This window comes from Quercus lobata, chromosome 4, assembly GCF_001633185.2.
Source record: "Quercus lobata isolate SW786 chromosome 4, ValleyOak3.0 Primary Assembly, whole genome shotgun sequence".
In the NCBI taxonomy this organism is placed as follows: Eukaryota; Viridiplantae; Streptophyta; class Magnoliopsida; order Fagales; family Fagaceae; genus Quercus; species Quercus lobata.
In genome coordinates, this window is record NC_044907.1 from 26,276,738 (window position 1) to 26,348,826 (window position 72,089).

A 72,089-nucleotide genomic window follows, 5' to 3' on the forward strand; every position below is an offset into this window, starting at 1 on the left:
TTGAGATTAATCATTGACCATTATTATATCCTCGGTTTGCTCTTTAGAAATTGCGACTGAAAGACAACAAGGTTTTCCTTTTGGGGAGAATGATGATTAGTGACAACATAATTAGATAGCCTTTTACTAAGGGTCATACTGACGAGTGTTCTTAGGGCACTCGTTAACAATCTATTATACATGAGAATGTGGTTTATCTATAATGAATTTCTCGTTAGATTAAATACATGAATACATTCAATGGTTCAATGCGAAATTTTTTACTCAAACATTCACCTCAAAAGTCACTAATAAAAATGCAATTTTTGACTGGTGTGCCAGACATTGTTTTCACTAAAAAAATTTACTCAAACATTTGACTCAAAATAACACTAATAAAATCAAATGGAACCAGTTTTAACTGACTAAGTTTATAATAAATGTTTCTCAAAAGAAAAAGTTTATAATAAGCTAAGTATGTGGTCAGCATAAAGTATATAGGCTAATTTTAGAAGATGTAATTAAAACTAGGGCTATTCACATGCTCTTAATCTTTTTTTGAAGCTCACACGCACTTAATCAATTGCACTAATTCTCATCACAATTGGTTTTACACTTTCAAGATGAACACATTAGGATTGATGGACCTATAAAAACCCGCCATATATAACTACCAACTGTGCTAATTACTATTTAAAAAGAAGCCACTTGATTTTTATACCTATAAATAGAAAATTATTCTGTACATATGGGACCTATATATAAGTGTGGGGTCCAAATAATTTATGGGCCGGGCCCGTTTACTCGTGAAGGGGGCTAGAGGCCCAAGCCAAGGAAAGGTTGTGGCCCAAGTTCGGCGGGATAGCCTTGAGATTCAGCCGAGGACAGTTCTGTCCTCGGCAAACCCAAAGCCCCACCAAAGAGATGGGCAAAAACGGCATAGGACTAAGTTTGAAAGTAAATCTAAAATATCCGGGGAAAGCTGCCCTTACTGCCATTCAATGCTCTGAACCTGACAGAGTCGCATTCTTTGGCTTTTACAACCACCCCCAACGACTTTGAGTATGGGCTGATGGGACAAGTATCAGTCTTGGAAAGGTTGACCCTATACATGGACGAAGGACAATGAACGCAGGCAAATATAAAAGGAAAAAGAAGTAACCTAAAGGAGTGGCTGGGAAAAATGGCCAAAAACCAGAGCCTCCCAGCCCACCTCCAGGAGAAAGACTCCATGGGTGAAGATAACCTAGACACGCACGAATATCACGAAGAACCCACCGCCTGGCGATCAAGGCCTAGCCTTTTAAACCCACGCTCTACAAATGATATTGTTAGAGTCTTTTTACGTGTGAACCCGACACTGTTACGGTCCGCCATGAATCGTGTCCTTACAGTAAGATTTATTTTTATATAAGAGAAGTGTCTAATCCATTGAATGTATTGAATGACTTCACCTAAGAAATATAGTTCTTGTTTCTCAAAAAAGAAAAGAAAAAGAAATATAGTTTTTTTTTTCTCCCTTTTTATAAATAAGTTCACATTTTGGTGTTTAGAAAAAAAAGTTATATTAAGTTAAAATAATGATAGATATAATATACTTCATGATTTATTAAGGATTATTTTTAGAGTTGCATCTCTTAATTTATATAAAGTTACTATGAAGTATGAAGATCATTATAAAAATTATAATGTAAATTATTTTAATTTAAAATTTTGAATTATTTTTTATAATATTTTTCATTAAATGAATTATGTATACTTCTAGTTATGTTGACCTTCTTAATGTACGTTATATTGCATTTGTAAGGGCTGGATTTGGAAGCCCAAGCCCCCTTAGATTAGTAATGCCTTGCACTTCAACCCAAGTCTAGACAATAGAATTATTTTAGTGTAGAGATGGGAAGGCAATTACAATAGAATGGTTACATAAGCTTAGAGCTAATAATGTGGTTCACAGACAAGGAAGAGTATGACTCAAGCAATTGATGAAAAAAGTGATCCTTGGTCACTCCCAAGGATAAGTTCTTATATATGTTTTACTTTAATTTTGTTAAGTAGTACACTGTTTACTTTTCTGTTTCTCTTTCTCTCTCTCTCCAAAAAAGTCCCCTCATTGTAAAACTTCTTTCTTCCTATATATCCTCTTTCTTTGCATCCTAACCTTCCACGTGTATGTCCCAAAAACTCTTCATTTGATACTTATCCCATCAAGGTTCTGCTGAAGGTGGTAGAAGGGATTGCTAGTTGTGAAGACAATGTTCAAGGGTCACTTCTTCATTAATGCAGTTGATAAATTTGTTGTAGAGCATGCAATGCGAGGGTGGTAGGTATACCCTTTCAGAGAGCTTCCTAGCACCACACTGTTCCTCCGCTAGAGTGTTACCTCTCATCCTCGGGCGCTCATAAGATATCATGCATCTTTCCCATCCTCTTCTCGGGTAACTGAGGTGCTTTACATATGGCACTTCTTCATTAATGCAACTAATAAATTTGTTACAGAGCATTCAATGCGAGGGTGGTAGGTATACCCTTTCAGAGAGCTTCCTAGCACCACACTATTCCTCCCCTAGAGTGTTACCTCTCATCCTTGAGCTCTCATCTCAAGCAACTGAGGCACTTTATATATGGCTTGGTGAAGGATGTCCCACTCCTTGTTCTTCTCGGTCCTCAGACACCCCACAACATTAATTGTATGTTTTTATATTTTATTGTGAACAATTTACACAGTTTTTATTTTAGACAAAGTTTGATTGTAGTCATTGCCTACAACTCTATTCAATATCTTTTTATTGGATGTAAATTTTGACAAATCCACAATTGGATTATATTTTCTTTTTTATATACTCTTTGCTTGTAAAATTTAGGACAAATAAAAAATCAATAGTTATGTCATTAATCAAATGTTTAAATTTCAAGCTTTTGTAATATGAAATTATGCATAAAAAATAAGTTTATGGATCATATAGTAAATAATATATGATTGGCATAAAATTTGACATGCATGTTAACGATATAATGAACATGCAATCTGACGGTTAGATTTTCCAAATATGCTGTCATATTAATTTAATTAGTGGAAATTATAGCCAATGACTACAACTAAGTTATAGCCAATTGCTATAGCTAAGTTTGTCCTTTTATATATATATATATATATATATATATATATATTTTTTTTTAAATTGATCTAACTTTTAATTGAACATGCTTTTTTTTTTAATTGAACATGCTATTTGTGTAATGAATCACTGGTTGAATCAATGATCCAGTAATCCAAAGTCTATTCTAAATGAAGTCTTAGTCTAATCTAAATTTAATGACAATGCTATGTAACCAAAACGATTAAAAAAATGCTACAAAACCAAAACAAAAACTAATGATCTCTAGCATATGCTATAAACTCACCACAAGCATTTGGATCCCTTGCAATAGCAATTAGTTTTTTTTTTTTTTGAGTCACTCTTCAATCTTCATGATGAACAGATGTATGAAATTCATCTCGAACACAAACTCTATTTCCCTATAACTATAAGCATTAAAAATTAAAAATTCTCATCTTAATGCATCGAAACTGTATTTGAGTTAAATTTTCAATGCCCAGATATATAAGTCCACAAGCTTATTAAGGCAAGGCTAGCAAGTGGGTGAAAATATAGGTGGAAATCAAGGATTTTGCAGAAATTGATGGTCACATTAATGTTATTAAATTTTCTCTATATATAAAAACAAAATGTTATTATATAGATTTGCTCCTAGTCAACCATCATTACTCTAGGAATTAATAATGCTCATTGCTCAATATCTTCCAAACAATTATTCCCATAAATCAAAATTTAATCCTATTCAACAACTATTATTATTAGAACCCTCTAAAGAAGCTATCACATAAATATTCTCCAAAAATTTAAAATTTTGGGTTTCTCAACAAAAAAAAAAAAAAAAAATAGTAAAGTTTCTGATGGTTGAATAAGAGATCTAGGGTTCTGTAAGGACACGATTCCTTTGCGGCCCATTAACATTTTTGGGCTCACGCATGAACGATCCCTCACAATATGATTTGTAGAGAGTGGGCTTGAAAAGCTTGGGTTTGGTCGCGGGGCGATGTTCCGATCTTGATTTTGGAGGGATTCCTATAGGAAAAGGAGTTGGGCTTGAGCATTTAAGCCCTAAGGCGTCGCACCCTATGGGATGGGACTCCTCGGAGTTGATCCGAGGACCATTGAGGCCTTATCCCGGTTACCCAACGACGGACTTTCTTCAGTGAGGTCCGGTGTCGTTGAGAGGTTCTCCCCCATGTAGTCTTTCTTTTTCGGAGGTGGGATGGGGCTCCCCTTAGATTTACTTACTTTCTTCTTTTATACTCGTCTGCGTTAATTGTCCTTCGTCCACGTGTAGGGTCAATCTTTACAAGACTGATATTTGTCCCATCAGTCTAATCCCAGAATTGTTGGGGATGGTTGATAAGGCTGCAGAGTACGGCTCTGTCAGGTGTTGGGTCTTATCTGGAAGGGTAGTAAGGATAACTTCCCCAAGATATTTTGGATCTCCTTACAAATTCGTCCCTATACCAGTTTTACCCCTTTATTCTGGTGGGATTCAGGATCTGCCGAAGACTGAACTGTCCTCGGCTGCCTCCCAAAATTGTTTTGTGCTCTGTATTGTAGAGCTCGGGCCACAGTTCTCCTCGGCTCGGGCCTTTGGACTCTCTAAGGGCAAATGGGCCTGGTCCATGAATTATTGGGCCCCACAGGTTCAATCTTTGCCTACATCAAAAACCGATTGGTGTCTTGGTTTGATGATTATCATCAAAACTCAGGAGTCATGAGCGGACACCATAGATTGAAACTCTTAAAAAAAAAAAAAATTAAATTCTTAATTACTATGTTACAATATAAAGCAGTTACAACTCTCCCATAAAAAAAATTATAAAAAATAAAACAGATATAATCTTAATGAAATATACAAATTTTCTTCCACTATTTTTTTTTCTTTCTAAAATTAAAAAATAGACAGTGAGCTTAGAAGTTAGACCTCCGGAAATTGAAATCCTAATTGGGGGGAGATAATTTTATTATAAATAGAATAAAATAAAAACTAGATAGAGTGAGAATACTCACTATGATTCAAAATTCCACGACCAAAAACAAAAAGTCTTATGGTAAAAGTGGCAAGATTCATAATATTCAATTTTTTATTGTAGTATTCACTTAGTTGGGTTAAAATAAAAAGAAAAAAAATTATTTAAAAAAAAAAAAACCGAGCAGTTTATATCTAGTTGTTTTATTAGTTGACCTACTCAGGTTTCCTAAATATCCTACCCAATCAAACATAAAGTTGAAACAATAAATTATATAATGTATTCATTTGACCAATAATATTATATAATATTATGTATAATTAATTAATACAAAGTACAAGAATAGGAGAAGCAGAGGCTTCAAAAAAAAAAAGGAGAAGCAGCTCCTATACTATGGAATTTTGAAAAATAATATAATACAACCATTTCTCTGTCATTATCCCCTTTAAGCAGCATGACTGTATCATTATCCTCTTCCATTTAGAAAATATTATTACTATTATTATAATTAATTATTGTTGATGTTGTTAATTTTCTTATTATTATACTCATGTCACATGATCTCTGTGTCTTTTGTGTGTGTTTGTGTGTTGGCATTTGAGCTTGAGATTGCTTTCTTAACAATCTTGGTATGTTTCAGAATGCAAAGAATTCTTTTGTCCGTGAAAATAGCATTGTTTTTTGGATTTGCAGGTGCTGTTCTTGTTGCCATTGGGCAGAAAGTTGGCAAGTATAATAAGATTTTTTGCAATAGAATAACATTGAAGACCAATTAATTAATTTTTTAAGTAATCCAATCAATTCCTTTTTCCTTTGATATATGTATGTTTTATGTTGGCCCTTTCGATCTTGTCTTTTGAATTTATGTTATGTATCCTGCTTCCTAGGCTCTCATCTCCTCATGATGAAAAGCATGATTAAATGCTATAAAAAAAAATGGGATTTTTTTTTGGGGGTTGGGGGATTAATCAAGTTTTGAAGTTTCTATGAGTTCTTGAGACAACTAAAGAACTTGTTAATGATGATTATAGCAATAATCAATACATGATTGAAGATTCAAATTCAAGGATTTCACTTTCTCATAAAAAAAATAAAAAAAAATAAAAAATCTAAGATTTCAATTACGTTTTTATTAGGAAAAAAAAAAAGAGAGGATGCCATAGCATTAGTTTAGAAACTATTTTTTAGAAATTTTTTATGGAAAAAAAAAATAACATTTTTTTTTTTTTTTACAGTTTTTTATATTTTTCATGAAAATGATGTTAAAATATTCCTATAATTGTTTACTTATAAATGTCCTAAAGGCACCCGTTAACAGGATTCATATATTTGTAACACATTAATTTATTCTTGAAGCAATATGATTATAGATTTATAGAGCCCTACAAATGTTGATAAAGGTTTGAAAGCCGAAGCTCAAACTTGCTTGAGAGGTAAATCAAAGATACATTTTGTACCCATTTAGGAGGGTAGTTTGGGGGTTTCAGTTAATTCAACTAGTAAAGTTTTTGATAGTTGAATAAGAGATCTGAGGTTCAATTCCCGCCTATACCAAAAACTGATTAGTATTTTGGTTTAATGATAAAGAACTATCATGAGTGGACGTCATAAGTTGAAACTCTCTCTAAAAGAATGACGGTAGTTTAAAATTGCTTTTGTCCCACTTTTTAAACATTCTTTTTATGGGCTAAATTTAGATACAATACTGAGATGCTATTTCTTGATTTTCTCTCTTAAAATTCAACTATGTGATTACTTAACTAAAAATATACTACCATTCCATTAAAAAAAAAAAAAAAAAAACCATATAATTGAGTTTTAAGAAGAGAATCTAAGAATCAATACCCACTTAAATTTTTTTTTTTTTTTTTTTTTTAAATGTTGATATGTTCATAAGGATTAAACTATCATAATAGCTGGGGTTAGATATCGATTACGTAAAAAGACAAATGGATTCAATTTTTATCAAGAGTTGAGACATGTGATCACAGCTCATCTTGGCTTTGAACACGAGTTTGTAAAGTCCAAGTGTGAATGTATCTTGGCAAAAGCACTTTATGTGGATCAATTTTTGTTCTTTGAAAGGGTCCTTATTGAAGTAATTATTTGGTATGAGAATGACTCACATGCTCATTAGAGCAATTGGGCTTGGCAGCCAAAAACATCTTCCAAGAAATGCTCCTTATTATTGCATACGCTAAATTACACACTACCATACATATTTTAGTTGAAATGGTGTATCTCGTATACACAACAATGACAGAGTCAAAATTTCAATTCAAGAGGGGTAAGATTAAAAGACAAAAATAAAAGCAAATTAACCTTGAAATTAATTATTAATCTATAATAAAATAAATAAATAAAATAAAATAATTAATCAAAGTAATAAACTATTATTCTATATTATTAAAATAAATAAAGAACAATAATCAATTATAATTAATAATAATCAAAGTAAGAGGTTAATTTAAATATATAAATTTCAGACATCATATTCATATATGATTTTATAAAATAAAAATAAATAAATAAATCAATGTAAAAGTGTTAAGAGTATAGTAAAATGCAAAACTTTCTTTCTCTATTCTTCTAAATGTTTACATTTTTGAGTTATAACATAAATCCAAAATTTGAAACAACGAAAAAGATAAGAGATGAAGAAAACAGGTAGAGAAGGTTTTAGGGTTTTTGTGTTGAATAGGACACAAGTAATTTTATTATTATTATGGAACCCACTAATTTAAGCCTTGAAGAGCCTTCTTCTTCTTCTTCTTCTTTCTTTTTTCTTTTTTTTTCTATGCCTTGAAATTGAAGTGCCATGAGAAAGTTAAAATAAAAATGTCGCTCATGTATTGGCTAAACATGCTAGACTAGTAGAGACTGATCTTGTATGGATGGAGGAAGACCCTCCACCAGCTGCTGAAGCTTTGTACCTGGATTCTAATTCACGTTGATAAATGATATTGAGACCCCTTCAAAAAAAAAAAAAAAATGTGATGTGTGAATTGGGATAAGGAACACGTGGGATAGAATTGGTGGTTAAGTAGGGTGAAATTGAAGTAAGGTAGAAAACGTGGAATAATATTGGAGTGCCACGTTAGGACTTAGGAGAGTAACTTTCTGCCTCTCTTTTGGTGTTTGGAATTTTTTTTTTTTTTTTTAAAGCGAGAGTGTTGCTTTGTTTTCATTCTCAGAGGGGGTAAAGTATTTCACAGTCAACATATATGTAAGTAGAGATTAAAACTTTTTGGACGAGGGGTAAATGACCCCTCTTGCCCTTTTTTGGCTCCGCCCTAATACACAGTGTGTAAATATCGTCCTTCCTTAAAAAACATCAAATACCTTCAGGGTTAAGACTTAAGAGTCAAGAGGAATAAAGCAATCACAACTTTGCGAGGACCTAATATTATGGGCCAATGCCTAAAAAGACTTTAACTCTTAGTCATGAGTGATGACCTCTTATGTACTTAGTATAAATCATATCAGCATATTCCCACTTTGGTACGACATATGAACAACTATATGAGAATGCCAGATTGTGACATATTTGTCTGCTTATCTCTTGTCACTAAGAAATGTCACAACCATTGAAACTTTACCCTACTCACAGGATAAGTTCCAACTTCCAATGAACTTAATAGAAATATTCTTGTATTTCTTAACACTTGCCTCTGTCTAATACTCATATTTTTATGGTTTTCCTCCCACTTATACTATTGTACTCATGAAAAAATGCAAGGGACTACAGATTATGCTACAAATTTTTTTGAATCTAACCTGACAATAAATATGAGTTGTGTTACTGCATCAACTAATAAATAAATATTTAAATTATCTTTATATAATTGATGATACATCAATTTGTAATCGTTCATAAATGTAGGGACCAAGTCTTTCTAATCTAACATTACCTCTCAAAAAGAAGTGCTTGTGACTTTAGTCCCACATCGGTTTGCTAGGAACTAACACAAAGGTTTATAAACTCTCGCTAGACTAACAAGACTTAGGCCGTTTTGTTAGTATACCGTTAGTTAGGTTTCTGCCATTAGACCTGTTAGTACACTAGATTTTTCCATGTCTTTCTAATCTAACATTACCTCTCAAAAAGTTTGCTCTTAGGCTGTTGCCTAAGGCCCAAAAATTTTAGCTCAATAATTAGTTTGATTGAGGGAAGGAAAAAAATGCGTACTCTCACCCTACCACAAGAAGGCCCCCAAAATTGTGGGTCAATAGAAATCCAACCCAATTGTTGTGAGCATAGCAAATCATTATTAGTGATCAATTTCTTTTAACAATTGGAGGTTTCAATTTTTGTAAGTCAATCTATCTTATAGTAGATGTAGGGTGTAAATGATTTATGGGCCAAGCCGAGGAGGATTATGGCCCAAGTTCAACGAGATAGACTTTGGGTACCGCCGAGGGTAGTTTAGTCCTCGGCAGACCCAAAGTTCCCCCTCGTAAAGAAGGGTAAAAATGGTATAAAACTGAAACTCGGAAAAAAGATCTAAAATATCCAGGGAAAGCTGCCCTTACTGCCATTCAATGCTCTGAACCTGACAAAGCCGCATTCTTTGGCTTTTACAACCACCCCCAACGACTTTGAATATGGGCTGATGGGACAAGTATCAATCTAGGAAAGGTTGATCCAATACGTGGACGAAGGACAATGAACGCAGGCAAATATAAAAGGAAAAATAAGTAACCTAAAAAGGGGGGTTGGGAAAAATGGCCAGAAACCTGAGCCTCCCAGCCCACCTCCAGGAGAAAGACTCCAGGGGTGTAGGAAAACTTAAACTGGTACGAACACCGTGAAAAACCCACCGCCTATCAACCAAGGCCTAGCCTTCCAAACCCACGCTCTACAAATGATATTGTTAGGGGCCTTTTCACGTGCGAACCCGACACTGTTACGGTCCGCCACGAAACGCGTCCTTACAATTGGCGCCGTCTGTGGGAAGGGCTTGTGTGTTGGTATAGGAAGTGGGTCGATAGAGTTTCTCCGATATGTCTAGCCGTTGGTTACAGAGTTCTAAGTATAAAGTTCTGTTAGGAACTACGTTTCTTGATTAGGGGCTTGGTTGAGGAGCCAACTCCCTTAAAGCCAAGGTCCCCTGTAAAGAGTAAACTAGGTACCTTGCAACGTTAACCGTATGGATAAACTCTAGGGGCTTGGCTGAGGAGCTAACTCCCCTAAAGCCAAGATCCCGCACAAGGAGAAAACTAGGTTTTGGACAGAACCAAGGCATTGCATGGTCCTCGGACCCAAGCCTCAGGGGAAACCAACTACCCGGATGTAATGAAAACTAGGTTTTGGACAGAACCAAGGCATTGCATGGTCCTCGGACCCAAGCCTCAGGGGAAACCAACTACCTGGATGTGGAAAACTAGGTTTTGGACAGAACCAGGGCATTGCATAGTCCTCGGACTTAAGCCTATGGGGAAACCAACTACTTGGATGAGGAACCAACCATTTAAAGAAAAAAAAAAAAAAACTACGGCCCGTAAACCTCGAAATCCCTTCGAAGGGAATTCCGCGTTAGCAGACGGGTTAATACCTTGATTGCGCGGATTCCTCGGTCTACCCTCGGATCCCCAGTATCAAAGGGGTTGATGCGATACGGCGCAACATATTACCCCAAAAGCACAACCAAGGTCCCTCGCTACTTAGCTACCCTTTCAGACGAATTATTTAGAGATTATCGTTCTCAAACATCGGTCTAGCATGCATCGCGTAATACTCAGCGCTTATCCCGGTTAGTTCCAGGAATTTAATTTATTGAAAGTTGTCATTGTTATACTTGATAATATTTGTGAGTTTAAATTAGAAGGAACCTGTGTTAAAGCATTTTTTCTGCCTGGAATATCCTTAAGGGCAAGCTTGCATTTAATATTCATGCATAAAGTAGTGGTCACGGAGAAGGAAGATATGTATGGAGAAACAGACACATATTTTATTAAGACAAAAGAACAGTACAGTGTACAATGAAAAGCTGAAACAAGTTTACATTAAAGCTGACTACATAAGTAAAGGAAAATACAAGCGAGTGGAGATAAGGCCGTGGGGACAGCTCAGAGGAGAGGTTGGCTACTGCGCCAAGTTATTGTTTAAGGAAACTATTCCTCGACACTTCTGCATGCCCATAACTCAGGCAGCAAAAGAACCTGACCTCAGGCTAACACCGTCTACAGAAAAGGCGCAGGGAGCCGGAAGTTGGGAAGCCCTCGCAAGAATTTGCCGGTTGCAAGGTAGACAGTGCTGATGGTGGAAATTCCTTCTTCGGACATACCAAAAATCTGGCATGACCAGAACCTGCTTCGGATTTTGACTGAAAGGAGGGGAGACACCCTCCCCCCTCCGTAGAAGTGTAAATTTCTCTTTAAATTTATGCTTTCTTGGCCCGTGCATCACTCCTTCGAGTCTCGGGAGGACACGGCGCCTCCGCGGTGGAGAAAGTTCTTTTTCCCTAACCCTCGCCTCAAACATGATTTCCTAAAGGAGGAAGCTGAAGGATTTGTGCGTAGGAAAAGTAACTTTCTCTCCTGTTTTATATCAAAAGATAAAATAGTAGCATTTAATTCACGCAGCGTCCCAAGGAACGCTATAGACAAAATGTCTCTGGCTCGATTTCCAACGTCGTCTGCAACCCTGAAGTTAGAGGAGTCTCGAGAAGGCGCACCTCGAATACTGGGACACCCAAAAAGTATCGCGTGGCCTGAGAATACGGAAATACCCCCTAATTTTAGGCCCAGTCAACTCACGGCCCAGGCCCGATTTAGCACAAGGGCCCAGGGACAGAACCAAGGCCTTGTATGGTCCTCGGACTCAAGCCTATGGGGAAACCAAGCACGAAAAATTATAAAAATTACAAGTTTTTGGACAGAACCAAGGCCTTGTATGGTCCTCGGACTCAAGCCTATGGGGAAACCAAGCACGAAGAATTATAAAAATTACAAGTTTTTTGACAGAACCAAGGCCTTGTATGGTCCTCGGACCCAAGCCAATGGAAAAACCAAACACTTGGATAAGAAAAGGTTTGAATCTCATAAGAAGAGTTACTTGATAAAAATGCCAGGTCACTTCATCCACGGCTTAAACACCATAAAGGGTTAATGCCAATAAAGGTGTAAGGAAAGGGGTGGAACGCCCCAGCGCTTAGTCATATAAGAAGGCCGCTCATTTGGTGGGTGCCATATCTTCAAATGGCTATTCCTTACCTGACATCAAGCCTTCGTTTTTCACCTCGGCTAGCATGGGGTAAATATTACTCTTCATTGATCGGCCTTATTAGGCCAAGAATTTCTATTAAAGTTATGGCGATATCTATTTATTATCGAGTATTTTGGTTTTAGTCGTCATTGATTTAGATATTATATCATTGTGCCGAGCAGTGCTTGCAAATTTATGAAAACATAAAGACATAATATGCGAAACAAGGTAGACAACAATCTTTATTGATATGAAAAATTGCTACAACATACAAAAAGGGGCTCAAACGAGCCTATACAAAATGTAAACTGCCTAAGCAACCATTACATCTGTAATACAGAAAGGTAAACTGTCAAGCGTCTTTTAAACTCGTCTTCAAAGTTTCTCCAATCTCTGCCTCATTGCTGCTCATACTAAGAGAGGGACTCACTTTAAAAAAGAAAATGAATGAAGAAGAAGGAAATAGTAAGGAAGAAATCAATGACGAAGACGAAGGGGATGAATAAAGAAAATGGAGGACATGAGTAAAGAAGGAGGAGAAGAAGAGAGAGGGATGAAGAGACAAAGAGAGGAGCAAAAGATAGAAAAGAAACAGCATCAGGACGGAACTGGTGCTGGGAAGACAATAAAAAGAGGGAGGGGGAGGGCACCAAGGAGCAAAAGAGGGAGAAGCAGAAACGCTTAGCCCCTGCCTCAGCCCTGACTCCTAACACGCCGGTGCCATATTAGGTACGCTCGTGAGGAGCCGGGTGGTAACGGTCTTGGGTGTTCTCAACTCCTTCACGTCGAAAGTTTGACGTGACGAGTCCCTGCTTCGGATTTTGACTGAAAGAAAGATGAAGTTGATTTTGAGTCTTCGCCATCCTTGTCCCGATCGAGCCATGGTAAGCTTTATCGGAACGTGGCGTTTTTGGGAGGGGTGGGGCTTTTGCATCCCTTGTTGTTATGGTAAAGTATTTTACGATTAAGCGTATAAACCAGCGAGTAAACCGAATCCTAAGGGAGGCTAAGTATTCCAGAGTCGCAGGGGGATGAAAAGGGATTTTTGGTAAAAACAATAACCTCCTCATGTCCTACTTATACAGAGGGCGGAGCGGGAGGCATTTAATAGGTTCAGATCTCCAAAGGAATCAGCAAACCCAAACACGCCGGTTCCACTTCTCCACCCCATCAGAATAAACCGTCGAATTAAAGTAGTCTCGTAAATAGTGATTATTCAAAGCTCGTTTTGGATACCCCAAGCGATAAGAACGCCTCAAGCGCGAAATTAAAAACTATCTCGTAGACCGGTGAATCTCTTGGGCATATGAGGAACCGCCAGCGCGTTTAATAGGCCGAATGGATTGGGCCACAGGAAGAAGTTTGGCGTCACCAAAACCCCCCTGTCCAGCCCAGAGGTTGGACAGCCGGGTTTTGAGGGGCTAATGTAGGGTGTAAATGATTTATGGGCCAAGCCGAGGAGGATTATGGCCCAAGTTCAACGAAATAGACTTTGGGTACCGCCGAGGGTAGTTCAGTCCTCGGCAGACCCAAAGTTCCCCCTCGTAAAGAAGGGTAAAAATGGTATAAAACTGAAACTCGGAAAAAAGATCTAAAATATCCAGAGAAAGCTGCCCTTACTGCCATTCAATGCTCTGAACCTGACAAAGCCGCATTCTTTGGCTTTTACAACCACCCCCAACGACTTTGAATATGGGCTGATGGGACAAGTATCAATCTAGGAAAGGTTGATCCAATACGTGGACGAAGGACAATGAACGCAGACAAATATAAAAGGAAAAATAAGTAACCTAAAAAGGGGGGTTGGGAAAAATGGCCAGAAACCTGAGCCTCCCAGCCCACCTCCAGGAGAAAGACTCCAGGGGTGTAGGAAAACTGAAACTGGTACGAACACCGTGAAAAACCCACCGCCTATCAACCAAGGCCTAGCCTTCCAAACCCACGCTCTACAAATGATATTGTTAGGGGCCTTTTCACGTGCGAACCCGACACTGTTACGGTCCGCCACGAAACGCGTCCTTACAGTAGATTATCAACATTAGCCACCCAATCTCCCACATACCCACACGCTAAACAACCCATCTCTCTCTCTCTCTCTCTCTCTCTCTCTCTCTCGTTGTGAAATTTTAAAGTACTCGCAAGTGTACGAACCGTACCAAAGTATAGTTTGACAAGAATGAGGTCGAACCCACAGGGACTTAAATGAACGCAGGAAAATTAATCAAATCTTAATCAAATTAATCCTAATCTAGTTTAATAAAAATTGGTTGTTTGAAATTAAATATACTAAGCAAATAATTAAACTAAGCAAAAATATAATGTAAAGAAGTAAAGAGATGCAAACAATCTAGAGAAAGGAATTAAGGTTTTAGAATCCGCCTTATTAATTCATATCAGCATATATTTACGATCATTAATTTTTCCCAACTATTACATGATAATCTAAAAATCAATCTTGCTACCATGGAGAATATTATCATTAAAACTTCGATTTAGATATCTAAATCATGTTTTTTTTTTTTTTGCTTCTTAAGTATAAAATCAAATCATCAATTGTATCCATTAACAAACAAATCACAAGAGATATCCAATTTTATAATCAAGAAATAATAAACCAAGCATTCAATTAATTAAAATAAACTCTAAATCATGAGAAAAACATGATTGAACTCATATCTAGAATCCCATTTTAGTCAATTGATATGAAGCAAGAACAATTTGAATCATTAAAGAACAACTATTGTGGGAAAAATCAAATCACATAAATATTACTGATAATCTTTAACAAAATTTCATTCTCAACCCTAATTATAAATTTAGCTACTCATTGTAATTGAAATAAAACACAAAAATAAAATGCTAAACATTAAATTAGACAAATAAAATAGAGAAAGAAATAGTTACAATGCTATCATGGAGAAAAGCTACAGAGAAGCCACATGTTGTACTGCCTCTTGCTCCAATTTTTTCTTTTGCATCCCAGCGCTAGCACTAGCCTTAGCCTCCTTTGAATTTTGCCCTAAAGAGCCTTTAAATAGGTCAAGGAATTCTATTATAAGTTGAATTTCTGTTTGGAGAAAATCTCAAATTTTTAGGCTTCATCTAATTGACGATTATGGCCTATTTAACGTCAGAATTCGGACTTTGGGTAAACTACAAAATTGTATCCCTTTAAGTTAACTCTCCAGCCCAACTTGAATCATCTCGATTAGACATCTAAGTTGAAAGTTATGCCAAAAATACTAATTGATGTACAGGCTAGAATCCTAATCCGAATTGGACTTGCATTTGGTGCAAATTTCCTTTGATTCCTTACTCTAATTGGACTTAAATTTAATTGGGTTGGCCTTCTTTAACTTCATCATGGCCCTTGTAAAAGTCTATTAGTTTTCTTCTTTACATAAATTCACTTATTTAATTTCATTCTCCTACAAAAGACAAATTCACGTAATAAAATTCAATTAAGCACAAAATTAATTATTCAGCATTATTCTAAAACCAAATATAAAATACATGAATTAGCTCAAAACAAGTATGATAATGTTTTCTAACAATAATATAAATATGTAAAATTAAGCTATTATCAATGCACATCCTCTCTCTCTCTCTACCATAATCAAATTAGAAATTAGATTTAAGCTTTTTTTCACCACATGCATAACCTTGCTCACGTTAACTTAAAATTCCTTTTTTTAATTAAATAAAAAATCATCTCTTTTTCTTAAATGTTTCTCCTAAAACATGATATTTATTTCTCTATATAAAATTAATATTAGTTTGGCTAGTGTTAATTTATTGAATTTTGTGTTAAATTTGTCTTTATTTGGGCAGGTTAATTGTTAATTTAGACTGTTTTGTGATTATATTATTAAGTGAATTTTTTTGGATAGGTTCGATTCTATTATTCTATGCTTTAAAATTTATTTTTATTCTTGTCATTTCATAATTTATTATTATATATTATGAAAAATCTATAAGAAAAAATGTGAAAAGAATAGAAAAATAAATTGACTCTCAAATAGGATCTCTTGATAAATCTATTATTGGAAATATAAAATATATAACAAGAAACTTAAATCAGATTGAAAAAGTAAATACTAACAAACCTAAATCCAACATTTTAATTAGTTATTAACAAAATTTTAAATTTAAAAAAAAAAATATTATTTAAAATTATATTAAATTTTTTTTTTATTATCAAACCGGCCTTGGTAGGGACCTGACCAATTACACAAGTATCATTGTCATCAATTAACTCCACATTTGTACGATGCCCCCCCTAGGACTCTACAATTGTCCCTTGGCAAAAGTATCATTGTCATCAATTAACTCTATTTTGTATGTATATGACATATACTTTGAATAATAAACTAGCTATATTATTATAATAATCAGTGAGTGCATCACTAAGAACTTTGAAGTTTCCGTGAAAGGACTAAAATATAGTATACGTCTACTTCAAAATGTGGAAAGAATGCTCAAACATGAAAAAGTCATAAATAATTATCCTCTTTTACAACATAAATAGACATAGAGATAGGCATGTTGTAACATCATAGAAAAAAATTAATTTAATAGAAGTGTGGAATGGTCTTATAAAATTTCGTTTTCACGTTATGTGTAACTCACGGAAAATCTATCTAGTAGAAGCGTGAAATGATTTTTATGAAATTTTGTTCTCACGGCATGGGAGACTCACAGAGACCGCATATATATGATAAAAAAAAAATTGATTTTTAAGACCGTCTTATTAGATAACCACTCATAACATCATCGACAATATTTTCCTCTCTATTTCTCTCTCAATCATGATGTGACACATACATGGATCATTTATGCTCACATGTATTGACCCCAAGTCAGAATCAAGAAACATAACATTCACCTTGAGCATCGGTCCCATTCAAGTGTGCGTTAAACGAAATGTTAGGTTAATTATCTTGATAAGTCTCATACTATTCCCACCGGCCTTCTTCTTTTTTGCTGAATATTCACACCGGCCTTCTACATATATCACATGCACTTGTTTATCTATATTGACTGACCATAGGTAAATTTGGAGAAAGATAGATGATAATACATTGATATTTGTCTCATTTTTAATGCGTGTGTTTAACCAAAAGTTAGGTTCTAGTCTTCTAGACTTCTAGTTATCTTTGAGGTCCTCACAAAAACCATTTTGTAATGAACAGAGAAATTGGCCTTCCAGAATCCAAATCAAGGAGGGGCATACATGATACGTGAAGCACAAGTAGAACAAATAAGGACAAGTTGTCTAATTAAGAGAGAAATTAAGGACACAAATATAAGTCACTTGATGTCTAAATAATTAGTAGTTCTTACATCTTGAAAAAACCAGTTATGAACTTATGATGAGTATTCCAAAGCATATAATCTAACTATTACATATGTTTGTACACAATTTTGTAACTAATCTTTATTAACAAATTTGTTCGTATTAGGGGTGTGCATTCAACCCATTAAAGAGAAGAACCCAATCTAACATCTCATGTTGGTTTTCTTAAGAGTTGATAGGTTGGATTGGATTCGGAATTTTTTATTTTGGATTGACAAAATTTTCAATCAAAGTAACCCAACCCATGCTATTAATGGTTTAGAAAATATATCATCAATTTGTTAGTTTAATTTATTTTGGTATTTTAAAACTCAATTTTAACGAAATTGGAATATTATCCAAACTTGATGATTCAACTCGACCACTATGAATTGAGTTGGGTTGGTTTTTAGAGTTACTATTAATCTAGAGTTGGATTAAAAAAAAAAAAATATATATATATATATATATATTCAACCTAAAAAAATTGGGTTGGATTAGAAAATATTCCAAATTTAAGCTGACTTGACCCAAGGATTTGCCTAATTTATTCCCCCTATTCCATGAGGGATGACTTAGTAGAAATTTTTTTATTAATTATTAAATTAAAAGTGGTGGAAATGTGGAATTTTTTCCTGTCACGTGTTTGAGCAAACGTTAGGTTCTAGTCTTCTTAACTTCTAGTTATCTTTGGGGTCCTCACAAGCCATTTTGTAAAGAGCATTGAAATTGGCTTTTCAAATCAAGGAGGTGCATGTATACAAGAAGCAAAAGTAGGACAAATAAGGACAAGTTGCCTAATTAAGAGAGCAAGGGAGGCCAATCTCATCACGGTCTCACCAAGTCAATTGATAAGTCTTCTAACTTACCCAGAGAATGATCAGGGTATAGAATAAATAATAATCTTTTATTTGGAAATTTGGATACCTTATTCAATTTAATTTTATGTTATACTAAAAATAATTTTTTCTGAAAATTTATTATACCAAGAAGTAATGTTTGGTATAATGTTAAAAAAAAGGGTTATTCTCTAAAGCCGTTTTTTTTTGTTTTGTAAAATTAGTTGGACAATGTATGCAGGTTGATGTTATATTATTTTTATACAATTCATAAAATATTATGAATTGCAATTATATTATAACCAAACACAATTTCAATGTAGAGATTAAAAAATCCTTACATATCTAAATAATTAGTAGTTCTTATGTCTTTAAAAAAAGTCAGTTATGATGATAATTCCAAAGTATATAATCTATTTTTTCATATGTTCATATTAGGGGTGTGCATTCAAGTTCCCTTTTTTTTTCTTTTTTCTTTTTTTTTCTTTTTTTTTTTAAGTTTGGATTGCCCGTTGGGTTTGAATTGACAAAATTTTCAGTCAAAGTAACCCAACCCAACTCATGCTATTAATGGTTTAGAAAATATATATTTCTTAAATTTGTTAGTTTGATTTATTTTGGTATTCTAAAACTTAATTTTGATAAAATTAGAATATTATGTTTGATTATCTAAATTGTAATAATTAATTGTATAATGGCTTAAATATTTGAATTATACCCGAATTTTTATTAAGCATGATAAAATAATCCCAACGTGATGATCCAACTCGAACTCTATGAGTTGAGTTGAGTTGAGTTGATTTTTGGAGTTACTATTAATTGGGTTGGGTTGAAAAATTTTCAACCTAAAAAGGCTGGCTTGGATTAGAAAATATTCCAAAGCGGTGGGATTGTTGATTGTTGCCTGTCATAATAGAAAGGCACCAGAGGTACTCAATATGACCCTAAGAAGTAAGAACTAAAATGTTTACCTAAGGTTTTTGAGCCCAAAACTACATATTCTTTAATTATTGATTTAGAAGGTAATGATCAAATGAGTACTGTTATCTAGTAGTACTATAAAAAAGACATGATCATATTCACTAAATCCATTTAGAGCTGCAAATCTAGCTAAATTTTAATCACGCCCTCTTGGTCTTGGATCTGCTATACCTACCAATATTGAATGGAGACGTCATTGGCTGAGTTGACTCAATAACTTTCGTAGTTAACTTCAATGATGAGAGTCCTATGCCTAGTAATATGCATTTTATAAAAAATGGAGAGGATGATAACCTTGAATGAATAATATTATGGTCACTACAAATGTGTAAAATTTTAAAAGATATATATAATTAAAAAGGTATTCTTAACAAGTGCACTTAGAGAATTTGTTAATGGACAATTTTAGGTTTTTTTTTTTTTTTGGTTGAGATAGTTTCAATATGATGCAAACCCTTTCCCTTCTAGACCTCAAGTACTTTGTGCATGGAAATGTGTTAATTCAAATATAAGGTCCTTAACATTTTGGAAAAGTTTTAATACTACTTTCATAGGTTATATAAAAAGTTTGTTTATTTTTTTTCTTTTTTCATAACAAAAATTCTAGATATATTTTCTAAACCAATGCTTTCAAGGCATCTGTTAACTTTTTCCTAATTTAAAAGTAATCAAAATAAATTATTGATGTATCATGGATCACGTTTATTATCTTGTTAGTTTGTAAGTCTTTTATAATAAAATTGATAATAGTTTTAGTTTTTTTTTTTTTATGAATATTAATAGTGTCTTCAATGCCATGTCAAAAGCTTTTTATATTTTGATGTTTTTAGGAGAGATATAAAGAGTTCTAATCCTGCAAGGCTCCAACTAAAGAATTATTCACACAAAAAATAAAAAATAAAAATCAATGCCATGATTACATGCATTGCTTTGAGAGAGAGAGAGAGAGAGAGATTAATTTTATCAGGTGAGCTGCACCCTGTAAGCCAACAAAACATTAAAACTTTGGAGTAGAAACCTGCAACATACTTCATTTAAGGTGGAGAATGAGCCACCTAATGGTGATGATATAGTTATTAGAAAAAAAAGAGTATTGACTATTGAGTATTCTTTCTTTGTAAAGTGAATTTGGAATTTTATATTAAAAGGGATTCTCATCTATTCTTATATATTTCTTGAAATTAGTACTAAAAAAGAGGCATGATTAGTAAAATGATAGTAGTAAAAAACTGAACCCAATAGAATATATAAACAACATCTAGTAATTTAAAAAATAGCTGCATATCTGTCCCTCTGTGTTGCTTCCTTTGGACTCTTGGCATGCCTTCCAAAACTATAATGTTGGTATTGTTTACTCTGAACCAAAAGCTCTCATGCTACTCCTGTCTCTAAAAGCATTTACTCAAGTAGGACAAATATCCCAATAAACTAGTGGTAACACCAGCACTCTTTTTTATGCCTTTTGTTTCTCTTCCCTACAATCATGGTTACTATCTAATATTTTATTTTATTTTAAAAAAATTATAATAATACATTTTGCACGAATATTAAAAGGGCATGCCAAATGCAACCATAGTATAACGTTTTTTTTTTTTTTTTTTTTTTTGGCTTAATAAAAAAGTACTTGAAAGTACTCGCATGACTTTTAAGAGTAAATTTAGGCCAAAGAGAAGGATGCAGGTTAGTCACATCTGCTTCATGAGACATTTTCCAGTTGAGTGTACTATCCTTCAAGTTCATAAACTCTCTTTTTTTCTTTAATGTTTTGGGAGAGTAAAATAGGGATGCTGCATATATATATATATATATATATATATATTAGCAAGACTGCATCATCAGCAAATGCAAATTCCAAACTTCATCATATCTTCAGGTGCTTTGATGGAGACCAACTCAATGGTACACCCATTTCATTAAGAGTTTTGTAACTCAACTAACACTTCTTGGTTAGAAATTAAGAGTTTTGTAACTCAACTAACTCTTCTTGGTATTTCTAACGAAGATGTCTAGAAATCAAATCCCACTTCCCTATTGTAATTGATTTTGAAAAGAAAAAAAATTTTCCAACTTCAAAGGGAAATTGTCCTTTCTATTTGCTTCAAAATGGAGAGTTTCTTTCATAATGAAAACCTAATTTTCATAAATTTAGAAGTGTAAATAAGTTCATGTCATTTAATTTCCATCCCATTGAACAAAGAATGATAACTACTTTAAAATGATGTGGTGTCAATCATAATAATTTTTGGATCCGTGAAACACCAAATCTTCCCAATGAAGTAGTTAAGATCTTGGCCCAATAGAACTCAGTTGCAAGTGGTCTCTAAAACTTAAATAATGCCACTGCAGTCCTCCATGCCAAAGAATTTTCACTCCAAGACAAAAGGACAATGTTCCTCAGTCACTGGAACTAGAAAACTTTATCCGGAAGTTCTGGATAAATAGCATAGATTTCCTGCCTTTTTTTTACCTCCCTTTTCTTGGTAAATGTTAAAAGTTTTGAACTGATATTACTTACACTGGCCTAGCTTATGTTCCCTAGTTGCTTTCAATGGGTAGTTTCAGGGATTACTTTTTCAGTACTTGCTATAGCTAGGTATCTGATGGTCATCACATGGTTAAGGCTGTCTGTTAAATAGGATCTGCAACATACAAGTGCATCTTTAAATTGGTCACTATAATGACAATGCTATGCCTTTAATCACAATGTGATGGAATGGTTCCAATGAACAGGAGTACCTAAAAGCTATGTCAAACTGTTACAAACCCAGCTAAAAATCCTGCTTCCAAGCTTTTGAGAATCCGAAAAAATTTGCTCCTGAGTAGATCAAATCACTTTTAAGTAATCAAGTTTGGAATCAACAATCAAATCACTTTCATAAACTACATCATAACTAGCATATTCCATCCAAATGACGGACAGCAATTACCAAATTTCAGTACCTCGCTCATCATGACAATGCCATTTTGCATATTGATGGTGTGGCAATGATTTTGATGATAATCCTTTCTAGTTTTTATTACAAAATCTGATGTGCTGGAATTTCAACAGGGAAACTACAAGATGCATATGCCCCTCTTCTTAATTCTCTGGAGCCAACTTATAGCATATCATATTACTGAAGCATAAAATTTTTACTGTTTTACAACTATGTAGGCATAAAATATTTCAAGAAAAAACCTTTACCTATTTATATATGTATTTACATATCCATCAAAAGGATGAAATTTCTGGATGTTAGGTAGAAGCCTCGGCAATGCCCTCACAAACATCTCCTCTGCAAATTGGGCATACACTACAGCAACAGCATATGAACAGAAGGGACAACGTTATATTAGAAAATAATTGAACTTAATTTATAAAGTGGACTCCAGTAAAATGATAAAATAAAAGCATGAAAGCATTGAAGATACCCGTGAATTTCTTTGAGCCATTTATCAATGCATGGCATATGATATTCATGACAACATGGGAGAACTCTTATTGTTTCCCCTTCCTCGTACTCAGCCAGGCAAATGTAGCACCTGTTATTGATGACAACATATATAAGGACCTTGAATAAGCTCTGAAGATGAACAAAGATTATGCAATTTTCACTGTAAACTGTTAAAGAAATAGTGGGAATCATTCAAATGTATACTTCAAGAATAACCACAAGTAGAGGAACAGCAACATGTTCCAAACTTCCAAAGAAAAATTGTACATGTAGTCAATCTATAACTATTGGATCACTCAACTTTGGAAAATGCATAGATATCCGTTAACAATGCACATAATAAATTATCTATGTGAAGCTAATTTCAGTTAACTATATTCTAAAATTCATGTACAATTAGGCTCTTTAAGATCTAAGCTTGTTTGGTTTCAGAGAAAAAATAAGAAAAAAGAAACTACTGAATTTCCCTCATATACCCTCATGTAAGCAACACTTTCATATAAACAAACCAAACCTTATATGATGCATACTTCCTTTCTTTTTCTTTTTCTTTTTCCACATGTTTTTTTTTTTTGGCCAAATAGACATATACCAAATAAACTTACTGGGCTCCATTTTCAGTTGCCTCGGCCTTCTTGTGATTCTTGAGAGGAAATGAGTCTACAACATCCACTGGAGCTGGCAGTGAAAGCACAGACGGCGAATCAGACACCGGGTGGTGATGGATTTCATCCAAGACCTGCATTTTGGAAATTATGATAATACTAAAGTGTTTAAATAAAAGTATGAACTAAAAAAGATAGGGAGAGAGAGAGAGAGCCTGCCCAGCCATCCTCTTATAATTCAGTTTTTTGCAAATTGCATGTGACAGTTCTACAATTCTATATAAGCAAAGTATGACAGCGCACTAAATAGTAATCATTTTATTAGACTAATGTTCACCTCCCTCCTCCTCTTGCCAGTCATGTAAACTAAGAATTCTGGGCATTAGATAGTCTAACCCCCTTCACATTATTACCAAATGCCTATGCTCTCTTAGATTTTGTTTTACACATGGTTAAGTCACGATCATGGGAGGAGGAGGGGATAACGGGAACTGACTTAAAAAACTATTATTCAGTGAAATTGAAATTTTAAGGTTTATTTCATGGCTTAGTTAACATGCTTTCCTTAGTTTTCAGGGGAACTCATGTACATTGCTATTCTCTCACTTGATTCTGTTAAGTTTTCTTTTTTCTTTTTAAAGCTAAAATAAACTTTTCATCCCAACTTGGTCCATGTTCAAAATCCATCCATCAATTTTTTATTTTTTTTTAAAGCATATTTCAAACCTTTTTTTTTTTTTTTAGGGGCAGACTATTCCACTCTTCAACAACTTCCTGGGAAAATAAAAGATACAAGTCCCCAATTACACATGTTTATGGACGTACATGCAAGGAGACAGCCCAACCAGTGATCTTAAGGATGGAGCCTGCTAACAGAATATAAGCCAGATAAAATAAAACAATATCTGACTTGGGAAATCTACCTCAAATAGTGCATCAGCAAGCATGAGTATTTGAAAGATGCTTGCATGAATACTGGGCTCTTCAGCTGAAAAGAATGTCCCACAAGTGCATCTACCATTAGGGTGGAGTCCTGATGCACAGAAAGACATATGCCTGTCTTCATCATCCAGATCACTATGAACTCTTTCTGAACTCTGCAAGAATAGAAAAATGCACATGAATGAAGGACAAAAATAAAGCAGACTGCAAGTGAAAGCAGAAAAAATTCATACACCGAACTGAAGACGAAAAACGGGGGATATAAAAGCAGGGGAAAAGGAAATATTTATGCAAAAACAAAGACATCACGCACTCATTGCATCACTCTTCCAAAAGAACTGGAAAATAACTTCATATAAAATAGATCTTTGTTCCAATTTGTTACAATTGACATGGTACAAGGGGACAAAACCAAAACAATGCAATGCAAAAATTAAAGAACAGAAAAATAAAGGATAGGAAACCTAAAAGTCAACACCCATTATTGCTTGGAGACAGCACCAAGCATGAGAGAAAACCTCTAGAAGTCAACATCTAGGGTTGGCTGGAGTCAGCACCAATAGGAGTCAACATTTTGTGGGAAATTCTATTAATCAATCAAACTGTGATATGTGATCAGTCTCCATAGGAGTACAATACATTACTAGGATTAAACCTAATTCTAATTGACAGAGGAAACCCTAATTCTAGTTGATTTGGAAGTTCCCAAACATTGAATTACAAAACATAAATTTGACTCTAAATAAGACTGAATTATTATTATTATTTTTTGAAGACTAAATTAAAATAAATATTTAGCTTTGCTTACCAAAACGATGCAATCATGCAACTTAAAAATTAAAGACTAGAAAATAAAGGATAGGAAACCTAGGAGTTACCACATAGGCTTGGTTTGAGTCAACAACAAGCAAGACAGAAAACTCTAGGAGTAAGGACCTAGGGTTGGTTGGAGTCAGCATCAAACCATTGGAAATCCAAGAGAAATTTTATTAACCAATCAACTTGCAATTTGTTTCCATAGGAGTATAATACTGTGGTTATATAGATTACTAAGACTAATCCTAATTCTAATTGACATAGGAAACACTAATTCTCATTGATAATTTAGGAGATCCTATTATTGAATTACAAAAATAGCATTGACTCTGATAAATTAATGCCTAAAATAAAATGCAAATTAATCCAATTAAATAAGACTAAATCAAAATATATATTTCTTTGCGCTTCCCCATCATGCTTACTACAAACAATTTGCTTACAAGCAAACCTTAGGAAGAAAGTAACATAAGAGCATGGGAAACGCACTTTTGCAAAGGAAACAAAAGAAGATCACCATCAATTTAACACCATGCAGTATTATAGAGGCTAGACCTACTAGGCTACTAATCCTTTAAATAATATAAAGCACTAGACAAATTCCTCACATTTACTTTTTTTTTGATAAGTAACGTAAGAATATTATTAATAATAGAAAAAGTGCCAAACCGAGTACATTGGGGATGTACTATGGGGGCACAAATCAAATTTCCTCACATTTACATAAGACGACATATTGAATAATGTAATAATTCCAGAACTGCAGCTTTAAAGCCAGCCCTGAATTAAATAATAAACGAAAAAAGGTTGGACCAGATTGACATCTAGTCAGAAACTTCATGTTACTCCATTAATAATGGGCTAGAATGAAAAGGTAGAATTCATGCTAGCAACCCCATATGGTGGTTGCAGTAATGTTGAGAGTAAAGAAAATGTAAACTTCACTACATAAATGAGTCATTCACAATGCTAAAATAATATATTACAAGTTCTAATTTTCTTGCATGGATTACAAGAGGAACAAATTAGGGTTGGAGCTTGCCCATGAACCCCATAAAGTGGCAAGATTTGGTTGGCAAACTCAAGGGGAATTTCTTACTCTAATTCTAACACATCCATTGAATTTTTTTCAAAAAGATATCCCTCTGCTGTCCAGTCCATTCCTACCACATCATGGGGTTGGACAGGAAGGCTCCAACCAACCTTGTCCTTTTAGGCGGAAGTGTGGAAGATATTCCCCCCCAAAAAAAAAAAAAAAATCAACAAAAAATTCTGCAAGTTGCGATTATAATTTTCATCATGGACATGTATTCAGAAGTTAGTAACAAAATCATATCTAAACACACCCCCCCCACAAAAAATACACTTCCATCAACTTCTATCAAGCAAACTTCAATCAAATTGCCCCGCCTAGAGGAATTGGTTTTCTAAAAACTAAAAATAGAATCACACTAGAAAACTTTCCTTTAGTTCAAAAGTTTGCGATGCCTAATCATTTAAGCCAATTCACCCTTATCCAAAAATTAAATAAATGTCTGACCCAATGGGTCATACTTTGCAAAAAAAAATGGATCTTTTCAGAAGGTATTTATACTTTAAGAGCAAATACAAATAAGAGTTTTTTTTTTTTTTTAAATTGAGATCCTTTTGACATGACTTTTTGAAAATTCCCAAAATAATGCATCACATGATAAGAAAAAGGGCATAAAGTATTACCTCATATCTTGACCACCGTCGTCTTTCACGTCTATGATGACCACCATAGCGAGGGTGTCTAGAATCATGACCAACCCCGTCATAATGGAGATCACTGAAATCAAGGAGCCATCTGTCATGAGATCTAAGACCATCAGCATGACTGGTTGCGAAAACAATTGTTGGGGAATCACTATGCTGTCTAAAACTGCGTCTTGAAAAAGTATCCCAAAACATTCCTCTACTACTTCTTGCCTCACGGTTACTTACATCTGAAATGCCTCTAAACAAAGTGTCAGAGGAGATACTCACCATATCAACATGAAGCCGACTTCTATTTCTCGAATCTTGTTCTGTAGCAGAAACAATGGATCCTAGACCTGAAGACGTGACCCTTTCAGCAGAATCATCTTGAAGCAATTGACAATTTTCTGGAGAATCAGGAACAACAGAAGCAGATCCAGAATCAGAATCAGAAGAATGGAGGCCCTTAGCTGCATCCGGAATAGATTCCTCAACTAAACATAAATTTGCGGGCTCCTGAACCACACTGCTTGAAGGTCTATCCTCTGACTCTAGAGATGATTGTTCTTTAAAGGTAATACCAGATGTTTCACTGCTCTCCCTATGAAATTCCACAGGAGTACCCTGAGCACTTGCCTGATGAGGCAGTAATCCGTCATTCTCAGAAAGGCATTTCCCACTGCTACATGTTTCAAGATTTATCAGACCAAATTCAGCAGAACTTTTAACAACAGTACCACGAATGACTTCAGATGAGGCTCCACTATCAGGGCTGGAGCTACTGAACCCAGTTTCTGAAGTACAATTTGAGGATGGCTGCTCCATGGGCTTTAGGGATACACTATTAAGGGGAGGCTTCTTTTCTAGGGGTCTTGCTGTTGATTTAGTGAGATGATTTTCCACCTATAGTTAAAGAATTTACGAATTTAACATCACTGTTAAAACTGACATTGTGATGGTTCAATTTAACTTATAAAATGACAAAGTTCTGTGATAACAAAAATGACATGAACAAAACCACCAGCTACTAAGATAGATCTTCCCAATTCATCATACAACAAATAGAAATACTAACAATTTTTTATTGGTAAGTTACGCACACATGCCTAGTGAGTTTTGAACCCAAAACCTTACCTCCACCTTTCTCTTACAAGAGGAGGAGGCGCCATTTGAGCTGGAGTATTCTTATACTTCAATTATAAATAAGTCACACTTTTTTCTTCTTTTTAAGGTAAGAACATGTTTTATCAACACATTACCATAGAGAATAACTGTAGCAAATTTTGTTCAACTTCATATTCAAAATGGAATAATGAGTCATTATACAAATACCATTAGCAAGTAATAACACTGTTGGTGACATTAACCTTACAGCCACAGTTCATAACAATAGGATGGCAACCATCAAACTAAATCTTAACATCAGATTTAGTAAGGTTTGAATTTCTCTCTCTCTTTATTGGGTCGGATTTAGTCTTATTTTTAGAACTACATTGATTAAAAGCTTCTACGTATCCTCCACAAATTTGTTCCCTAGTTTTCATAGAAAATTAGCAAATATTTAACAGACCCACAAATTAATAATGATAAAATCAGCACTAAGGTGCAATAGATGCTCTGGAATTTCAATCCTAAATTCAGAATAAGTAAAAACTAAGAGACTGGATGATACAAAGCAATTTGTTAATTTCATACTTTTCATTGATTGGTATAGTATATACAAAACCCCCCTCGGCTCGACCAAGAATAATTTCAACTATTCAGCTTATAAGAGGATGAGGCTTTCATTTTTCTGAACCCAACAACCACATGCAAAACACATGATTCAACACTTTGGTTTATAATTCTTTCCTTATTATCTCGGAACCAAAACAAAGGGTAATGAAAGGCTTACAAAATAAAATTAAAACAATATCATCCAGTTAACAAAAATAAAGACCTTTACTACCAATTAATTAAAAAAAGTACAAAAGGGGTATATATAATAGAATTCTTAAAGCTATTTTCATGTGAATTTAACAACAAATGAAGGAGTTTTGAGTTTTGAGGATTTTGCCCCAATTAAAACCTTTACTTGCCATGTTATGTATTTGACATAACAGCTTACACCTAATTATTTCTAAATCCACAAATTATTAAGCCTATTAAGCTTTAAAAAAAGCTGACCCAAGTCATAAAAATGAAATCTTTATCTTTACCCTTTCATAATTCATTCTAAATCCTTTAGTTCAAACACTTGCATAGATGTAGATGAAATTCAAAAGTGAGAATTGAAACTATGAGAGGTTTAGAGTAGTACCTGAAAGGGAGTGTGAGTGTGAGAACCAGAGGAAGCACCACAGATGAGAAAGGAAAGCTTAGACCTTTTTGACATTGCTGTGCCTGAGCGGCTCAGCTGTGACCTTGACCCAGATGGGTGTGACCCCATGCAACTGTTGCCTGAACCCATGTTTGAGTTTTCACACTACTGCTTTTGCTTTTGGTTTTGCTTTTACTTTACCCCAACAACAAGAAGAACCAGACACAGAACACAGAGAAATGAAATAAATTTTTTGGTCATGCAAAGAAGGAAAGAACAAGGAAGATAGAGTCAACCCACTAATCTAATCCAACCAGAATGGTTGTGTATCGGCATCAGCATCTGTATCAGGTGGACCCCCAGATTGTAGAAAGTTGAAACACTAAGCTAGACTAGACTCTTTTGGTCTTTGTCTTCTTCTTTTTTTTTTTTCTTTTCTTTTCTGAAATTCAAATTACAACCTTAAAAGTTAGCAAATATATATATATATATATATACACATATTTGGTCTCCAAAATTTAATATTTTAATTTATAAATTTTAATATTCATTTTTCACATAAGTGTATTATTAGATTTAACAACAATTTTATAAATAAACATGGATAGATTAGCTAAAGTTATATAAATTTTAAATGTTAAAGACTAAAATAACAAAAAGAAATAGACTTTAAAGATGTAAATGACTTGTTGTATCTTTCAAAAACCAAAAAAAAAAAAAAAAAAAGACAAGACAAGACCAAAATGACAATTCATCCCAACTTTGGGTCATTCAAATACTTTTTATTTTTTATTTTTTTTCTAGCACCTTTAATTATTTCAATAAGTTTAGATAAAACTGATCAATCGAGGGCCACAATATTGCAAAGGGTGATTTCATTTAGATTTTTTTCAAAGCTAGATGATTGGTTTTATTGTAGACTTTTGTGGAACAGCACAAAAAGTGTTTAAATTTTGAGAAGACCATTTTTGTTTTATTTTTCTTAACCATACAATTTATGAAGAAATAGAATAGAAGAAAATTTTAAAAATAAACGTGTATAATGAATCAAGATGGAATGAGAAGAAAAAAAAAAAGATAGAATAAAATAGTGAAGAAATGTTTTTTTTTTTAAGAGAAAAATAGTGAAGAAATCTTAAATTGATTAATTTAGTACTCTAACGTAGAGTTCAATTTGGTTTTTCAGGAGTATTATTTTTTAATTTATCTAGTCAATTACTAATTATGTCAATTTAGTTTCTTAACTTTCAAAGTAAAACCAATTCATGAGTATTTATTCTTGAATTTTTTTTTTTCTATCTATTTAATTTTTTTTAAGTCAATAAAATATGAAGTATACATTGAAATGTTATTATGAAAAATATAGAAAGAAAACTATAAATAATTTTGCTAAATTTAAAATAGATGGCTCAAAGAGAACATTGATTTAATTCACATTTTTTCGATTCCAAAGGAAACCAGCAAAACCCAGAAAATTGAAATAAATTCCCAAGTCAGAGACTAATAATTGATTGAGAGAAAATATTTTGGTTTCTCTTCAAAGTAAAGTAAATTTCAGGGAAAGCCACAAGTGGGACTGAATACTTCACAGCTTTTTGCCTCATAATCATCACTGTCAGTGCCAAATTTATTGGTGGTGCAGGTGCCCCCGATGCTAAAAATAAAAAATAGAAAGATATAAACTTGCGCATTTTGTTTGGCATACACAAAAAGAAGTATGCTAGATTATGAATTTACAACTTAATTGGCAGGGGCTGGCTTAGTAGTTATTAAGATTTCGTGATATTCATGAGTGATATTCATGAGATCTGGATTCGAAATCAAAGGCCTAATAATAGATCTTTACTACAACCCAGCCAAAATGGGTTTACTCAAAACAGTGCATTACTCCCCAATTTTTTTTTTCTCAATTAGCACTGTTCAAACCTCCATTCACACTATTTATATAGACTAATAGATATGGGGGGGCACCTTGTTAATCAAGGTAATCCACTAATTATAAAAATATATGTAATATTTTTTTTTTCTCCTTGATAAGTAAACAAGAAAACATATCTTTGCCTTTAAGAATACCCAAACAGAAAGTTTCTTGAAAATTACGATAAAATAGAAAACAAATCCTGAAGTCTTGCATCCATCAAAAGGGTTAAGAACAAAAACCAAAAAAGAGCAAGCTACTACAAAATTTAATCCAAGCCAATATCTCCAGCCTTCTCTATAACAATCAATCACTTTCACATCCCTGTAAATGCCTTCTTCCCAGCACTAACAGAGCCAGCAGAGAGGACTTTCAACACATTGAACCTCACTGTTTTTGACAAAGGCCTGTAAAATAAATTAATCGTTTAAGATGTGTGTATATATATATATATTAAGTACAGTCATAGTGAAAAAGAAGTGAAATCGGTATTCTAAAGAGGGAAAGAAAATGATCAGGGAAAAAGAAAGATCAGACCCTGCAGTTTATAATACAAACCTGCATTGGCCAATAGTAACATAATCGCCTTCTTTCACACGGAAGCATGGGGAAATATGGGCTGGAATGTTTGAGTGCCTCTTCTCATATCTGAAAAACAATGTCAGAATGATGGATGAGAGAATTTACATACAGAAATTGAGAATGTAAAAAGGTGTCACAAACAACAAGTATTATATTCTTATTCATATACATGATATCACTAGCTATCACAGAACATATGAAGAAATGAAAAATTAAAAGATGAGAAACTGAAGCATTTAAGAAGTTGTGTTCTTGCCTCTGATATTTCTTGACAAAGTGAAGGTAGTCCCTTCGAACAATTATGGTCCTCACCATCTTGGCACTTTGGCAAGTTCCAGAAATAATACGACCTCTGATAGAAACGTTGCCAGTGAATGGGCACTTCTTGTCAATATATGTTCCTGCAAACAATGGAGGGCAACGTCATTCTTCAAATGTGATTTTGAAGAAAAAAATGATGATTCATTAATAACTATTTCAGTATTATAGAGGCATGTACCACTGGCAAAAGGAGACTTAAGGTGCCAAGTCCAGTCCTTTCATCGTCTAAGGCATGAGACACCGAACTCTATATACAATTATCATACATATAATGAACTCAAATCATATGTAACTAATGCATATTGGGCACAGTTTAAATTTTATATATTGTAGGAGGCTCTATTAGTTAATTCTAAGGACAGACTAAAAATAAAAAGAGAACAACTATTAAAGCTGAAAAATTATTTATTAAAATAAAAATATACTAAATTGGGGCTGAAAGAAAGTGAGGTGAGAGAGAAGAAAGATACATCCACATCCACTAACATGAATTACTTATAGAACTATCTGTTTTTGCAAAAGTACAAAACTTCCTTTTATTTGCTGAATTTCATTGAGGTTCTCAACTCAAACGTCTTAGAGCCTGTTTACGGTGCTTTGGCAATCGCCTAGGCTCTAAAGGCAAGGCACTCACTAAGGCACCTCACCTCACTCAAGCACCCAGCTTGCTTTTGATTATACTGCACACACGTGATTACACGCCAACAAGTTCAGCTCAAGTTAGAAATTTACAACTCATGATTGAAGTACAGGATGAAGCCAACAAATATGTAACAATCTCGACTCAGGTTGATATTGCAGAAAATGCCTAGACATTCTATAAGTTTATGCTAAGCTCATTAGTAGTTCTCTCAACTTGTACTGTGCTTAAATTGAGCAATAATTTGCTTATGATGCCATGCTTTCATTAGATTGGAACTTGGAAGTCTCAGGCTAGGCGCACCACATCATCAAGGAAGACTTATATATAGTGCACCAATTATAAGTAGAAGCTAATCAACTATTTAGCTTAGTGATACAAAACATGAAGAATGCCCAACAACCTCTAATCAGTCAGATCCTAGTCATTCAACATAAAGCAATGATATTAAACCAAATGCCAAGCATTGGAAATTTTCTACACGCAAGGCCAAGTCCGGAACCAATTAAATTTTACTTTAAATAAAAACATCAAGGACCTTTTTTTTAGAAAAAACGGCAGAAAAACATCATCAAGGACCATAGATATACCAACAAGTGTGGAACTTTTCGTTTAAACATAGGCAGATACCAGATATTATATAGCAAAATGCAACATTAGGAAAAGAAATCTTAATAACTTCAGTTATTTATTAATTCACAGCAGAAATTAGTGCCCAACAAAAAAAAAATTGCAAAACTAAATATGTCAAAACAAGCAAACCTTCAATTGCATCTCTGGGTGTCTTGTAATTCAACCCAATGTTCTTCCAGTAGCGATTGCCACCCTTTCCAGGCCTCTTGGCCTTCCCAGATTTCTTTGAGCTAAAAAAAGAACAAACACATTCCCAACATAATCAAAAAATCAGATCAAATAAACAAATAATTGCAACAAAAGAAAGCCCATTTAACAGTACCTTAGAAACACCTTGGGCTGCTTCAAAAATGCCTTTTCAGTCTGAAAAACCAGAGCAAAAAACCAAAACCCATTAATAAAAATCCAATCTTGAAGTCTGTAAAGAGCTCAAAATACAAACTTTGTAACAGTTTCTAACCCAATCAAACAGAACACAAAAAGTAACACAAACAAATTATATATATATAAAGAGAGAGAGAGAGAGACAGAGAGAGAGGATCTGAACCTGTTCAGCCATGGTTGAGGAGATTGGGAGAAGTAGGAGGTGGAGAAAGAGGAGGCAGAAAAAAAGTGTTATAAAACCCTAAACCTGAAGTGAAACACAGTGAAAAGCTTAACGGATTTAGGTGATTTATAAATGGGCTATTTATGGGCCATAATTTGGGATTTTTGTTATTATATTTATTGGGCCAAATTGGGTGACCCGATACACTATTTCGTGTATTGAATGTAATTTAGGAATTACTAGTATTTATATTTTATAGAATAAGTATTATTGTTACGTTAAGCTATCAACAAAATCAGAGTGGCGCAGCGGAAGCGTGGTGGGCCCATAACCCACAGGTCCCAGGATCGAAACCTGGCTCTGATATTTCCAGAGAAAAACTTCCTTGTGGCACCAAACACTTTTTTTTTTGGGAATGACAGTGGACCCAACTTGATATGGGCTTTAGCCTTTATTTTCTATAATTTTTTTTAGTGGACGCATCTGGATATGGGCTTCATGTTCTCTAATTTTTTTTCCCCCTAATTTATCTTTTTTAATGGTATTGAATGTTTAACCTCATACCAAGAACAAAAGTAAATTGTTCAAGTTCAAACCAAGCCTACATATAATATTTTAGTTTGAGCTAATCAAAAAGTCCAAAAAATTAAGCTTGGCTTGGCTCAACTTCTTTCATTAATTAAGTCAAGCGAGCTCAAGATCAAACATAAGTAAGGGTGTACAGAATATCTGCTTGACCCGCCAACTTGCTTGACCTGCAGCCGACTCGCCTGCCCCATGCAGATTATTAAGTTAGGTGGTTTGGGTTGGGCGGGTTAGACCCCCAAAATAGTGGATTGAGTTGGGTAACGAATTGAAACATTGCCAACCCACTACAACTAACCCACTCGCTTAATTATAAATAAATAGAAAAATATATATTAGTTCGAAATATTTAACTGTATATTTTCTTATTTAAATTTAATCAATTTTTACAGTTAATCAGTAAAAATTCCTTAAAGAAAATATAAAAAGTCAACATTGAAACCCTAAACTTACTTTAGCCGTATACTACATACACTCTGTATTTAGCCTTCACCTTCAGCCAACATTGAAACCTTTTTTTTTTTTTTTTTTTAATTCCTTCAATTCTTCACCTTCCGTTAGCTGCGTACTCTCCTAGACAACCACAGATGTAATTGTTTTTTTTGTCTTGTATTGCTTAATGTTTGTATCTATATTTTTTTGAGTATGTTGTTTGTCTTTTTGATTTGGGCCCCATACATTCTTGTGAATCTAGAAAATATTTTGTCTTTTGATCCATTATATATATTATAAAAAATGTTATGGTATTACATGTAAAGCCAGCTATACCTATAAACTCAAATCAATCCAATGAAGATGCAAACAAATACAAAATGACATGTAACATTAGATTGAAATCTAAAAGGTCATTTAGTTTCTAATAATAGAGCTAGTTTTGCTGTTGTGCACGTGTAATACTCATAGTGGTTCTTAAATTCTTATAGTTTGTAATACAGTTAGTTTAGGCACCAATGTTTGTTATCCTTCTATGTAAGTATATATATTTTGTAGTTTATCAAAAGAATAATGTCAACCCGCCCAATTTGCAAGTTGAAATTGCCAAAATTTGTAACAAATTTGCCGGATTTAGAATTCGGTGGCGAATTGAAATTTTCCCAACCTACTAGTGGCAGATTGGATAGAAATATTGGCCTTTACCCACTCAATCCGATCTGCACACACCCATAAACACAAGTACATTATCAAGCCAATTTTAGGCATATTATTAAAGCCATTTGGCTTCGATTTAATACAATATGAGCTTATTTTCCAAATCCATATGAATCTTACTACCAAGTTCTTGAAACGAGCTTAGGCTCGACTTCTCTTTCATCGAGCCATATTGCTCATGAGTATGTTCATGAACAATTGTTTTTGCTTCACCTGTAACAAACATGAGCAAATTTTTATCGAGTTAAGTTCAAATTGTTTATGTACAACTTGTTTCTTTTACAGCCCTATGATAAGAAATTTTGGAGCACCTAACTGACGAGGAGAGAACGCAGAAGGGGGTAAAATGGGTTCAACAAAAGAGTGACGTAATTTAGAGGTAACAACCCAAAAAACCCCCCACAGTATTAAGAGTTTATTACTACTGTGTCTACCGTTGGTTAAGCTTCCCCAACAGCCTTGCATTCGCCCTTCTCTCTTTGTCACCCAAAATTGGGGCTCCAACTCGCGCGACTCTTTACACCCAGAGAGAGAACCACTACAGCTCCCTAAGCTCTGATTTTATCATTTATGCCAAACACTAACGATCACAGACAATAAACCAGTAATCAATAAGGAGACGCACAAAAAACTGATAAGAGCTACAAAATTAAAAAAAAAAGGAGATGCACAATCAAGACCCCTTTTTTAAATATATAGATAAGATCCAAGATCTAATCAAGACAAAATTTATCTGGGCTGCATGAGCTTGGTGATCTCAACGACATTGTCAACAAAGATGTTGCTGACATTCGTGCTCTTGTGATCACAATCAAAATCCTTGAGGGTCTTGATGATGAGCATGGTGGTGGAGGGGACAAGCACGATGTTGCGCGGTGAACATGCCTCATCAAAGGCAGATATTAGGGTATCTTTCTGCATAATGATGCATTCAATGTGGTATTGCACGGCAACAAAAATCATTATGCATTCAATGAGGAAAATGCACTTTGCATGTCATATTTCATGCAACGCAAATGTAACTCAAAAACATTATAAATTAGGAGATCTAATGATCCATCTTAACTGCCAGATCCAAGAGTACATGATCCCCAATCCACAATATATGGAGATCAACATTAGAGGTACAAAAGGAAGCTTATCACCAAAAATTAAAGGATGCAAAAACTGGCTCCATATCTCAACCACCAAAAGGCCTACCAGATAACTCTTCTCAACCCCACCAATAACAAACCCTTCTTTCTTGTCAGCTCTACTGGAATTTCCCTTTAATTTTAATTGTTCATCTTTTTTCTTTATACGTGCAGCTGCTTTAGCTTCTTCACCCTTAGTGAATTGTGCAGAAAATGCTAACCACGTTATAATGGAGTGTAACAGCAGCAAAAGAACTTTTATTGGGTATTCTTGGGCTTCAAACAGAAGTGGGAACAATGAGTAGCAAGACACTGCAAAGCAAACATAAAAGCATTTACCCACATTAGTGTCCAAATTTGAAGGCAAGAAATAAGAATGCCAATAAATGGGGGAAAATTCTCAGTTAGGGCTCAGGGTAGCTCTATTATCTTAGTAAATTGTCAACGTTCTAATCTAATTCATTTAAAAAGCTTAATTGCTTATAAATTTGAATTATTTTAGAACTACCAAGTCTACTATACATAAAACTTGCATATTACTAAAAAAGAGTTCGAACTTTTCAGGATTTTGCTTTGGCTAATATACATTCAAAATACCACCTTATCAAAGAACTACACCACTACTTGTTCATGATTCCTGCTCAATCTAGGGTAATAGTTTTTAAGGACTAAATATATGAATGAAATTTCAGAGTTCATGTTTGAATAATTTAAGTAACGGATTCATGTTGGGTGCAAAAACAAGGAAAGTGCCTAGTAACAACGTAGGATTAGCTATGCAATATACAATGACTTCACATAGTAATCATGAGGGTAGAAAATGCCAAGGATAAAATAAATAGCAAGTAAGAAACTAAGCAGCAGAAAACATTTATCCTAGCAGAAACAGTAATGGAGTTGGTAATGGAGTCTATGGCCAAGGTCACTTTAAAAGAGTAAAACATAACTTATTAACCTTTTAATCTGCCCTAGAAGGCAATCTGGGGATAGGGAGATAAAAAAAAAAACAACAGAACTCATAATAATGATAGTTCTAACTACTCCAGTACACACAGGAAATCATGCTACGAGATTATGCTTGTTCAGAGAATTACTTAAACCCCAAGAGCAACAAAAACCAAACATCAACTAAAGACATTATCTAATTCAGAATAAGTAAAAAGTTAGGAGGAAGCAAACGCTGAAATAACACAGCAGCATTTAGCAAATCATAGACCATAACACATGCATTTTGAAGCATAATAACCTAAATAGAAGCCAAAAGTCCCACAAGTATCCCCTAGAAGTTCATAAAGAGATGGCACAAGGAGGAAGAACCATACCTATTGATAGCCAGAAATAATGCCTTGCATTTTCCAAACTTTGCACTGCCACGAAGGCAAGAGGAATGACAAAATGGAGTGATGCCTTCTCATGAACATGCCATCCAAATAAGAAACCACACGTGTAAGCATAGGTTACCCATCTAGTAATCATCCCTGGCTGGGGATTTCTCCAAGCCTTGATGAGACAAGGAGATAAGGCTAGCAGGACCATTGCGAAGGTTGCCAAGGGGGTGATCTGCCATTACATTCATTCAGACATAGAAATTAAGTCTCTCCAACATTTGGAAATGAATTTAGATAAATAGCAAAACCAAATATTTATCAATTAAATAACTCGTTCCTTCATGCTGTAAGTGAAAAATGTCTAATAACCACTCAATAATCTCTTATAACATAATCACCTCATGACAATTGAAGCTTAAGAAATAATTGATGAGCTCTCCCCCACCCCCCCTAAGCTAGGTTATATTATATCGTTCACAAACTACAATGAGTAACTCCTAACTGTGGAACTAAGGCAAATTTGTAAGAGACCAAATATCCAATGCTCACATATTCAACAATCTTTATCAGCTTTGGTAGATTTCTGGCTTTGGATTTCATCTAATAACTGTCCAAAATAAATGCATCTTAGTCAAGTTTGCCATATATAATTACCTGAGGTAGTATAGCAAAAGGCGAGGAATCTCCAACTAGCCCACCAGTAAATGAAGCTTCTGGTGTCTGAATGGCAAACCCCAGCTTTCTAAGAAAAAATGCTAGTCCTTTATCTAGAACAATATAAAACACCCAAAAATTTGGAGCCCAGTATGCATGGCAAAGTCCTCTACCAAAAGGGAACATACGGCGAAGGACTTGTTGTATCTGCAAGGTAAGAATTGAATCAATACATATTAAATATTAAGTGAGGAGTAATGGCTCCCAGTTGTTAGTTGTTAAGGAGGAATATGTATCCTCCTTACTTGTTTTTTATTAAATGACTAGATATGTCATGGTCATGATGAGTTCCACACGTAAGATTAAGATGCAGGTAAAACATGAGAAACTGATGCAAGTGACGGAAAGTAGAAGTGCAGCAAGCTCTCTTTTAGTGAGGACAAAAATGTAAAGTAGTGAGCTAGTGTGTTTCATCTTATAGTCCACTTTTATCTAGTCTTTAACTGTCCAAACTAATGAATACTTCAAATACAGCTCAGATTAACATAAATCACCGGTAATTCAAGGAAAAATAAGGGAGAAAAGAGGCATTCAGTCCTATAGAAAACCATTTCATATATAATTAAAAAAATTCACTTAAATACATAGGATGTGCATAATTAGAAGAAAGATTTGCATGTAAAATATATAATGATATGTTGCAAGTACTTACTTGTTAAAAACAAATGATATTTTGTAAGTACACATTATCACCATAAGAGCAATTAAACTAGTAGTAACTAGTTCACTGTAAGATTCTTGAACGCGAAAAAAGAAATCCATGATGAAACCAAACATAATCATTTTGAACAGTTTTCTGACTAGCATTTTGGTTCTTAAGTTGTGGAATTAGCCATCCCAAACCCAATCAAACATGCTGGACTTTTACAACGCATATATCAATGTGTATAACATATCAATGTGTGAGTATAATCACAATCAATGACTACTTAAACATGAAACAATGATTACTTATTAACCTAAAGCTTCATAATAAGAACTGTTATTTGTATATTTAATACATATTTTTTATAAGTAATAAGAATTTTATCGGGAAAAAAAAAGTGAAGCCTAAAAAAGATAAGCAAAGTTAGAAAATTATTACAGAGAAGTTTCAGCTAAGTGTTTTCCTAATTTGCCAAAAATATGACAATGAAACCAATATCTCAATTCAACCATAGAGATTAAAGATCAATGTTCTCTATTTTGACCAAAATATCTTTAAAATGTTTTTAAAAAAACCCCTAGAAAAGTGGAATATAATGTTCCTCAAATTCTTCATACATTCATGATAATGAATCTTGAACTTCTCCTTCTACCTTCAGGTTTTTAACAGTTTTTATGTGGATTAAGGATTCCATTACATGATTTTAGTAGTCTGTTTCTAAATTTGAACCCAGTATGATAGGACTTCAAAACGTAGTTAATGGCCTAACATACAACTTAACATTTAAGATTTACATAATCAGAGCAGTTTTTGACCTCCAATTGGTTGTTGTTCAAAAATCATAAGTTTACCTCTTTCCTAAAAATATTTCTTAATTGACAATTTCCATGCCAACTCCTTAATCTCACATTAACAAAAAGAACTTATTGTATCCATCCAAACAAACAACGGTTGCTACATTAACACAATACACCAAATAAACATGACATGCCTAGAAAACATTTTTGCAAAGTTTGACAAATAATAAACTCAAGTCTAAAGTCCAAAGTTTTGAGTATTTAGCTACAAGCAAATACAAAATGTATGTATTGGCCAATTCCGAAAGAATAACACTCAATCAATCTCAAGTCTAAAGTTTGATTAACTAGCTACAAGCATAGACTGACCAGGCATAAATTTATTTCTACAATGGCAAAGCACAACACAATGTAGTACAAAACACAATACAAAATGAGAATTCAAGTCAAAATTCAATTCACCTGCCCATGATAGACAAAAGGCCCATACGCCACCGCGAAAACCGCCACAACCACGGCCCCCAAAACCGAAAGACGCCGGAATCCCTTCACCAATCCACACCAACAATAATGCTTAAACAAATACACAAAATAAACCGGCGCAGCCACGGCAAACAAGTGCTTAAAGCACAACAGAACCGCAAAGAAAAACCCACCAGCCAAATCCTTTCCTTGCTCCAAAAACGAAAGCGAGATCAACAAAATCCCCAACAGAAACCCATTGTACTGGAAATGCAAATGGTCCACAATCACAAGCATTGGGGACCAAACAACCAATACCCAGATCAAAATTCGCTTCCCTGAATCCAAATCCTTGGTCAATCTATAAACCCCATATAAAAGACACGAATCAGAGAGGATCACAGTGATTCTTTGGAAGAAAATGACAGAGTTGGAGGTATAGTTGAGACCCTTTTGGAGGTCAACGATTTGGGGGTCAATGAGGAAAGCGAAAATGGAGAGGAAATGTTCGAAGTATGCGAAGAGAGGAGGATAGTCGAGGGTCCAAGGGCTGGTTTCGTCGAGGTACCATTGGGAGAGAGGGAGAGAGTGAGTGAGAGCAAGCCAGTTGCGGTGGACTTCGAAGTCAGTGCTGTGGTAGGAGGGGATGAGGAGGAGCTTTAAGCAGGTGGATATGGCGAAGAACCATAAGAGGTCTGACATTGATGGATTGGTGGCGGTGGGGTTTGGGTTTCAGACTTTCAGTTTGTCTGTTATTTCATTTTCATGTAGAAGAACTGAAGAAGAACTGAAAATTGAGAGAAATTATCCTTCATGGCTAATGCTTATTGGCTATATAGGGAAAGGAAGTGGAAAATCCAACAAGTCTTTAATTTTTTTTATTATTTTTTTATTTTATTTTATTATTATTTTTTTTTTTTGGCTATCTAGCAAAAGGGGTCTCTATTATGTAGTAACTCATCAACCCCACGTTACGTGATGACAAGTAATATAACGTGTACCATCGGAGTTAACTCATCGACTTCACATTACGTGATGACAGAAAATATAATGTGTACCATCGAAGTCTTGACAGGGGTTATCATGTGTACCACTAAGTGAAGCAATATGGATACTCCTCCCATCACGTCGAACCCTGATGACTGTTGTTGTCAGAGTTACCAAAATCGAGATCTTACATGGAATTGATGAGAGTGTTGAAGGATTGGTTCGAGAATTATAAGATCCTATTTTTTGATTAAAAAAAGTTCTAAGTTCTAGCACCTCAAAATTACATGATGTCTCATATAAACAACTCAGAACAAATAATAATACCTAATGCCTCACATAAATAACACAAAACAAATAACAATGTTTCAAACAACACCACAAACACACTCAATCATCAAGACCAAAATTTGGGTTATCTTGTCTGTGTCAAGCAACTTAATAACTAATTAGCACCAGAATTACAAACCAAAAAAATAAACCCTCATCATCGACGTTGATGGTCTCGATCGTAGCAACACCACAGTGCTCGCACTCACTCTCTAGTCTTTAGTCTCTTCTCTTCTCTTCTCTTCTGTATTCCATGAATTTGTTGAGTAGGCTAAGTCGACCACTCACTCTCTACTTTTTAGTCTCTTCTCTTCTCTTCTATCTTCCATGAATTTGTTGAGTAGGCTAAGCCTTTAAGGTGGCGCGAGACTTAAGAGGTTTTTTCCCTTTTTTTTTAATTTATATTTTTTTACCAATTTGGTTTGGGGCTGCTAGGATGATTTTTTTTTTTAATCAGTTTGGAGCATTTGGGCTTCATTTGGAGGCCCAAAATAAGCACAAAAAGGTTGATTTTTTCTTCATAGAATAGGATATTTTGTATCTCTATGGGATCATGATCCCGCACAAATTCCACTTCAATAAAGATCTTAGTGAATTCTAAGTACTGACCAATCACAATGAATTCGACAATATTAAATTTTCTAGGCCGCTAGTTTTTGCTAACACTAAAATTAGTAAGGCTTAATTTTGGGGGGAAAAAAGATTTCATATTTTTTTTTTAAGCCATTGGTGCTATGTTTTCAAACCTTTATAGTTTTGGACTTTTTGTTTAGAATATAGATTTAAACTTTAAAGTTTTAATGCTTCCACACCTACCTCTCATTTCTTGATAGTTAATATTGGAATGTCAACATGTACTAAGGGAGCAAGAAGGACAAGGGAAAGACAAGATTTAGTGGTAGCAAGAAGTAAACCGGTACCTATTTGATTTGATGTTTTGTTTAGTGATACCCTTCCTCTAAGGATGGTGATGGGCCAGTGTGCTTTTGTTGTTTGATACTATTAGGAAACTGTAATTATGAATTCATTGGGTGTTATGTTTTGTGAAACAATATACTATTTGTAAACACTCATTGATATATATATATTAGAAAGCACTTGTCGATATTTTAATTCATGACAGGTTGATTAACATTCATGTTTTGGTTGGGACTTTCTTCCAGAGACACAATTTTTAGTGCTTATTATATTTTTAAGCTTGATTTATGAATTAAAGCAATCGAATAAGGTGATATTGTAAGTATTAGTTGAGGAGAATAATTCAATTGCCCAATTTATGAATAGTAGTGACTTAATGCATGCCAATGACTTATATAAATCATACATTGACCTCTTTTTGATAGGATAAATATCCCCTATTTCCTCAATAATTTTCCTTAGAATTTTTCTTATGAATATAACAAAGAATATGCACATCGTGCTCAAGTTAAGTGGATAAATGGGGACATAAGTATAATTTATCAACAAAAAATAAATGGGGACATAAAGCATTGTAACTAGAGCAATTGGGCATGTGAAATATTGTCTCTATGGATTGTTATATTAGTACTTCAAGTAATAAGCTTTCTCAGAAATTCATACAATAATGGAATGTCATTAATTTCATAAGTTGAACATTACATAGTTGTGAACACTTTTATATTACATTACAATAATGCAATGCCACTTGTTCTCTACGCATCAAACCCCTCCAAAATCTCTATTCATTTTCTAAACCAAGTAAGAGTTTGTTTCAGTACTCTAGTGCATTGGAACTGACATGATGTAGACACGTGACAAAAATTAGACACATGTCTGTATCATGTCGGTTCTAGTGCATTGGAGCCGAGACAATTCAGACACGTGGTATAAATTGGACACATGCTTCTATTATGTTGGTTTCAGTGCATTGGAGCTAATATGTGTACCTCTAAACCACCCTATAAAGGATTTAATCTTATTGATCAATAACATTAAGATGATCAAAAAAGAAAAGAAAAAAAAAAAAAGACCAATCCATCAAAAAAGAAAAGAAAAAAAGAAGGACCAATCCAATACCACAGAAAAGGCCGACATGTTCAGTGCCAAACAGCCCAGCCCACTCAACCAAAGCCTAAACATAAAAAAGTTGTGAGTGAACAACAAAACAATCCAACTCCATTTCCACAAAGTACCAACCAAACCAAACACACACACACTCACCCAGTCACACGCTCTCTCTCTCTCTCCGACCCTGCGAGACCCGAGCGATCCCACCTCTCTCCCACCACCATGTTCCGCCGAGCCACCGGCCTTCTGGCCCGACCCATTATCTCCTCAGCCAGAGCCAGGACTCGACCCTTCTCGACCGATCTCCCAGCTACCGAGACCGGCGATTCAAACTTCATTGAAGCCTGGAAGAAAGTGATCCCAAACATTGATCCCCCAAAGACCCCTATCTCCTTTATGAAGCCTCGCCCAGCTACTCCATCTTCCATCCCTAGCAAGCTCACCGTCAACTTTGTTCTTCCCTATGCTTCCGAGCTTGCTTCCAAAGAGGTCAGTCAAATCTCTCACTTTCTTTTTACTATTGGGTTTTGTTTGTTTTGGTGTAATTTTATGTGGGTCGAGTTTAGATTTTGATTCTGCGGTCTTGTTCTACGCTTTTTATGTCTGTTTGAGGAATTTTTTGACATGGGTTTGCTTTGTTTTTGTGTGATTTCAAATGGGTTTTCGTTAAAGTTTGTATATTTTCATTGGATTCTATGTGACTCACAGTGGCTTTCTTGCAATAATAGAGTGACCCATGTTGGGAAATGGGATTAGTGTCTAGTTTTGACACATTTTTTTCGATTCTATTTGGGGTTTGTCCCAAAGAGAAAATAGGAGTAGGTTTGGGACTAATCAAAGATCAAGAAATGAAATAATGAAAAGAAGATAGTAGCTTTGGAGTGAGCTGTGAGCATGGGCATTACTACATCCCATAATGTTTTCTATACCTGTTTGGCATTTGGATCATCAGGGTTTGAATTATCCTGATATGTTTTTTTTTGTTGGCCTTCAATCAGGTTAGAATTAATTATTTCTTCTGATTGGTAATTACTAATAACATGCGCAATGTGTGTGGCTTGAATGTGCGAACTTTCCCTCCAACTTGCTCTTAAAAGTGGAGGAGGTGTCATTCAAGCTAGGGCTCATTGGCAAGAATTAAATTATTTCTTAAGTTTGGGTTTAGGAACCAAAATGTTAATTTTGAAGTCCTTCAATATTGAAGCCAGATGGATACACAATTTGTTGATTCTATTGGCAAGTAATTGTCTTGAAAAATGTTAGTCTATTTTGGTGTCTTAACATTTTCTGTCCCCGCAAACTTGGTTGGGATAGAGCTCTTGAATAATTCGGTCCTGCTTGCTATAGTGCTTCTATTTTGTGAAGAGGCATTTAATACCCAATAAGGTTCAAAGGGTGTTGTATCAAAGAGAATATTTTGAAAAATTCAAGAATGTATCAGTTTTTATTTCAAGCAAAATTCGTAGAGCATACTATCATTTAGAGATTGAAGTACCCAAATTATGTCTGAGATGAGTTTGAGATGATAATTTTGACGGATTAACTATGTTTAGTGACTGTCTAGGACTCAAAAGTGACATTTTTCTTGTAACATCAAAGAAAGTGGATTAAGGACTAACTCATTTCTTAGTTTTGGAACAGAATTTTAAATCCAGGAAAATATGGTAGTTGAAGGCTAGGTCATATGTTAAATCATTTAGTGCAACGTGGGTGATATCCAACGACTAGCGGGCAGCTTGGTGAGAATCAGGGTTTAAGCCACTGTTGGCACAGATCATGATGAGGTAGCTTCCAGACCACAACAGGCAGGTGGAATTGGATGAGTGCCATTAGATAGCATATTAAAGATTTAAAAAATTTTGTGCACAATAGAGATTTTTTGCCAACATATTCATGGTAACCTTTCACTACAAAAATTGTATACAATATTTGCCTTCATAATTCTACCACTTCTTGTTTCCGCAGAAAAGTCATAAATTATCAACAGGGCACTGCATATTTTTAGTAATTTCCTTTCACAACATGTATTGAGAAAGTGGAAGTAGGTTCTTGTAGATTCTGTTGAATGTTCTGAGGGTCCTTTGTCTTCAAAGCAAGTCATGATTCTTCAGATTTTGGGACCAAAAAATCACCTTAGTATACAGGATGTATACAAATGGGGACAATACAATCAATCATGCAAATTATAATGATCTCTCAAATCACAAATCGACATAAAGATTAACAGCCCACAACTGACTTCCAATCCAACAAAGTTTTAAAGAAAAATAATTTAAGATCAGGCAGAGTTCTTTCATAATCTTCAAAGCTCCGGTCATACCGCTCCCTCCAAATATACTACATCAGACAATGGGAAATTGCCTTCCAAATAACACCGTTTAGATGATGACCTAATCTTCGTTGCCAAGAAACTAGTAAACCACCACTGTCTTTGGCATTACCCAATAAACTCCAAATAAACCAAACACCATAGACCACAGCCCCTTAGCATCAGGGCAATGAAGTAAGAGATGATTCACTAATTCCCTGTTACATTTGCACAAATAACACCAATCCATTACCCACATATTCCTCTTACGCAGGTTGTCACATGATTCTTCAGATTTCCCCCAGGAGACAAAAACTTTCTATGTGTTTCCTGCTTTCCTCTGTAAGAAGATTAAATATTTCACAAGGAGCTTGTTAAATACAATTTTTGTTACAATATTTTCATCATCATTTCTCATATAAACTAAGTTTGCTCAAATTGTTGCCACTATATACTGTTGTACAAATCCTGGTACATATTATAACTAAAGTAAAAAAGAGCGAGCACACACATAAATCTTGGTAGCACTAGTCCTAGCATATTATATGAGCTTACGGTTTCCACATTTATATCTTGTTACCCATAAGAGATTGAGAAGAATTATCTTATATCTGCACCTTATTTATTTCTAGAAAGCTATAGTCTTTCCACTTCTATTTTGCTTATCATGTTCAATATAACAAAAAGCTGATGGTACTTATAATGCAATAGACTCTATTGTGCCTTAATTTGATAAATAGTTTTTAGCAAACCAAGGAATTGAAGGAAGAAGTTTGCTTGAAAGATGTAGCCAATGATTTGAATCTCAAACCTTCGCTTATAAGAATGGAGTGGACTAAATATCTGGGTTCTAAACACATCAGGTGCACATGTAACTTACCAATAAATTGAAAATCAAAAGCAGAAGAGGTTTACTTGAAAGATTTAGGAGTTGATGACTTGTCAAAAAGATGCAGGAGTTGATGAGGGAACGATCATGTTGTAAAGGAGCTATATTGGCATCAACTTTCTTAATTGTCTTTTAAGGCTGTTAAAATCTATCTTTCATTTTCTTTTCCTTTTTTCGGGTTTCTTCTCTGTCCCTCTTTACCCTCGTACTCTTAACTGTAGCTGCCAAGGTAGTGGACATAGCCTTCGCCAATCTCTAGTACAGGCTTCTAGGCCATCCCCTAGCGAGTGAAGTGCTTATGCCCCTTTAGAGATTGGGGCGAGCAAAAGAACTCATTCTTTTCCCTTAAAGTATGAGACTATGAGTAATCACAAAATGTATTTTAATTGTTTACAAGGCTGTTGTGTTTCCCATTGTTTGTTTTCTTATATTTCAAAGGAACTCATATTGAACTTGTTTGGATTTGTGTTTCCCATTTTTCCTTTTTAAAGCTCTTCTAGCCAAGTTGCTTACCAATGTAAGCCTATTGATTGTGCTTATCGTTTTTGTTCTCAACTTTTGACTTTTCCTTACCTTGAAGAGGAAAGATTGATTATGCCATTATTGCATACCACACAAACTAGTCAGCCAGCACTTTGGATTTTATGTAGGAGTCAAGTGGCTGCTTAGAAAGTGAAATCAATATGTTGAACTTTAAAGTTTGAATAGTAACATTGATTGGCCAGTTGTATTATGTTCATTATTTTTTAAAGTTTACTTGGATTTACAGTAGTTGTAGAATTGTTTTGAATGGTTTAAACAACAAAATGACCCATTATAAATGCTATGCAAATCAAAATACTTGCATTTCTGCATGTGCAAGTGGATGAAGTATGTACTAGTACCAGCCTGTAGAGTATAATACTTGTTTTAGTGCATCTAAGAGCATCTCCAACAGATGCTGTATCTCTATTTTTTGGAGATAAAATGTTACTGTTCACATTCCAACAGCTTCTCTAAACATAAAACTTTTCCAAATTTTTTTTTGAAGTTTCTACAGTAATTCTCTTAATTTAGAGAACACTGTAGCAACTCCAAATCCTTATTTTATCTTAAAAAAATACCCGCCTGAATAAAAAAAATATACTCTGTCTTTCCTCCTCTCTTCTTTGTTCATCTGTCTCTCTCAAACGGTAACACAATCAAAACACAAACAATCTAAAATCAGAATAGAAACAAGAGATCAAGAATAGGGGAAAATACAAATTTAATTAGAACAACAAATCTAAAATCAAAACAAAAACAACAGATCAAGAGCATGAAAGCCTATCTAAGCTCCATTGTAACAACAAAGTGAATCAGAACAAGAAAAGAAGGAAGAAAAAAAGAAAAAGAAAAGAAAGATAGATGAAGGCCATGTCGGCTGTCTGTGTGTGAAGCGAGATGAAGAGGAAAGAAAATAGAAGTAGAAATAGAAGTCAAAAGATCATGCTAGAGAGTGTTCTAGAGTCAAGTAGAAATAGAAAAAGTAAAAAAAGAGAGAGCTAGAGAATGAAAGAGAGAGTCCGGAGTGTTCTTGAATGTGAGGGAGAAAAAGAAAATAAAAGAAGGGGTGGGGGATAGAGATAGGCTGGACACGTGTGTGGAGGCTAAAAACAAGAAAAAAGAAAAAGAAATGAAAACTAATGGATGAGAATGAATGGAAAGAAAGGAAAAATAATACAAAAAATAAAAAAATCTTAATTGAGAAATGCTACCATAATATTTTCACAATAAATTTTAAGTAATAAATTGTTATTAGTTAATATTGGTGAGTAAAAAATAATTTCAGCAGTGGGTTCAAATTAGAACTAGTAAAAATTTTTTACATGATTTTGATGTGATTCTTGTGAAAGTATTGCGAAAAATGTTGTAAATATAACACTTTTCATTGAAAAATATAATTGTTGGGAATGAATATAGGAAGTATAAATGATGATAAAAAAAGAATAAAGAATGAATGAAGAAATAATATTTAAATGAGATAAAGAATGAAATAGAGAATCTGTATTTGAAAAAATTGGTAGCTAAAAGGTTAAAGTTACCGTTTAGAAAGTACAAAAATATGAAAAATCTGCTAGAGATGCTCTAAGGAAGCTTTCTTGCCCATCGTTATAACTTACTTGTTCTTGATGCTTGTGTATTTACAGGTTGACATGATCATAATACCAGCAACAACTGGGCACATGGGTGTTCTTCCTGGACATGTAGCAACAATTGCAGAGTTGAAACCTGGTGTCATGTCAGTGCATGAAGGAAATGACACAACAAAGTATTTCGTCAGCAGTGGCTTTGCTTTCATCCATGCAAATTCATTTGCAGATGTTATTGCTGTGGAGGCTGTGCCTCTTGATCATATTGACCAAAGCCTTGTCCAGAAAGGGCTTGCAGAGTTCACTCAGAAGCTGAGCTCAGCCTCTACTGACTTGGAGAAAGCCGAAGCTCAAATTGGAGTTGATGTGCACAGTGCTCTTAACGCTGCCCTCACAGGCTAGAGTTTCTTGTGTTTATGCTCCTCTTTTAATCAAAGACTTTTTCTCAGTTTTTGTTTCTTTAAGAATGCCCCATTGACACTTTTTCTTTAAGGATGCCCCATTGACACTTTGATTTGTCTCCTGGAGCCAATATTTCTCATAACATTTGGTTCTTGTATGTCTCTGAATGTGGAATTGTTGGAAATAATCTTTGAAACATGTCTTCTGGCATTTAGAAAGTTGGAGCAGAACTTTCAAGGAACATGAAATTTTGCCATTATTCTTTCATTTAATTTTTTTTCCTTTAGACTGTCTCTTTCGTTGTAAAAATATTTTCAACGTAAAATGTTTTCTGTTGAAGACATTTTAAGGGAAAATGTATTCTTTTTTGGTGTTTGGTTGTTTTTTTTTAAAATGCTTCAAAACACATTATATGGTGTTTTGCATGATGAAAAAAAAAAAATCACATCTCACAACCAACTAGATCCACGTTCCAACTGGCCAAATCCATCGAAATGGAGAAACAATGAGACCCGCCAGATCTGAGAAACCCAAAGACCCCACAAAAAACCCCAGCAACATCTTAGCAACAACAAAAAAATCCTCACCTAAACGCACAAAAAAAAAACCCAGCCACCACCGCACGCAGCAGAGATAGATCACTACTACAAGTCAGCATAGGTGAAATCAACTATGCTTCAAAAGGCTCTATGCATGCTGGAGATTTCATCAGGTACATCTCCACTGCGATGTCAAACATCGTTGAGAAACCTAGATATCCATGCAAGCCGGAGATTTTGTTGCGTAGGTGTTGCATGCTGTTTTATGGTCTGTTTGGATTGAGAGAGGAAGGGGAAGTAGAGTAGAGTTGATTTAGCACAAAATTAGCTTATTTTTAGTCAACTCTACTCTACTCTCCTCCACTCTCCCTCTTTCTCCTCTCCATCCAAACCGGCCATAAGAGAGAGAGGAGAGAGACTTTGTTGCATGCCACCTATGCAAGAAAGAGGGGTGGGGTGGGGTGGGGTGGGATGGGGAGATGTATGTGCTTGCGTGTAAAACGTTTTGCAACTTTTTCTATTGTTTTTTTTCTAATCAATCAAAAACATACACCGTCTTAATTATCAATCTAAGACCCAAATCGTTTACTGTTCCTAGGAAGAAGATATTTGGTATCAAAAACTTACTTCATTAGTTTGGGACCAATAGATTAATTACCCCTTGTATATTTCGTTTTAGTTTTTTTTAGGAGATATTTTCAACTTATAGCGTCTGTTTGTAATAATTGTTGTTTATCATTAAACCAAAACACAAATGGAATAGGAAGATTGGAAAATTTCTTTTGCTTATTAGTAGGCAAATGAGCACCATCTTTAAGAAGCTTATCTTGTTTACTCCATACCACCAAATTAGTGGTGTTTGTAGTTATCACATGAGTTACAATCATTAAATACCAAAATCCAATAACTATTTGATTCCCAAAATCTATCACAATAATTAATAATTAACTCTAAGGTGGGTTCGTTTACTTTTTAGTTTTTTTTTCTTCCCCTTCTGTTAGGGATGACGCCAACCTTCCCCATATCTATAATGGCCAAGTTATCTTGTAGCCACAAAACTCATGAATCACAAACATTTTTCTTTGAGAATCCATGAATTACAAACATGGTTGGACAGGACAAAAGAAGACGTGATTACTTTTTGTTATATAAAGCTATAAAATTGGTGGGGGTTGACAGCAGCTAAACACGTCAGAAAATGCTTTTCTTTCAGTGCGCAATTGACATCTTATCAAGTCATTACACGACATAACTGTATCAGTCTCCTAGTTTGTAAACAAACAGAAAAAGAATGGAAGATATTTGCAAGCACACATAAGCTTGACTCAGCCAAAACAAAATAAAAAGCACATATATTATAAGCTTCAGCTGTTTTTGTTTTTAGCAGTAGATTCGTAGAAGGTGGAGATAGTTAAGCATTACCTAATGGAAGCCAAGAGGATTACAATAATAATACACACTAGTTAAGGATTCAATGATTTTAACTTTTAAATACCTATAAAATGTTATATTTATTTATCTTTCTTTGCATGTTTCATGATCATGAGAGAGTATGGCAACATGAAAATTTATTACTTATGATATCATACTACTTAGGTAGGTCGTAATAAGTTGCTGATTAATTCTAATTTGTAAATTTTGCTAACCGTTAAAGATAAAAAAAATCATTTGATCTCTAAATATTCTGAAAAATATTTTTTTACTACTATATTGTAAAAGCTAAACTAAAATAATGTATTTATTAGTTTAATGGAGTATGAAATTGACTTCTTACTCACAAGTTAATTTGGTGGCTTTAACTTTTAAATAATTATAATCTTATATCTTTATTTAGCTTTGCATGTTTTATGAGGTAGTATGGCAACATTAGAATTTATTATTTATGATACCACCTAAAGTAGGCCGTGGCGATTTTAGGAATTTTTTCTAGGGTGATCATTAATAAACTTAAATTATAAAAAAATCTAATAAAAAGAAAACTTCATATATTGAAAAAAAAAAATCACGCAAATACATATAATCTTACAATTTCCTTTTACAAATTTTGTTATTTTGAAATCATTACATGATAGTCTCATTATCAATACTGTAAACTACATAAACTTTACTCAACCAAAACAAAATAAAAAAGCATATATAATAAGCTTCAGCTATTTTTGTTTTTAGCAGTAGATTCGTAGAAGTGGAGATTGTTAAGCATTAACTGAAAGCCAATAGGACTACAATAATAATACACACTAGTTAATGATTCAATGATTTTAACTCTTAAATATCTATAACATGTCATATTTATTTATCTTTCTTTGCATGTTTCATGATCATGAGATAGTATGGCAACATGAGAATGTATTATTTATGATACCATCTAGGTAGGTCGCAATAAGTTGCTAATCATAAAGTCTTATGATTTTTTTCTACAAATTTTCTTATTTTGAAATTGTTACATGATAGTTTTATTATTAATCCTGCAAGCTACATAAGCTTGATTCAACCTAAACAAAATAAAAAACACATATAATAAGCTTCAGTTGTTTTTGTTTTTAGCATTAGATTCGTATAAGTGGAGATAGGTAAGCATTTATTGAAAGCCAAGAGAACTACAATAATAATACACACTAGTTAAGGATTCAATGATTTTAACTTTTAAATATCTATAATACGTTTGTATGTGCAAATTAAATTTGAGCTTATATGAGAGAGTGAATAAGTTATCTAACAGTACATCTTGATGAGAAATCTCATGAGTGACAAAAATGCAAACTTTGACATCACAAAGTCTAGAGAAGCCAAAAGTGATTGCAAGAATGTTAAGTTGACACAAGATGTGCGTGAAAAATCCTAGGAAAGGGATGAAAAACCACGGTTTGGGCAAGAAAGAATCATTCTTGCTTTGTTTAGCTTTGTATTGTATGGAAAAAGAGGTAACTCTTGTACAATAATGATGTTTTTCCTTAAAAGAGAGACTTTGTTTTCTACCTCGCTTTCTTATTAACTTTCTACTCTCTTCTCAAAAGATCTACTTGGGTTCTTACCTTAAAAGTCCAGTTTTATGTTCCTCTTATAATCTAAGGAATATGGTTGAGTACAAAGACAAGTATTAAGTCATCATTTTCCTATTTTGGACCTTACTACAGCTGGGGTACTATTTGGTGATTGGAGTAGAGAGAGTACACCAACATAAGAATTGTGGCATGCGGGTAGGTGGCTTTGCCATTGCCTGGGAAACAACTCTTGGACAATGAGAGGAACATTAGAAGTACGGTAAGTGATACATGTGTCCCTAAGGTGGTCCAACATGCACTTAGCCAATAAGGGGTGTTTCTATAGTTGCTGACCTTAGGAGGTCACTATCTCCCTTTTATGAGTGCTTGAGTACCAAGTCAGATGCATATCTTACTTCCTTCCCAAGGCAGTCACGCCCTTGACACGGGCTAAGGATAGAACCTTGTAGCCAACGTTTCCCCTTCCTTTGCTCACAGCCACTCCACATGTAAGATCCAGATCTAGCCACATTGATATTCTCCCATGCCTTGGTTGGTGTACTGTACAATGTTATATTTATTTATTTTTCTTTGCATGTTTCATGATCATGAGATAGTATGACAACATGAGAATTTATTATTTATAATACCACCTAGGTAGGTCACAATAATTTACAAATCATGAGTTTTGACCAGCTACTGTCACTAGCAGTTGAAGACAAAAGATCATTTGATTTCTAAGTATTCTGAAAAATAATTTTTTTTAAAACTAATGTGTAAAAGCGAAACTAAAAAAATTTATTTATCAGTTTAATTGAGTATGAAATTGACTTCTTATTCGCAATTTAATTTGGTGGTTTTAACTTTTAAATATATATAATCTTATATTTTTATTTATCTTTGCATGTTTCACGAGGTAGTATGGCAACATTAGAATTTATTATTTATGATACCACTTAAGTATGTCGCAATAAGCTTTTGATTGAAAGTTTTGACTAGGTACTTCCTTTGGCTATCGAAGACAGGATCATTTGATCTCTAGGTATTTTGACAAATATTTTTTTAAAATTATTGTGTGGAAGCTAAACTAAACTAATGTATTTATTAGTTTAATTTTGTATGAAATTGAATTCTTATTCGCAATTGCTATTTCTTATACACACCAAATTTAGCTCCAAATAATTTTTGTTTAAAAAAGTGTCTTAATAGCAGTTTCTCTTATAGGCATGTAGCTTTTTGAGTGCTTGGTAGCGGTACACTAAATGATGTTTGCATGAGTTAGCAATCATGCTAAACTAGAGGTAATTAAGATTGCTAAATAGTAATGGATTTTCTTATATGAATGAATGATAAAAGGGTGTGTTAGAGGCTTAGAGCTCTACTAGAAAAATGTTTTAAGAACCTTAATTTTTTTTTTTTAAAGAAATTGTTAGGTATATTTTTAAATGTATCCATACATGGAGTTATAAGCTAGTTAATATATAAAGCAAAATATTTGACAACAAAATATTGATGTCAAGTACTAGGAATCATATAAATAAATAAATAATCATGGTAAAAAAAAAAAGGAAAAAGAAAGACATAATCTTGATGAAAATTGAAGCTCAAACAGCTAGACTTGAACGATCTTGAATTTCTTGTTGGTTATGTTCTCTCATATCTCCCTTGCCCGTTCTTGTATGATTGGAATAAAACATCTTGGTGTTCACTTTTTGAAAGTTTCCAAAATATATAGTGAACTGTTAAAATTAAAATTAATTAAGAATAAAAAATTATAAGAATTTGAAATAATCAAACCGTTTTACTTTTCCCTTTCTTTAGCTTTTCTTAATTTCGTGTATCTCATCCTTAAATTTAGTTGTAACCTGTAAAAAAATTTTATATATAAAAATCTACAACTATATTGAAAATTTAAATTCAAATTCATGTAAAAAGAGTCTAAAGCTCTGAAATCTGAACACATCCATACTATAAAATCAATATGTTCATTAAGAAAAAACAACATTTCACACCCCACAGCAGCTAAACGCGTCAGAAAATGCTTTCTTTTTCAGTGCGTAATTGACTTGTTATTAAGTCATTACACGACAGAACTATATCATTCTCCTAGAATGTAAACAAACAGAAAAAGAATGAAAGATATTTGCAAGCACACATAAGCTTGACTCAGCCAAAACAAAATATAAAAGCACATACAATAAGCTTCAGCTGTTTTTGTTTTTAGCAGTAGATTCGTAGAAATGAAGATAGTTAAGCATTGAAAGCCAAGAAGACTACAATAATAATACCACTAGTTAAGGATTCAATGATTTTAACTTTTAAATATCTATAATATGTTATATTTATTTATCTTTCTTTATGTTGCTGCAAACACAATAATAATAAAAATAATACAAAGAGAAACTGACTAATACTTTTGAATATTATTAATTTGAGATTAAAAAATACACAATACTATTTGTAGTTAGGCGTGGCATTCACTTCGACACTCACTTTCTTTAAGAAGATTCAAGCTCTTGATTAGCTAAACTTTATAACTGGTGCAGACCTCCTCCCTTCACCTCTCCCTTGTGCATGTATCTAGCCCAATATCTGAATCAATTCATATTAGCCTATTAATCACCATAATTAAAAAATAAATAAAATAATCTCTCTCATTTTCAATGTGGGATTAAACATTTTTACTAACTTGTCATCTTCCATTTTAACTCTCACATCTTTACATTTATATTGTAATATAAAACCATTTTAATTAATTAATATTAGAATGTTCCAACACTTTGCATGATTCATGATCATGAGATAGCATGACAACACGAGAATTTATTATTTATGATACCATCTAGGTAGGTCGCAATAAGTTGCTGATCAAAAGTTTTGACCAACTATTGTTGCTAGGCTGTTGTAGACAAAAGATCATTTGATTTCTAGGTATTCTGAAAAATGATTTTTTTAATACTAATGTTTAAAAGCTAAACTGAAATAATGTATTAATTAGTTTAATTGAGTATGAATATTATTAATTTGAGATTAGAAAATATACAATACTATTTGGACTGAGATGCATCATTCGTTTTTTTTAAGGAGATTCAAGCTCTTGGTTGGCTAAACTTTGTAACTGGTGCAGACGTCCTCCCTTCACCCCCCTTGCATAGGTATCTAGCCCAATATATAAATCAATTCATATTAGCTCATTAATTACCCCAATTAAAATGAATAAAATAGTCTCTCTCATTTTCAATGTGGGATTAAACATTTTCACTATCTCTCAATCTTCCATATTAACTCCCACATTTTTACATTTATGTTGTAATATAAAACCATTTTAATTAGTATTAAAATGTTCCAACACTGTGCATGTTTCATGGTCATGAGATAGCATGACAACATGAGAATTTATTATTTATGATACCATCTAGGTAGGTCGCAATAAGTTGTTGATCAAAAATTTTGACCAACTATTGTTGCTAGGCCGTTGAAGACAAAAGATCATTTGATTTCTAGGTATTCTGAAAAATAATGTATTAATTAGTTTAATTGAGTATGAAATTGACTTCTTATTGGCAATTTAATTTGGTTGCTTTAATTTTTTAATATATATAATCTTATATTTTTATCTTTCTTTGCATGTTTCACGAGATAGTAATAAGTTGTTGATGAAAAGTTTTGATGAACTATTGTCGTTGGGCTATTAAAAACAAGATCATTTGATCTCTAGGTTTTTTGACAAATAATTTATTAAAACTATTGTGTAAAAGCTAAACTAAAATAATATATTTATTGATTCTCAAAAAAAAAAAAAAATTATTAGTTTAATTGAGTTTGAAATTGACTTCTTATTCGTAATTTAATTTGGTGGTTTTAACTTTTAAATATTTATTATAATCTTATATCCTTATTTATCTTTGCATGTTTTATGAGATAGTATGACAACATTAGAATTTATTATTTATGATACCACATAAAGATCTAACGACTTCAAGAATTTTTTTAAGGTGGTCATTAATAAACTTAGATTATATAAAATCTAATAAAAATAGAACTTCATATATTGACAAAATAAAAACACGCAAATACAATTTACAAATTTTCTTATTTTGAAATCATAGCCTAATAGTCTTATTATCAATACTGCAAGCTATGTACATCTCTTTCAAAATTTTAGTTAAAATATAATTTTTCTTGGGTCTTTTCTTTTTGTTTGTAAAGATCTAATACATTGTTAAGGGGTACCAAAGTATAAGGACAAAATTTGGTTACAAACTTAGTTGTAGCCTAAGTCTACAACTCTTAAAAAACAAATTAACATGATTACATATTTTGGAAATCTAATTATTGAATTGCATGTTTTTTATGTTCCTAAAACACATATCAAATTTTATGTTAATCAGATATTATTTACTATACAATTCATAAACTTATTTTTTATCTATAATTTTAGACTACAAAAACTAGAAATTTAAACATTTGATTGATAACATAGCTATTGATTTTTTTATCTTCTTGAAATTTTGCAAGTATAAAGGATATAAGAAAAAAATGTAATCCAATAGTGAATTTGTCAAAATTCACATCCAATAAAAAAAATATTAAGTGGAGTTGTAATCTAAGTTTCCAAGACTACAATAAAGTTTTATGCCAAACTTTGTTCAAAGTTTAATTATGATAGGCTTAAAAAATTTAGGGTTGTCACAAAATTTTTTTCAAGGATTAAAAAAATCATAAATTTTTAAATAATAATAATTTTTTTTTAAAAAATCAGGGTGGTCCTGTGACCACTTTGAATACGATGTGGAGCCACCCCTAAAAGTAGGTATTTTTTTTGAAGTTTTGACTAGATACTTCCTTTGACTATTGAAGACAAGATCATTTGATTTCTAGGTATTTTGGCAAGTAATTTTTTTTTTAATTATTGTGTAAAAGCTAAATTTAGCTCAAGATAATTCTTATACACACCAAATTTAGCTCCAACTATATATATATATATATATATATATAAGTGTTAATAGTACTAGTTTCTCCTATTGGTATGTAGCTTTTTGAGTGCTTGGTACACCCAAATGATGCTTTCACGAGTTAGCAGTCATGCTAAACTAGAGGTAAAGAAGATTGATAAATTGTTATGGATTTTCTTATATGAACGAATGATAAAAAGGTGTGTTAGAGGCTTAGTGCTAAAGTGTTCTAAGAATCTTAATTTTTTTTATAAAAGAAATCATTAGGTACGTTTTTAATTGCATCTATGCATATACATAGAATCACAAACTAGTTAAGATCAAACTAGTTAAGATTCAATGAAATCATGATATCATGTGTTAGGAATCCTATAAATAAAAACACACTATACAAAAAAAGAAATAATAAATAACGGAGAGGACATAATCTTGATGAAAATTGAAGCTCAAAGAGCAAGACTCGAACGATCTTGAACTTCCATTCGATCTTCAATTATACATACACGTCTCTCCCTTCTTGTTGGCTATGTTCTCTCATATCTCCTTTGCTCTTTTTTTTTTTTGGTGATAATTTTAATTTATGGCGTTTGCTCGTGATGATCAGACAAATGCATCAATTAGTTTTTGGTGTAGATAAGGATTGAATCCCAAATATCTTATATAACCATCAGAAACTTTACTAGTTGAGCTAACTGAAACATACTCTCTTGCTAGTTTTTGTATCTCTTGTCTAGCCTATATATTATTGGAATAAAACATCTTGGTGTTCACTTTTTGAAAGTTTTCAAAATATATAGTAAGGAAAATGTTAAAATCATAACTTTTGTCACAACTTACTCACATGACAAGTTATGAGTGGTGAAATTATGAACCCACCATTTTTACTCCATTACTCATGACTTGCCATATGAGCAAGTTGTGACAAAAATTATGATCCTAGCATTACTCATATAGTAAACTATTAAAATTAAAATTAAGAATAAAAATATGGTAAGTGTTAAAATAATCAAAACGTTTTTTCCCCCCTTTCTTTAGCTTTTTCTTAATTTCGTGTATCTCATCCTTAAATTTAGTTCTAACCTGTAATTATTTTATATAAAAAAACTATTAACTATATTGAAAAATTTTAAATTCAAACTCATGTAAAAAAAGTCAAAGCAATAAATTTTCTTCTATAGACATGTGAATTAAGAAAAAAAACAATATTCACACCCTCACAACAAGAAATTGGTGTTTCCCTGTTCAAAATTTTCTAATCAAAAGGAAAAAAAAATTATTATTCCAATTACTGTTTTGAAAAGTCATCTTGAGTCTTAACCACGTGTCGAAATTGTCTTTATTCGATTAAAGAAAATTAAAAAAAAAAAAAAAGAGAAAATAACTCTAACACTACGTCATTGACTTCTTTTTAAGTAAAATAATCGGTAGAGCATCTCATTAAAAACTAAAATAATAACAAGAAGTAAATATAATAGAAATAAAATTTGCTAACAATTTCAAAGCTCACATGAGCCTAGTAATTAAAATAAATTAAATATTCATAGCCACCACCTAATTTTCTTTTTAAAATTTTTTAAGCCCCCACTTGTGTTCATTGCCCACTCTTTCAACGATGAATTAAAAAGATAACGTGGCACAAAATCCACCGTAGATTTCACTCAATCTTGAAAATCGTGCCCAATCTCCAAGAACATAGAACGAGGAATTAATTATATTATTATTATTTTTTTATTTTTATATTTATATATTTTTGATTTATAATTGAATGCCACGTTGCACGTGTAATAATTGTGTGCGCTGCGCTGGTGTGCCTGAATGGGACGCACGTGTGACGACAATGCTGAGCGTGTGACGCGGGCATTGGCTGTGGGACCACCAGACAAGGACCTTAGTGGGCCCTACTAGCCAGGAAAACCATGCATCGGTGTGGGCCCCACCTTTTTGTTGGGTTTTTGAGACTGTGGGTCCCAGGCCTACTCAGCTCCAAATATTGGATTTGAAATTTTTTATTCCCAATTGGGCCTTGTGGGGCCTACTGTTTGGGCCTGTGGGGCCTACTGAAAGAAACGGCTGAGAGTGGTCCAGCTCGAGAGAGATCTTGAAGTTTTTTATGAGTGTGAGCAACACCAAGAGTTGACATATTTGTCCTTGGGTTGGTTTGTGTTTTGCAACTTTTGTTTATGGTAATACTGTGATTTTGATGATTATGGAAGGGCAATGAAGAGAAATAAAAAATGTCGTTGTTTGTGTGACTGTGAGTTTGTGTGTTTATTTCACATGTACCCCAGAGGTTTAGGCAAAACTCAGTTATTGGCCACAATGGTTTTTCTATTTCGATTATCGATGCAAATGTTTTCTTTTTTTATATTTTCAAATACCTTTTTTTTAAAGTTGTCATAAACTCATAATCCCCCACTAATAATCTCTTTATAGGTAATCTAAACACGTGTTACTCCTATGAGTTGGGGCCTCCACAAGTATTATTACCTAGTGATGTGGCCCGCAATTGAAACTTCCATGATGTTTCCTAGTTAATTTAGTTTTTTAATATTTTGGATCCGATTAATATATGCTCTAAGAGCATATATTAAACATCTGTTATAAGAAAATTTTTATGAGAAATTAAAAAAGTTTTCAAAAAACTTAATCATTTTTTTTTTTTCATTTTTCTCATAAAAAATTTCATAATTGTTGGTATCTTAACTAATGTTCAATATGAATGTTTTTACATAATCTCATAATGTTTTGGTGGTAGTGTTGTGATTGTTTAACATGATGCAAATGTCAAGATATATCACACATATTTCCTTTAAAATATTATAAACCCAATAACAAAAACACCACAATTGAAGTGAATTTTGTTAATATAATATTGAGATTTTTTTTTTTGAGAAGATGATATTGAGAATTTGATTACAAGTGAATATGAGAGTATGTTTGACTAACTTATATTTTGATAGTTTATTTGTTTTATTATTTTTTTTTTCATTTGTTTCAAATCATTTTGTACTTCACATTTAAACATATAAAAGCTATCAAAACCTAAACATACCAAGCAAATACCGACCTTGACATGTACCAAACAAGGTTGGTATTATAACAAAAAAAAACTAGCATCTATCTTTCTTAAAAAAAAGAAAAAGAAACTAGCATCTAGGTTTAGGTTAAACATGCCTAAGATGGAGAAAGATTCCAAGATTCCATAATTAATTTTTACTTTGCAATTAAAGAAGTTTTGAGTCCTTTAATAAAGATCGAATCTTGTTAAAGAAAAAGGTTTCATCATCTTCTACAAACAAAAACCCATTCCTTGAACTAGGAAGTGAATGTACGGAAAGTATTTAATTCCTAGACTAGACTGTTACACATAAATCTATACAGGGGTATCAACTTATAGGGTGAAGTGTCCTACTATTAATTACAAGAGTCTAGGTGAAGAGAACCCAATAAACATTATGACAATAAAATAAAAATGTTAAAGTTAATGGATGTACTAGAAATACCCAACAACAAAGGGGACCAAGTTCTAAAAAAGTAACCCAAAAAAGAGAAAAAGAAGACAAAAACAAAAACCTTTTTAAAAGAGATGCATGTACTGCAGCCAATAGATTCAATCCCACGGGATAGCAAAACAGCCAGTGGTCTTATAAATAATCCTAATAATGCCCACAAGGCTTTAATCTTTAGCAAGAACTTTTTTTCTGCTACATTATGAACCACAAATTGAATCTATTTCCAGCTAATCAAATCATAATATAAGGTTTTAATTGGTGCAGACCACCAATCTAAAGTGATCCTCTGAAGCACTAGATTGTACCAAGTCAAGGCAACAAAGTCTTTATATACATGCTCAATTTTCATATCACTCTCCTTCCCCTTCAAATTCACATACTCATTTCTCTCTCTGCGCAAACCATTTTAACATACTAGCAAAGCCAATTCTAGCAAAGAGTTTCTGCATTTTTCTCTATAGCTTGTTCTCACTATGAGATCGGGCATGTTTCATTATGGTGGGTGTGAGGATTATTACAACGAGCCTCACTTCCTTGAAGCTTGTTTCCTTTGCAGGAAACCACTTGCTTCAAACAGTGACATCTTCATGTACAGGTTAGCTGATTTTTCATGCAATATTATTAATTGTTAATCTTCAATACCCAGATGTAGATTTTGTTCAATAACACTTTATTGTAGCTTAAAGTTATTGTCTTTACAATACTGTGATGTGTTAGATTCTGATGGGTGGATTGGGCTGTGGTTAAATTTTGCAGAGGGAACACACCATTCTGTAGCAAAGAGTGCAGGCAAGAACAGATAGAGATTGATGAATCAAAAGAGAAAAGCTTGAAACTTTCTTCTTCATCTTCTTCTGCTTCTTCTTCTTCTTCCACTAGGGCTATAAGAAATAAGTCAGACCCCAACAAGAACTCTACACCAAACAAGGCTGTAAGGACGGGTACAGTTGCAGTGGCCTAAGCCTAAGACTTTGTCTACAGCAAGCAGGAAGAATAGTTATCTAAATCTTTCTATTTTTAGAAAGAAAAAACTTCCACTTGAAAATTAACAGAGGAAGAAGTTGGATCTAAAAGGGGTTGAGTAATATTGTAAAGAAATATTGATGGGCTTAAAAGTTTGTGACAAAAAAATGAAGACCCATCAGAAAATTTTGTTCTTAAATTTTTTTTGGTATTTACTTTTGTGTTATTCCTTGTTGGATGTTTGTATAAGGAATAACTATTATGGAAGAGTGTCCTATGGGGACAGAGTGGTTTCTGTAATTTTTGTGTAATGAGATCTCTGTCTACAGTTTTCTCTCTTTTGCAAAAATATGAGGCGGTGAAAATTATCGAAAATAAACTGTCCACAAAGTTTTTTATTAAGATAAAGTTCATGGTTTCCTGCTAATTGCTATGTCCACAAAGTTTTGTTTGTTTGGCAGATTGATCTTCTCTCTATTCATGTTTTTTTGATCATGACTAATGAAATGATTTAAACAAATTTTGTGACTAATAAATAGATTATTAATTGGAAATATATATATATATATATATATATATAAACGATAATTACCATGGAGTAAATCGAAATTTTTGTTTTAAACAAAATAGTTCAGAATTTTATTTTATTTATTTATTTATTTTGTGTGTCCAAATTAAGGTCAAAAGCCTCAAAAGAGCTAGCTTAGCGAGAAAATGTTAAAAAAATGTCAAAAAGAAATTAGTAGAAAAGTTTGAATAATGTTGTTTGTATTTTTTTGAAATACTTATAAGTGAACAAATGTATAAAAATATATATAATATTATTTAAAAACTGAAAATATAAGTTTAAGATGCAGAGTCTTAGATTATAGTCAGGCTATTCCAAACGTAAAGGATTTGCATTAATCAAATGAGCTCCCACTTCACACTACGTTAGTCCTCTTCTTTATTTACTCACGTGCTTGTTTAGCTTCAATTACCGATAAAAGGAATAAGACCTTAAGGAGTGAAAAATCATTAAGGCTCTGTAAAGGGGATTTACTATAATTATTTAGGGTAGCTGGCTTGATAGAAAAATTGGGGTGATGATTCATGTCATGGGGTGATAATTTTGAATCTGAAAAGCCAAATTAGGGTAGGTGTAACTTAGTCCTTAAGGGGACATGATGATCTCAACATTTTTTTTGTTGTTGCCAAATTAGGGTAGGTGTAACTTAGGCCCTAAGGAACATGATGATCTTAACATTTGATCCTGAAACCATGTTCTCGGAAATGGTTTTGGACAATAAATCATACCATCAATAGCCGGTTCATTAATTAAGAGTTTTGTAACTTAATTAGCACTTCCTAATATTTTTAATAAAATGTCTAGGGTTTAAATCTCACATTGCCCTAAAAGTTTATTTATATTTGTTGAGTCAAGTTTAAACTAAGGTTTGAGCTTGAAATCAGCCAAGCTTGAACTTAATATTTCGTTTATGAACAAATTTGAATGTATGTTAGTCGATTTAAATATATATATATATATATATATATATAATATTATATGCCCTTGTTTGGAGAAAATAACTATAATATTATATGTTTACATGTAATAAAAATGCTCTTATATAGATTAAAGACAATTGTATAAGTTTGAATATAAATTTATAAGATATGAAATTATTATTTGTAGTTAAGTGATAGTAAAAATCATTATAATTGCATATAACTTATAATGATACAGGGTTGAGGAATTAATTTTCTAAGTTCATAAACAAAAATCATCACATCTAATTATTTGCAATATTACAATTTTAACTATAATCTATTTATTAAGTATTAGCATAAATTTGTAAAGGGGAAAAAAAAGTCATACTACGGTTACTACCATTTATTACATATGAATAATAAATAAGTTAATCAAACGAGAACAAGTTAGAGCTTGTACAACACAAAAATAAACCAAAGCTTGAATCTTTAGCATATATAGTTTAGTGACATTGTTTCAGTCAAAAGAAAAAAAAGAAAAGAAAGAAAGCATAGTTTAGTGATGAGGTCAAACTCGACTCGTATTCAAATAAAAAATAAATGAACCAAATCTTAAACTTTTTAATATTTGATTTGGTTGGACTCATTTACAATTCTACTATAGCATATAATAGGTTGCCTGTCCTTTAATTCATTGTGATAATCAACCTAGCTTGAGAGATTACGTTGTACCAGGCTTTGTAAAATTACTTATTCAAAAAGGCTATAGGCTTTGTACAAGTCAAAGACAGCAATTGAGTGAACAAATGACTAGCTACATGAGAAGAAAATTGAGCTTGATAGAAGCCAGCTAAGTTTGTATTCTTTGTGGCATATATTTGTCCATTAAGGGCAAAGTTTGTCCTAAAGTTACCAAGAAGGACAAAAATTGAGTTCTCGAAGGAGAGAACTAAAGAAGATGAAATGGATAACAAGGAAAACACTGTAATAGTAGGGCATGGTTGACATTGACAATGGTGCTTAGAAGAAAGGAAGAAACTGTATGATAATGTTTTTTATTATAAGCTAAAGTGAAAGTAGATTATGGATGAAAGTGAAGAGCAAAAGGAATTCATAAAGGGTCCATTAGTCTTTGGATTTTCAATGTAGCAAATGATGCAGATTGCAGAGTACTATAGAATTAAAATTTCCCCACGTTTTCTTTTTTTGGTGTGTGTTTGTGTGTGTCAAAAATCTCAAGCTGTTTATAAATTTCTCACTTCTCATGATAACAGTCCTTCCTGTTATAATAGTTTGGTGGCTGACTTTAGGTTGTTGGTGGTGGCTAGATCCTGAAAAAAATCAATATCAAGCCAGCTGCGAACATGGGTGACCAACTTTGGAATCATTTTCGTATATTTTAGCAATGTTCAAACTTTTATGTATCTTGATTTTTAATAAGATACCCAAATCTTATGTGCTCTGCTGCACTATGTTTAATATTTACTATGTACTAACTTCTATACAATTAATAATACCTTAAAATGAGTTTTTTGAGTTGAATTTATAGTGTGTTTTTGTGTTAGAATTTTATTTTTTGAGGTGAAAGACATGAACTTTTTAATAAGAGAAATCAACTATATTAGCTTGAATTACAAAAAGGAACTACATGTGGTGGAATATCCTTTCTCTACATAAAGAAATCTGGGACTTATCGCATGTCAACCAGACTATAACTATTGACTTACTTGTTTAATGAGTTGGATCAAGTTTATGTGAGAACTAATAAACTGTTTAATAAAGACATTTATACTTTCCGATCTTCCAGTTGTTGTCATTCCACCCAAAAAATGTCCACGAAGGTAACATGGTACCCAAAAGTGCTTGATTTGATATAAACCAATTACATGCTTGTTAATAAGCATGTCACACTTTTCCATAACTTGAGTCCATTGACCCTCAAATTCTTCACATGAGTCTAACTAGTCTAACTAGTATAACTTGTAGAACTCTATGCACCAATTTGAATATTGATTACGAAGAATAGATGTAAATCAACCACTAAACTTAGCGGTAATATGCCATATACAAAATGCATGTTTTGTGAGTGGTAGCTCTTTTGATATTGCTTTTGTAATCCATGGATCTTGATCTATTAAAATTGCCTTGGGTTCGTTTCTTCATTAAACAAGCAAAATTTTGCTAATAATTTTTTTTTTTTAATTAGAATATGTAAACATTTCAAATGATATGTATTAATATTATTCCACTAATTAATTAAATAAAATGGAAAACAGTTGTACAAATTTATAAGATAAATAGAGTACCTTAATTAGCCATCGAAAAACACTAGTTGTTTCATTTCGAAGAAGTTGTTAGGACATATGTGATTCAATGATAGGAACATATGTCACTATTTTATGTAATTGGCTAATCCTTTGACAAAATGCATTTTACTTGTAATTGGGTAGATCTAGGATGTGTTTAATGCTTTAAGAAATAAGGTTTCAAGTTCAAGTGTTAAAACCATGCAAGTCTGTCCAAGAATCAAGTCAGAAAGTGAAGTTCATTAAATCTCAACAGTTAGCATCTATCGAGATTTAAAAGCTGCTGAAGCTCGTGGCTTGACAGCTAGCTCGATAGATGGCTATCTATCGAGGTTTATGTAACTCAGTTTTTCAGGACTGTTTTTCATCCAATCCGTGAATGTATGTTTGAGCTTTCTTTTCTCACAACCCTAAACATATATAAAGATTATTTTAAAGGCCATAAAAGGTTACAGAAGTTGCACAAGAGCACAATTACACAAGTGTAAAGAAGAGTGTGACCGGAAACCTAGTTTGCCCTAGTTCTTCTTTTTCTTGAAGAAGCTATTGTGTTTGTACACTATAGGGTTTTGTGACCAAGTAACTTCATGATCTTCATCGTCTGGATGAACTGAAAAATTTTGCAGCCAACATCTTTCTCAAGTTGGTGATCAAGTCGCGTATTAGGATCCGCACAATTGGTTCGTTACGTACTAGGAGTTGTGCATTGAAAGGAGAGATTGTCACTACAGAATAAGTCCAATTGGGTATTGGGGTAAGGGTTCAATTGTAGGTCGGTATAAGATACTGGGATTCCTTTACTTGTAACCCTTTGTGTTTGATAATAGTGGATTATCGGGAGTGGTGACCTTAAAATCACCCGGTGGGGTTTTGTCGTGTAGGTTTTTCCCATTTGTAAACAAATCACCGTGTCAATTTATTTTCCGCTGCATACTTAGTTTAATTGATGATTTGTTTGCGCTATCACGCGCTTTGCATGTTAATTTGATTAATTAATAAACTTGGCTAATAAATTAATTAATTCATCACAATGGGTCAATACGTATTTAGCCTATCAGAAGTGCACAACCAAAGAGAATCGTATTTCCATGATTATTGACACCAACAAAAATATCAAAAGGCATATCATAAGCATTTACCTTGTAAGTAGTATAAAAAACAACCACATTTCCATATTTTTGGTACCAATCAAAACTATGAGGGTGCGACCAAAAAATATGCTCTAACCTTTTCTCTTCATCGGTTGTGAATGTATATTGAAATTTAGAATTCCTTTTTTTAGCAACTTTTCAAAATTGTAAGCGATCCATAGCATTATTCACAGCATGCATCTTTCTTATTTTCACATAAAGATTACGAATATCCTGTTGAAAAAAATGGAAGATGTCCATGTTTCACATTTTTCTTAAGTTCCATAACACGTATTATTTCTCTAATTAACTGAAAGACCAGCTTTTTTGTATAAGAGAATGCAATTTTTATCATCTTCAGTGATAACTTGATTGGTCGGAAGAAATCATACACTCGAAGGGGACAACAATTCATGATTGTGATCTACAACCATAATAGTGACATGCCATTCTTTTGGAAGAAATCATATACTCGAAGGGGACAACAATTCATAATTGTGATCTACAACAAAAATAATGACATGCCATTCTTTTGGAAAAATGTCTATTGACTTTCGCAATACAATAGTTAGATGAGCTTTGCATCCACATTTTAAAGACTTCCCATTTCGTTGCTCCTTAGATGGATCCACCATTTTTAGTGGTTGCCTACCTTCTTGATGACAAAAGAAATTACGTCTTCCTATTTCTCCATTTTTTTCCTCTAAACGAGCTTTTCGAATTGTAAAACCATTTCGATTTGCTTAATTTTTATAGAAAATGAAAAAATTTTCTTCACTAAGAAAACATTGACCAACAAAAGGCTCAAATTCATTTTCTATTGAATTTATATCCTCATATTCTTCAATAACCCCTGTCTCATCTGTTAGACATTCATTCCAATCAATTATTTCCCCTCCACATGTGTTATTATTTTTTCCATCATTTGGAAATTCATTTAACTCAACACAATTTCTTGAAACACTTCCATGAATCTCACTTGCAATTAAATTATCATCAATTTGTGCTATATTAAAACAAGAATTAAAAAAAAAAATCATATTATACGTTAAATGAAATATGGATTACAAATAAAATAAAAAATAATAGTACCTTCTTGAGGTAGTTCATTAAGTCAAAGTAATTCATTGAAACAAGTTGATGAGTCTCACTTGCAACTAAATTGTCATCCATTTGTGCTACATTAAAACAAGATTAAAACAATCAATATTCAATATCGTATTTTAGGATAAATGAAAAAAAATATGATACAAATAAATAAAATAGTACTTCATTCTTGAAATAATTCGTTTAAGTTAAAACAATTCCTTTTAATAACTTGATGAGTCTCACTTATAACTAAATTCTCATCCATTGGTGCAATATTAAAACAAGATTAAAACAATCCACATCATATTTTAGGATAAATGAAAAAAAAAAAACATGATACAAATAAAATAAGATTAACCTCATATTCAAATATGTTTAAAAATAAATATGAATTTAATAAAATAAAATTATTGTACCTTGGAAAATAATTGCTTAATCCTTCATTGAACATTTGAACTTTTCTTCATTTCTCTCTTCTTCTTTTTTTTAAGTGGGTTTGATAATGGTAAAGTGAATGAAAGTGAGTTTGATATTGGTAAAGTGAAAGGAGATTAAGAGTAAAATATTGATAAAGTGAAATTGGGAGGAAAACAAAAAGTGAAATGGAGGGAAATGTGTTAAAGGTATGTTATAGGTGTGTTAAAGAGGCATTTTTGTTCTGTAATTATTGGAGAAACCAAGATACACGTCTAACACAAAACAAAGCTGAAAAGTAATTTTTTTCCCATTTCCTATGTAGGTAGGACCTAGAGACTGATTTATTAACAGGTGCCACTGATTTATTAACAGGTGCTGGCTGGCACCTGTTAACAAAACCATACATTAAATGATTAGTCTTAGTTTAATTAATATTAATATACTTATTTATTTAATGTTTACATATAAAAGATCCCACATAAAATTTTCACTTTAAGCCCCCAAATTATGTTGAGTGGCCCTACTATTGCTACAGGTTAGTTGGTTGAGTTACATTAAATTCATTCTTGGTCAGTCACTTCAAAGCTTGGAGATTGATGATTTGAGTAAAAACAAAGTGGGGTTATGGATTGTGGGGTTTATCAGTAATTTCTTTTGAAGCCGAGGGAATAAATTTCCTGCCATGATCATTGGGCTTTTTAGATTGCATTAAAAAAAAAAGTAATTCCAAATTGTGGTGATCCAAAAATAAAACTTTAGCTACTTCAATAAAAGAAGTTGATCAATGGAGATGTGATTGATTTGTTGTAACTTAATCATGAATGAAAAAATTTAAGAACAATTAATCAAGTATACTTTGAGTTTCCTATTTAAGTTTAATTATGTGGCTACATTGACCAATAAACCTCAAGAAATATTATTTTTCTGTAACAACAAATAAATTCAACTATATTATTTAGGACAAAGTTTAACTATAAATTTGGTTGTAGCCCATAGCTACAATTAGGGGTGTTCACCAAACCGCAAAAACCGTACCAAAACTACCTGCAAAATGGCATAACTGCACCGTACCGCAAGTAACAATACACTGCACCGTATGGTGCAGTGCAGTTTGCGATTTTATAATAAGAAAACCGCACAAAACGCACCACACTCTCTCTATATATTAATATATTTATTTTTTTAATATCAAATATATTATTAATTAATAGTTTAATACTTCTAAAAAAAAATTAATACTTTAATAACCCTAGTTTTCCCACAAAAAAAAATTAATAACCCTTGTAAGTGTTAATAAGGAAAGCTAGCCCAAAATAAAGAAAAACTAGCTTAATATTTTAAGACTTGGCCCAAAACAAATGGGGAAAATCAATTTTTTGCTAGGCAGGAAAAGCTCAAAATCTGAAAAATATATTAGTTTCAAATCGCATCTTATACACTGTACCATACAAGTGACCGCAAAAATGAGGTGCGGTACAATTATGGTTTTCGCTAACTCTAAACCACACTGCACTGCACATGTGACCACAAAAATAAGATGCGGTGTAGTTATGGTTTTGCCTAAACCGCATCGCAAAGTGTGGTACTAAAAATGACCCAAAACCGCACCGCATCGCACTGCGAACACCCCTAGCTACAATCCCTACTAAAAAACTAGCATGACTAGATATTTTGAAAATCTAATTATTGGACTGTAAGTTCTTTATGTTCTTAACAAACATGTCTAATTGTGTGTTAATCAGATATTATTTACTATTTGATCCATAAACTTATTTTCGTGTGTGTTTGGAAAGCGCGTTTTGCGCTTCCTAGATGTACGTTTGCGTTTTAGATAGTTTTTTTTTTTTTTTTTTGAGCCGAAATATTTGACTTTTCCTATGAACAGTGCATGGTATGTATTGTTCATAGACCCACAAATTTCACTTTTCAACAGCTTTTTCATTAAAAATGGGTCTCACGGTACTATTCACACATTTAAAAATTATTTTGCTACAGTGTTTTTCAGTTTTCAGTTTTCAGTTATATCCAAACGGACCCTTCATGCCTAATTTTAGACTAAAAAAACTTGAAATTTAAATGTTTGATTGATAACATAATTATTGATCTTTAATTTTTTAAAAATTTTGCAAGCATAGAAAATATAAAAAGAAAATGTAATTCTATAGTGGATTTGTCGAAATTTACATCCAATAAAAATATTTTGAGTGAAGTTGTAGTTATTAACTACAACTAATTTTGTAACTAAATTTTGTTTTATTATTTATGAGGCAATACTTCCTCACAATTAAATTTAATTGGAAAATATGAGAAATGGGCACCAAGGACAATGGAAATATGATCCTCTCCATTTCAAATTTATCTATTATACGGTTCAATTTTTTATATATTAGATTTGTAAAACAAAATCTGAATCATTTTTGCACCAAACCGCATAACGTTGGCCCAATTCCAAGACCACACTCAACACTGATTTGGGCCCTGGCCGACCGCTTTTGGTCAGCTGTTGTAACATTGGCGCAGTCGGTTAAATTAATTCGTGTTGATCAATTGGGCGGCCTTTTGAACCAAGTCGAGAAACGCATGAATGATATGGTCCTCCAGGAGAATTGAGTAAATTCTCAACAAACACAATCCATGCGAGAAGAAAGACTCGCCGGCTTGCCGCGCTGCCACTGACCCACGCATCATGCTCCCCACTTCCGATACCGGCTGCTGCAGCCTCCAACCTCCATCCTGAATCCCAATCTGCCTATTTCAAGTATTTCAAGAGTCTCTGGAGGAAGAGTTTCAAGTTCTTCACAACCCTTTGTCAATCTCCTCAAGCCCCTTACAACTACATAGTTTCTACCAACATTTCTATAACTAAGTACTGCAAAAATGGCCAGCTCGACTTTGCTCGGAACCTGTTCGATGAAATGCCTATACGAATTATTGTCTCATGGAACACCATGATATCAGGTTACTCCAAATGGTGGCAATACTAT

The 72,089-nt window shown here is 33.3% G+C and overlaps 5 protein-coding genes, 1 non-coding gene and 1 pseudogene across 6 annotated transcripts; 4 read left to right on the forward strand and 3 right to left on the reverse strand.

Annotated features, from left to right (window-relative positions):
• Positions 1–22,238: 22,238 nt before the first annotated feature.
• On the reverse strand, positions 22,239–29,612 carry LOC115987126. Its single transcript, XM_031110597.1, has 6 exons — positions 29,234–29,612; positions 26,932–27,837; positions 24,381–24,554; positions 23,458–23,591; positions 22,830–22,940; positions 22,239–22,711 (listed from the first exon to the last, which is right to left on the reverse strand). The coding sequence occupies exons 1-6, from the start codon at positions 29,381–29,383 to the stop codon at positions 22,654–22,656; spliced, it is 1,533 nt and encodes a 510-aa protein (XP_030966457.1). The 5' UTR covers positions 29,384–29,612; the 3' UTR covers positions 22,239–22,653.
• Positions 29,613–31,232: 1,620 nt separating this feature from the next.
• LOC115987895 (40S ribosomal protein S11-2) lies at positions 31,233–33,984 on the reverse strand. The gene is made up of 6 exons (XM_031111506.1): positions 33,875–33,984; positions 33,650–33,690; positions 33,457–33,557; positions 31,990–32,134; positions 31,710–31,799; positions 31,233–31,558 (listed from the first exon to the last, which is right to left on the reverse strand). Exons 1-6 carry the CDS (start codon positions 33,884–33,886, stop codon positions 31,468–31,470), a joined length of 480 nt encoding a protein of 159 aa, XP_030967366.1. The 5' UTR covers positions 33,887–33,984; the 3' UTR covers positions 31,233–31,467.
• Positions 33,985–34,168: 184 nt separating this feature from the next.
• Positions 34,169–34,240, forward strand: TRNAM-CAU. The gene has a single exon. It is a non-coding gene; the product is annotated as a tRNA-Met (tRNA).
• A 2,310-nt stretch (positions 34,241–36,550) lies between these two features.
• On the reverse strand, positions 36,551–41,505 carry LOC115984362 (probable dolichyl pyrophosphate Glc1Man9GlcNAc2 alpha-1,3-glucosyltransferase). Its single transcript, XM_031107378.1, has 4 exons — positions 40,689–41,505; positions 38,724–38,930; positions 38,064–38,301; positions 36,551–37,053 (listed from the first exon to the last, which is right to left on the reverse strand). Exons 1-4 carry the CDS (start codon positions 41,388–41,390, stop codon positions 36,641–36,643), a joined length of 1,560 nt encoding a protein of 519 aa, XP_030963238.1. The 5' UTR covers positions 41,391–41,505; the 3' UTR covers positions 36,551–36,640.
• Positions 41,506–44,130: 2,625 nt separating this feature from the next.
• LOC115984363 (ATP synthase subunit delta', mitochondrial-like) lies at positions 44,131–50,010 on the forward strand. Its single transcript, XM_031107379.1, has 2 exons — positions 44,131–44,522; positions 49,399–50,010. Exons 1-2 carry the CDS (start codon positions 44,256–44,258, stop codon positions 49,741–49,743), a joined length of 612 nt encoding a protein of 203 aa, XP_030963239.1. The 5' UTR covers positions 44,131–44,255; the 3' UTR covers positions 49,744–50,010.
• An 11,964-nt stretch (positions 50,011–61,974) lies between these two features.
• LOC115986965 (FCS-Like Zinc finger 3) lies at positions 61,975–63,095 on the forward strand. The gene is made up of 2 exons (XM_031110397.1): positions 61,975–62,325; positions 62,487–63,095. Exons 1-2 carry the CDS (start codon positions 62,204–62,206, stop codon positions 62,689–62,691), a joined length of 327 nt encoding a protein of 108 aa, XP_030966257.1. The 5' UTR covers positions 61,975–62,203; the 3' UTR covers positions 62,692–63,095.
• Positions 63,096–70,568: 7,473 nt separating this feature from the next.
• Positions 70,569–72,089, forward strand: part of LOC115984912 — a 3,410-nt pseudogene continuing 1,889 nt past the window's right edge.

Excerpts from the sequence above, each read along its gene's own strand:
- LOC115987126 (XM_031110597.1), bottom strand. The coding sequence starts at position 29,383 with ATGGGTTCAGGCAACAGTTGCATGGGGTCACACCCATCTGGGTCAAGG. Across the intron at positions 24,555-26,931 it reads GACGGTGGTCAAGATATGAG|AGTTCAGAAAGAGTTCATAG; the intron begins GTAATACTTTAT and ends CTATTCTTGCAG. Across the intron at positions 22,941-23,457 it reads GCAACTGAAAATGGAGCCCA|GTGCTACATTTGCCTGGCTG; the intron begins GTAAGTTTATTT and ends CATCAATAACAG.
- LOC115987895 (XM_031111506.1), bottom strand. Across the intron at positions 33,558-33,649 it reads CAGCCCAAGGTGTTTCTAAG|CTCAAAGAAATCTGGGAAGG; the intron begins GTACTGTTAAAT and ends TTCTTTTTTTAG. Across the intron at positions 32,135-33,456 it reads ACCCAGAGATGCAATTGAAG|GAACATATATTGACAAGAAG; the intron begins GTTTGCTTGTTT and ends CATTGTTTGCAG.
- LOC115984362 (XM_031107378.1), bottom strand. The coding sequence starts at position 41,390 with ATGTCAGACCTCTTATGGTTCTTCGCCATATCCACCTGCTTAAAGCTC. Across the intron at positions 38,931-40,688 it reads CTTTTGTCTATCATGGGCAG|ATACAACAAGTCCTTCGCCG; the intron begins GTGAATTGAATT and ends CTTACCTTGCAG. Across the intron at positions 37,054-38,063 it reads TTATTTCTGGCTATCAATAG|TGTCTTGCTACTCATTGTTC; the intron begins GTATGGTTCTTC and ends TTTGCTTTGCAG.
- LOC115984363 (XM_031107379.1), top strand. The coding sequence starts at position 44,256 with ATGTTCCGCCGAGCCACCGGCCTTCTGGCCCGACCCATTATCTCCTCA. Across the intron at positions 44,523-49,398 it reads CCGAGCTTGCTTCCAAAGAG|GTTGACATGATCATAATACC; the intron begins GTCAGTCAAATC and ends GTGTATTTACAG.
- LOC115986965 (XM_031110397.1), top strand. The coding sequence starts at position 62,204 with ATGAGATCGGGCATGTTTCATTATGGTGGGTGTGAGGATTATTACAAC. Across the intron at positions 62,326-62,486 it reads AGTGACATCTTCATGTACAG|AGGGAACACACCATTCTGTA; the intron begins GTTAGCTGATTT and ends TAAATTTTGCAG.